Genomic DNA, 51,121 nt, shown 5'->3' with positions numbered 1-51,121 from the left:
GATACTAATAGGGATATACTAAAATTTATCAAAAAAGCTTAACATTTCTGTCTTATTTTGACCTTTTTTATAGTTGTCTACGAAAACAAACATCGAAACTAAAAAACATTAAACTTTATAAAATAGAATTCTAAAAAACCAACTGAGTTTATGTACAAATCAATTTTTGAGGGACTTGATTTTTATTACTTATTTAGATGTAAACGTTAACTGTACTGTAAGTCTGTAACTGAACTACGAACAAACTAAAGACCTGTAATAGAAACTAAAAAGTTATAAAAGAAGAGTAAACTTTTAGTTTTATTTAATTAATTTTTTAAAATTTTTCAGAATATAAAAAATAACCTTACGTAAGGGAACAAAAGTAGTTAAGTTAAAATATTGTGAATCATAAATATTAAAAAACTTATAAATTAAGCAGCATAAATTTACTAAACCTCTATAAAATTTCATTTATTCTAGAGTGTTCTTCTTTTTTTATAAGATAGAAAATTTAAATACAGAAATTTTTTGAAAAGTTTTTAGTTGTTTTCTATATTTTTTTTATTAACTATAGAGTCATTTTTTGCGACTAAAAGTATAAACTAGAAGCCTATAAGAGGGACGCATTTAAAGTAGATAGTACTCACTAATTTATTTATTAAAGAAAAATACTATAAACTAAAAAAATAGTGAGTTTAAGTATATAACCATAGAAATGTATAAGTTACTGAAGTTTTTCTGAACAAAATCTAACAAATTTTTATTATTGTTTGCTTAGCATACATTGTAACTTTTATAGCTAATTTTTATTTTTACTTTTTAAAAAACTTTTTATGACTTTTTATTTTTGTTTTGTTTCATGTAGAATGAATTTCAATATTTTTTAAAGTCGGCTACTAGTTTATGTTAAAGCTAAAATTTTTATTCAAGCTTTATACTTAATTTTACTAATGTGTTTAGAGACAGTTTATTGTTTTTGAAAACGAACTTTAATCTACATATATTTTCTTCTGAACTTGGTTTTTACTATAAAGCTTGTTTTATATTTTTAATTGTTTTCTTCTCAGTTCATTAGCCTTTTTTATTCTTTATTTAAGTTATTATTCTCACTATAGATCCTTTTAAACGGCATATTGTAATAATTAAAAATACTAAAAGCTTTTCTGAAAACAGATTTTTAATTTTTACAAAAAAAAAAATAACTACTCCTAAAAAATGTATCGTAAGTAAATTATTTCACTAACATGAAAACTTAATATTTTATTTATTTTAACAATTAATGTTGTACTTCAAGTAAAAAACAACTTTATAAAAAAAACTAAAAACTATATATGCCTTTTGACTAGTTAAAAACAATAAGAATTTTAAGATTAGATTGTTCGCATTACCATTCTTCCAATTTAAATGGATATTGGTTATGTTAGTTTGAAGAAGAAACAAACTTGTATGTTACTTTTTATAACTTACCTTGTTTAAAAACCTCTGTTACAAAATTCAAATACCAAAAAGAATAAATTAATTTGTTCAGTTTAGTTAATCATAATGTAAACTATTTTATTACAAACGTAGTTTTTTAAATTTGTTAAGTAAAGCTTTCAGTCATTATTGCTGATATATACTGATTTATGAATATATAGTTTTATGTATGTATTTTAGTTTAGGTTTCGAAATCATAAATCAATAGCGATTACATTTATAATAGTACAGGTTATATCTTCAGAATTATTTTAGTACATCAGAACAGAGTATGTATTTTGTTGATGATAATAAAAAAATAGTTACTAACACAAACTACTTAGTTAGTTTCTGTTTCTTATTTTATCGCTTTTTATGTTTAGCAATTCTTAAATTTGAAAACAAAAGTCTTTATGCTATACAGAAAAATGTACAAGTACTAAGTACTTAAGTTTAATTTTAGATGATATAAATTATGTAAGAGGTGCAGAAAAAAATAGTAAATTAAAAAAATAATTAAGTCTTTTGGCATTTAGAAAATAACTTTAACTTGTTTATTAAACACCTTCTTTTATTTTAAGTTAATAAATTTTGACGTTTATAAGTATCTTGGACAAGACATTAAATTCTATCTGTGTTGTATGACTCGATAGCTGAGGAGTTTTTTGTACACCAGGTCTGGAGACCAAAGTTTTTGAGCGCTTTTTTTGTCGTTTAGTAAGCAGTATTGATTATAAGTGAATCTAACTAATTTAAGCTAAGTAAAAAGTTAACTTGGTATGTAAAATCTAACCGTCAACTATTTAAAGGATACAAACATACAGCTTTTTGTTACTTTTATAACCTTAATGATACCGCTTATTCTCCTTCATTGATCTTAATATAAGACTTTGTTTTAAAGTTTGAAAAGCCATTAAACTTTTTTTTTGCAAGTGAAGTACGAATTCGTGTTATGTATAGTTTTTATCTTAAATCATAATTTTTACTTACATTAAAAATATGTTTAAGAAATTAATAACAAATAAATAAATGTACTAAAAAATTAGATAGAAAAATAATTAATAAAAGTATGGGTTGTGTTAGAGCAATTTATCCAAATGAAGAAAAGCAACAATAGCCAACTTTCCATTTAAAATTAAGTTTTTTTAAACCCGCCCTTTAGTTTAGATATTAGTTAAATTGTTTTAAACTGTTTATAATTCAAGTTTAAAATTTTTTTATTATAATTAAATAGTTCGATTTTATATCTTAAAGAAGATAATTTTATGATTAATTGATCTTTATTTAAATTATGCTGTTTAGTAAATAAAATAGTTTGTAATAACTATGATTAAAACTTTTATATTAGTTACTAGTCATTAGGCACGTAGCTTGGTACGTTTCTGCAAATCTACAGAAACATAAACATTTGTCAAAAAAAAAACTCGCTTTTCTCTCTAGCTTTTAAGACCTTGTTTCTTCAGCTTTCAGTATTCGTTTATACTTAGTTTTGCCCTCCTGAGAAATAATTTTTACATTAATTGTACTCTCTAGAACTTTTAGTGTCGTAACTATTGAACAAATTGAATACATAATTGCTTGGTGTAGCTTTCTGTTACAAATAGCAAACTATTGTAAAAAAATCCATTTAAAAGCTGTAGATTTGGTTCAAATGATGTGAGAGAATAAAAAATGTAAGTGTGAGAGAGGATCTTGTACTATTGAAATGTTTGTGGTGAGTCAAAAAGAACTTATCTTTTTTTTGAAATTTAAATTTTTGTGTTAGAAAAGAGCAAATACAGATAGAAGATATATAACAAGATGAATTTTGAAGTAGATGAACCTTTAAGTAATCTAACATGATGTTTTAACTTTTGTTTTAAATCAAATTGACTCACTGAGTTGAATGTTTTAAGATTAAATCCCTGTGGTCGACAAATATATAAAAGTGAAAAACTTTTGAAACAGTGATGATATTATCATTTTCTGTAGTTTTATCAAGAAGATTAGAATCTATTAAATCAGAAAAAATAATACAATAAGACAAATAGCTTGCAACAAGAAGACAAACTGAAAAACTCAATAATATAAATAAAAATTTCAAGAGTAATATAAACAAATTATAGTTTTTTTTTATTTTTTAGAACTCTATTTTTTAATTAAAACTTGTTTTAAAGATTTTATAAATGCATAGGTTAGTTAAAGTTTTTATTTTTTCAAGATTAATATAAACAAATTATAGTTTTTTATTGTATTTTAGAACTTTATTTTTTAATTAAAACTAGTTTTAAAGGTTTTAAAAATGCTTACCTTAGTTGAAGTTTTTATTGCATTTTTTAGCTCAGTTGAAAGACTTAAATAGTACATTGTTGCCACATACTCAAAGTATCCTGGATAACTCTAGGATATTAAGAATTTTATTTTTGAACTTAGGCTGACTCAGCATAGTTTTGTTTTATCTATGAAAAACTAAGGACATTTTAGGTTTGTTAATAATGTCAGAACAGATGTTTTTCTAGATTTGAATGAGATTTTGTTGCTAGTTTTAAAAAATATGAAAATAATATGTATTGTATCTGTTGTTTCAAAATAAGTTTATAGATTTTAGAGTGTTTACAAAATTTATAAAATATATCAGTTTAATTTTTTAATCAATGTTTGATAAATGATAAAAGGTTTTTAAATAAGTTTTAAATAACTTTTTCAATCTAAGATTAAAAAGAATAAGTTAATACTATTTATTTTAACAGGTGTATAGTTGTATTATAAATTCAAAACAAGTTTAATAAAAAAAATATTATATTTTATGTTTTGAAATCTTTATGTTTGAATTTATTTATATGTTTTACATTGCATCTGAAGAATATTGATGTTTAATATTCAATGTTTGCAAATTTGTTTTGTTATAAAAAGTTTGATTCTTTTTTACAGCTTTTATTTAACAAACTTTTTTTAGTAAGAAAATGTTTCATTCTTTTTTACAGCTTAAATCTTTATTCTACCAAAGCTAGAAATAACATTTATAAAGACGTGTGCTCTTCAATTCTTTATAAGTTATTGTTGACAATAAGAAAGTAATTGTACATCTGAATTTTATCTAATATTGTGAACTTTTTTATTTTATATCTCTTTTGTTTTTTATTCAGCTCCTAAAATTAATGATTTTTATCTAATAAAAGCAACAATTTTTACAAATGTTTTTTGAATTGGGGAAACTGTTTTCAAAGTTATATATTTTAGGCCTATCAGTAATACTACTAAAATTAAATTCTTAATTAGTATTTTTTTTAATGAAAGGTTTTACAGGTTCGTAAAAGTTGTAACACATAAAGAATTATAGGGGTCAAGATAGTACAAATTGCCTTGTATTCAGTTATTTATTATACTTCGACATGCAATTTATTTTTAGATTTTTAACAAAACTGCATACTTTCATTTAAAATTAAAGGTAGTTAAAACTACTCTATTCCGATCTGACGTCATCACACATTATTCTTGCTTTTTTTTGCAGATTCGTAACTTTTTTGAGCTAGCTACGTCCCTGGTAATCATATACTTTACTTGGTTAAACTTACATTTAATATTTTCTAAATTCTCGGTATACTCAAGTTTTTTAAGAAAGTGGTGAATAATTTTTTTTTTGATTAGTATTTTGTTAGAAATCTCTGAATGATTAAAACTTTTTCAGAACTATATTAAGTTTTTAGAACTATAAAAATTTTTAAATTTAAACTCTACTATAGACCGTAAGAATCATTTGATTTTATACAAGAATTTCAAAGTATCTAATATTACATTGTCGTAAGTTTAATCCGAGATTAAAGGAGTATGTTTACTTTAGTTAAACTATAAGTTAAGGTTAATACAAAAGATAAAATAAGAAAATAAAACTTTGGTTTTAAAAATATAGCTTTTAGATAAGTTTTTAAATATTTACATAGATGCAGTTATAACTAAATGTCAATATATTTAAAACTAGTTAAACAAAAAAAAAAGTTGAACTAGTTTTCATATAAACTTAGTACTTTATGAAATGTTGCTTATTTTTATTTTTTCAGTTTTGGTTTTTTATTAAGGTCTTTTTACTTAATCAATTTTTTAAGATTATCTAAATTGACTCAGCAAATAGGACTTTGGTTATTCATTTGAAAAAAAACTACCAATTTTCTTCATTAAAATGTTTAACAAAAAATCATATTTGCTGACTGAATTTAATTTTTTTTTAATAAAAATTTTTACTTAGAAAAAGCACCCTAATTAAAGACCAAAATGGAAAATGGGCAATATTCCATAAAATATTAAACTTGTTTAAAATATATAAAAAGCCATTTAACTTGTTTATTTACTTAATAATAATGAAATATTAAAGTTTAAATGATGTTTTTTATGTATGCTGCTTTAAATAATTAAGTCAAAATGCTCAATATTTTTTTAAGCTCTAACACCTACACAATGAGCCCTAACCCTAACTCAAATAAAAAGCATAACATTTTTAAGCTAAATTAATAATGTCTAATTTTTTTTCTTAATTCATCTAAAAGAACATAAAAATGTATAGTTATGTGTTGAAGTTATTAAATTAGGAAAATCTACTCAAGTTTCATCTTATTTTAATTAGAATTTTAGAATGAATGTAGTTCAATAAATTTATATAAACTTGAAGACAAAAAAATGTTTTCAGAATGGGGAAAACATATCTTATGGTTAATTTACTGTAGTAAAAAAATTTCAAAGCATTTTAACTTAAACAAGTTAATAAATATACAAAAAGGTTATTCATTCTTACTATTTATAAGAAAAAAATGAAATTTTGTTGTCTTTTAGTTCTAAAAATCAAAAAAACTAAATCACAGTTGTTATACTTTCAAAAGTTCAGAGTTGCAAAAAAAACTGGAATCCTGGAAAAACCTGAAATTTGTCCATTTAGGCTAAAAAACCTGGAATTTGAGAAATTTTGAAAAAACATGGAATTATAAACAACTTTTACATGTAAAACAATGAAATTTAGATTTAACGCCAATAGTCTATCATATTGATAATTTTTTTTTCTAACATTAAATATTTTAAAATATAAAACACATTTAAAATAGCTTTACAGTATTTTTCCTCGCTGTTATACTTATTATTTACCTTAAACTTATTTTTTTATTAAAAACCTTTGGCAAACTTAAAGTTACTCAAGGTTAAAAAAATTTAAAAATATAAGTAAACTTAAAACTTACAAAAGCAAAAGATTAAAAGTTAAATAATTATAACAAACTCTTAAATAGGTTCATTCTTATTTGGCTGTTAAAGTTCAAAGAAAAGTTGTAGATTTTTTTTTTTTTTTAATAAAAGACGTCAAACTTGCATTTGCCCAGAAATTTTTATCATTGTAAAGGTTAGAGTTTAAGACTGATGTTTTTTTTCAAAAAATTTATTATGTTTAATGAAAAAGGGTTATGAATAAATTTTAACACAGTTTTAAAATCTTAATCAACAATTTTTTTTTTTGCTCAAAGTTTACTCAAAAACATCATCAGTGAGTTAAATAAATGATTCTGATAAAACATTAAAGTAATAGAGAAATAACTATTGAGGCATTTGTAATTAAATAATTATTTAATTTTTAGAAAATAGTTTATAGTCCTTATATTTTTATAACAACATTTTTGAAATACATAAATTTGAAAAAATACTTTTACTTAACTTGTTGCTATTGTCTTTCAAAATAGATCTTTTATATAAGTTAAAGATAGAACAAAAGTACAAAAAGGCAACCTTAAACTTTGTTTAATTTTTTATTTTTAAAAAGTTAGCATTTTGTTTCAAATACAATCTGATTTTTGTTTAAAGCTACTATACTATTTAGAGCATTTAATATAAGAAACATAACATTATTAGATAGTAGACTAGACTTAAAAATTAACTTTAGTTGGTAAAAATAAATACTGACTACAGCTTGAATAAGTTTAAGTACATTCATAAATTATCAATTGACAAAAACAAAGTTTAGAAGAAAAATATAAACTTGTTTAAGTTGAAGATGCTATTTTGTCTTTATGCTTCATAGCAAATTCATATAATTATCTGTTATAGTAATTATCAATAATGATTCGAACTGTTTTACTTACAATAATTTCTTGTCATTGTAAGTATTATATCTGTTTTGATATTATTTATCACAACATACTTACAAACCTTATTTTTATTTAATTAATAAAACATCTAATGATATATTTTTTCCATACTCAGTGTTTGTGCGCATCAGGTTAAATCAGTCCAAATCAGGCTAAATCAGTTTTTTTGAAAAAAACTGCAAAACATCAGGTATTTGCTTGAAAACTTTAGAATTTCAGTTTATGTCATTTCAAATACTAAAAATTTCTTGATTAAAAAAAAAGAGAATAATTTGTATTTTTCTTGAGTAAATATTATTAAGGTGTGAGTTTATTCCTAAATACAGGGTTGCCACTTTACCTGGAAAAACCATGTATTTGAGAAATTTTGAAAAAACCTGGAAACACCTGGAATTTTGAACGAAAATCACTATAAAATATGAAAAACCTGGAATAATTACAACTTTCACATGTTCAGTAGTAAAATTTTGATTTGACTCAAAAAATCTATCATATAAATAAAAAAAAATTGTCATCATAAAAAAATTTTATTAAAAAATATATTTAAAGTAGCTTTACAGTATCTTTTCAATGTTTTTATACTATTTAACACAGCTTCTTACCTTAAACTTAACTTTAAACTAAAAATAGACCTAAAAATGTGTACTTTTAAAAACCTGGAAAAAATTTGGAAAACCTGGAAACATTTTTGAAAAAACGAGTGGCAACCCTGTAAATATAAATTTAGTTATTAAAGGCAAAATTACTCAGCATTTGTAAAAATAAATGCTTAAAACCTTTTGTTGAATTTCTAAAATAATTTTAAGAGTCTTTATAATTTTGTTTTGAATAGATATAATACGTCAGTTTTTCCGAAAATTCATAATAAAAATACAGTTTGAACAGGTAACATGACAAATAAAATTCAGACAATTCAAATTCTTAAAAAATCATTTAAAAGACTATATCTCAAAAAGTAATTTAAATTTAAAAAAATTAAAAAATACATATGTAGATCTTATTAGAATCTACAAGCCAGTTTTTGATTTTGCAAAATCTTAAATATTTTTTAAGATATTTTGAAATTACCAAAAATAACTATGTTTTTTACTTTAATTAAGCCATATCTCAAAAAGTGTTTAATGTTTTGCAAAAAGGAAAAACAGCTTTTAGATATTATAGGACCTACATATGTATTTTTTATATTTGACAAATATGTATTACTTTTTTAGTTGTAGCCCTTTCAAATTTTTTTAAAGAATTTGAATTGTCCAAATTTGAATTGTCCAAATTTGAGTAGGTGTGCACCGGTTTAAACATTACAGTTTAATTTAACAACTTAGCTGTTGTAAAACCTTTTTTGAAATTTTATCTTGTTTTATACAGTTTTTACTAAGCTACAAGATGCTTTTTACAGATTATAGAAATTCAAAATCACTTTTGAGATATAGCCGGGCAAAGTCGGAGGCAGCAATAGGATCCTTATGAGAGGCGCAAACTAAAGCAGCAAATAACCAGAAATATCTAAAAATCTATCTTCTCCTACGTTTTTTGAGATAACTACCTCAAATTTTCAGAAAATGATCCTTGCAATATTTAAAAAATTCTGTTGGAACTAAATTTAAAAAAATAAAAATTTTCTAACAAAAAAGCAGTTTTTTTGTTTTTTTTTAATATAAAATATTTATTTTATTTTTAAATTTTTTCCAACAAAATTTTCTAAATACAGCAAGGAACACTTCCTAAAATTTTGAGGTAGTTATCTCAAAAAATGTAAAAGATGGATTTTTAGTGAAATAGTCTATTTTTGCAGTTTTAGTTTCCGCCTCCCATATGGCTCCTGTAGCTGCCTCCGACTTTGACCAGCTATATCTCGAAATTTTTTTTTGAATTTTTATAATCTGTAAAAAGCATCTTGTAGAGTAGTAAAAAGTATAAAAAATTAGATCAAATTTCAGAAAAAGTGTTTTCTAGTGATCAGTTGATGCTATATGATGCTTGTAAAATACATCTCTAATTTAAAATACTTCTCACTTGAACTCAAGATACATGCAGCATTATCCTCGTTCCCATTAAACTGGGAAACATTGAATTGTTAACTAAAGGAAAACTCAATTTTACAAAGAAAGAAAACACTGAATTGTGAAATATTTTTTACAGAGGAGGAATTTTCCTCAAAAATTTAAAATACAATTACTTTTAAAATAATGAAAAAAAAACAAAATTGTATGCTTTATATTTTATTCCAAAACATCACTAAAAAATATTTAAGTTTGTTTTTTGATTGCCTTCTACTATCGTTATTTACTTGCTCAATTTGTTCCTGAAACTCTCCGCTGCTGCAGGCAAACTTTTCTTTGTTGGTGTTTTACCCAAATTTTTAATCAATTACCTTTAGAAATCTCCACAGTTTCCAACATATACCAAACACTGATTTAATTAGATTGAGTTAAGTAATTAAGGAGGCCACTAATCCTTGCTCAAAAATGGCATGAGACTGTCTTTCTATCAAGGTAAGGTTTCCTTTGAGGTCTGTAGGGTGAACAGCCCTGTGGAAGACAAAATCTTCATTTTTAAAGTGCCACCCAAAGCAAGGGCCTATATATTATCAATGTACACATTTGCTTTAATTTGGCTCCATGTTTCACAAAAATCAGAGAGATTTCAAAGTTTTTGACACTGCAGCATAAACCATGACTGATGCTAGCTTCTGGTGACAATATACATGTCTTCAAGAACGTTCTCTAAGTGTAAAACCAACCAGGTTGTTTTGAAAATTGAACTTTGCTATACAGTGAATTTGTATGAGTTTTATACTCCTGCTTACTAGATTTCAGAGTTCTTCAAAAAATACTAGCTTGCTTAGCTTTTTTTTTGTTGTTGAAAAACAGTAAGATGCTAACTCTTCTTTAGTTTCAAAGAAGAAAATATGAGATTGGTTTATACAATTTTCTTTGATACTTTTGATCCATGTATAAATCTTAAGCCATTTTTTATGGACCGTTTAGGGTTTTTTCTTATTGTTTCTCAAACAGCTTTGATGTTGCTTTTTTACAACATAAGCAAGGTGTATACCTTTCTGAAAGTCAATTTTATTGTGTTGCTGATCTCTCTTTACTTCCTCACAGTATCATTAACTGGATTTTTCTACTTTTAGATTCATTGTTATGTTTAAAACATTCATCTCTTTACTACAATAATAAATGGCATCATGTTTAGTCATGCTAATTATAATGAGTTTAATAAATATATAGCTGTCCTTATTTAAAATATGGCTACACAATAAATAAAATAAGTTTTAGAACATAGGCCTAAGACAAAATGCTAATATTTAAGTTTCTAAAACCATTCTGGGACCATTTTATTTGCCCTTTGTAATTTTAAAACCTCCACCGTTTTTCTGTTGCTAAATGATGAGTCATTTTTAATGATGTGTACAATTGTTTTAAAATAAGAATTTAGTAGTGTGATTTAATTTATCACAAAGTTTTAAATATGAACGTAGAACAATTTTAAACTTAATGCAACCGTTTTTGTTGCTTATTATTTTATTTTATCAAAAAAAGGTTAAACATTTAAGATTATAATAGTGATACCATGTTACTTGGTATATAATTTGTGAATTTACAGTAATTTGTAAATAATTTTTTATTCAAAAAAAGAATGTTCATAGATATTAATATGCTAAAAACTTTAAAGCTTTTTACACAATAACTACTTAAGTTGTACTTTGTTTGTGACTACATCAAGTACATATGTTGTTGAAAATTTACAAGAAATAGTTTTTGAAAATAAACCTAGATAGAAAGCACGCTATTAAGATAAAATAATTTCACTACTCATTTGTATAACAGAAAACTTATTTATGAGCACAATACTGTAAAAATGTTGATAAACAGAGCCTTAATCTGAAAGACACAAAATTATCAAACATCTTTGATATCTTTTTTACAAATTACACAGCTACTAACAACGTGTTCTAACAGATATATTTTAAAACACTTTAGTTGAACCCCTGATAGTTTATTTTTAAGTATCTTTAAGCATCCTTAAACAGCTAAACTTAAATGAAAATGTTTTTTCATATCTTTTAACTTGCAAACAAATATTCTATTTATTTTTAACTATTATATAAATATTAATGTACTTCTTAAAATCTTATTTTACATTTTTATAACTAAAGTATTTAAAGTTATGTAGTTATTGACAACTGACATTTAGTTGATAGAGTATCTTAAAGTTCAAAAAATAATAAAGTTAAAATATATCTTAAGTTTATAAAATATTTTAAAGGTTATCCTAATTGTTTTTTAGTAAATTTAAAATAAGTAATAACCAGTTCATAATTGCTAAAATAAACCTTTGTTGGGTGAAAAAAGTTTATATTCTAAAAAGACTAAATTTAATTCTGTAGAATTTTAAGTAAAAAGTTTTTCACCAACAATATCATATAAAAACCGTGTAAAATACTGATCTTTGCTTTTTATACAAAACTAAGTAATCTTTAGTACCTCTTGGACTTGCATAGTTTCGTTGAAATCTATTAATTTGTTAACACACAGAAACATATATAGTTTAATAAGGAAAGAGTATTGTGAAAATTTGTTTTTATATATTCCAGTGTACTTGCTTTCCTAGGATTTTTATTTGCAGACAATTAACTGTAAATTTTAAATACTCAAATATATTTATATAGTAAATTATAATTTTCTAGTTTTTCAGAGTTTTATAAATAAGTTCAGTATATAAGTAACTTTAATATTATGACTTCAAAATGATAAATTAAAATCAGCAAATATACTCCTTAAGTTTGGATGAAAAATAGTTCAACTGTAAGTCATGAAATTAAGTGTTAGTTAAAATACTAAAGTAAAAAATACTTAAACTAAAGCACAATTTTTGTATAAAAGTATTCTTTTTTATTTTTTAACAATCTGTTTATGGTTGACCCTTTATATAAATTAAACCTAGTTGATATTTTCATAATGTTTAGAATAAGTTGTTCTATAAATTTGTCAATTATTAAACTTTAAGAGTAGCATAAAGCAAGTAGTTTTTTTCTTCAGACAAAATAATAGTGTTTTTATGTTTTAATCATGGTAACTATTAAACTTTAAAGATCATTTATTAGAAAACAAGTTTGAACAATAATTCTCTGAAAAATCATTGAAAATCCTGGAGATTTTAACTTGGTATATTTTCTATATTTAACTATAATAGTTCTCAATTAAATGAATTTAAGTACTTGGTATATCTAAAAAATAATGTTTTGTCTCCAAACAATTTTGTTAGTTGTATGTAATCAGTCAACACTTGCAAATTATCACATCCTTGTGTAAAATACCTTGATTGCTCAAGTGCCCAAACTGTTTCTCAGGCTTCATCTCTCTATTGGGACCTCTCTTTTTTTTACAACCTAAAAAAGAACCAGTCAAAGAAATATGCCATGAACTCTGACAACATCATGGCACAGCAGAGTTACGTGAAAAAAAGTTTCTGTAATAAAAAAATTATGTCGGACCATACGCAAGTTTACAAAAAAAAAACTATAAATAAAACAGTTTTAAACAGGGATCCAGTCACAAATGCTCAGAGTCTCTTTTGCACAAAGCGTCACTTTTGAACGAGCTTTACTGTTCTAGTTAACAACTTTTATAATTCTAAACTTTTTCTTTAGAATGTTGTTTTTTAATAAATAAAAAGTTGGCTAATTCATTTTGAAATATAGCTTAAAATTATTACTCATACTACTAATTGTCTGTAACAAATTAGACTTAATAATTTTTAAATAATTTCTACTAATTTCATAAAGTAGATGGTAGTATTAATCAAATAATTAAAAAAATGGTATAGTGATAAGTTATTAACTATCAATTACCCACAGTGTACCAGAAACTTAATAAGTGAAAAAAAAACAATTATTTTTGAAAATTAGTAGCCAAAAAGCCAAGATTTGAGAACATGTGAAGTTTTAAATTAAATTTAAAAACTCTGTTTCTGACAGAATTTATGTCAGTTGTTTGAGTTTAGTTGTCATATTAGATTTTAAAAAAATATTTTGTTTTTATTACTATGTTTAAACATCAATTTGTATTCTACAACTTATGTTGTTGAAGATACCCTTTATGTCGTTTGTACAAAATCTTTTTTTTTTTTGAATTAGTTAGTAACGAAAAAAGGGAATATTTAAAATTATACTGTATTGAATAACTTTTCATAGTTTTTATCTATAAATTACAGTCTCTTTTTGTATCACACAAAACTTATTACTTTGAAACTTCAAATAGAACTTTTAGTGTATCTTTTTATAGATATAATCATAAAATATTGCATAGTTGTTAAACTTCAACTTTTTTAGATAATCATTTTAAACAACAAGGACAAAACCACTGTACACTGTTGGTTATTATTAATTGTTATCAATAAAAATAAATCACTAAACAAGCTAAAGTTTATTGGTATGTATTTTTTGTTTTACTTACTACTCATAATGTTGATATGCATTTATATTATTTTATTTACTGAATAGCTCAAAAAAATTTTTTGTAAAACTTAGTCTGCTTAATTTACCAAGTTTATTAATTCCGAAAAACTGACTCACACTAATTTAAGGATTGTAAATAATGTAACATAAATTTCATCAAAATTATTAAGACTATGAAATCCCTAACTCTTTCATGTAATTCATCAACTTTAAAGAAGTCATTGATTGCTGTTTGCCAGTTAAGTGTTGGTAATGACAAGAAAACTAATTTTGAATCTGTGAAAAAGCTTGTGACAGAGGCTGCAAAAAGAGGGGCCAAAATGTGCTTCCTACCAGAAGCAACCGACTACATAGCTGAAAATGCTGAGCAGTCAAAATCAATGGCCAAGCAACATACAACTAATGAAGTTTTTTCAAAGTATGCTGACCTGGCAAAAGATTGTAAGGTTTGGTTGTCCTTTTGTTTGCATCTGTACAATAAAGAAGTGCAAAAAACCAGGAACAGTCATATAATTATGGACGAAACTGGAACGGTAAAAAGTGTTTATGACAAGTGTCATCTTTTTGATGTGAACATACCTGGCAAAGTAACCCTAAGTGAAAGCAACCACTGCCAAAAAGGCCTTAGTTTTGCTGACCCTGTAGCAACTCCTGTTGGCTGTGTGGCTCCAATGATTTGTTACGACGTCAGGTTTCCCGAAATTTCAACTGAAATGTGCAAGAGAGGAGCTCAAATACTAACTTACCCGTCAGCGTTCACCGTTGCAACCGGTCATGCTCACTGGGAGGCGTTGCTGAGGGCCAGGGCGATCGAGAACCAGTGTTACGTTGTGGCCGCAGCTCAGTGCGGTTCCCACAGCAGCAAGAGGTCCTCCTACGGCCACAGTCTTGTTGTGGACCCCTGGGGAACAGTTGTGGCTTGTGGGGGTGAGAGTGTTGGTGTTTTTACCGTGGACGTTGATCTTGATCATGTTGAGAAGGTTAGAAAGGCCATGCCAGTTTTTGAACATAGAAGAACTGATTTATATTAAGTTCTGTGTGGTCGTTGATAGTGTTCATGATTTTGTTTATGTTGGTTATTTTCTTAATTTTTAAGGATTTTAATTTATTAACCTTTTTTTGTCATGAATGATCAGGTATTTTAACTAGGAAGTTTTTAAGATGTTTAGTTATTTTGTGAATAATCAAAATTTTTTGCAAGTTATTTTACTTCCATTGTCAAAGTAGAAGTCGAAAACTGCTAATTTATAATCATAAGTATTGAAAGAAAACTAATCTAGTGATTAAGGTTTTCTAAAAATTAAAAATAATAGTTTAATATTCAAAGCATAATCTATATGGGCTTTAAAAATGTACTAAATTTTTGGTATAAATAAGTAAGTTTTAACTACGCAATCTGTCTTTATTTTTGTTTGATGGGAAGGTGTAAATTCAAAGTACCACATAGTAGGATATTTTTGTTGTTTAAGTGTTTAAAAAAGTACCTTCAAGTGTGTTAGTAGTTTATGGGTAGTTATGGGTATTTGTTTAAATATACATGTAAAAGAATTTGCAACAATTTAAAAAAAAAAAGTTTACATGGGTTTGTAATTATGATAATGTAAAAATATTTTGTAGAGATTATTACTATTTTAAAACTGATCATGTAAATTTTGTTTATATTAGTTTGTTTGTTAATTTTTGCTAAAGTCACTTAATTAAGTAGATAATTACTATAGCCAGTTGACAAAAAGTTAGAGGCAACAAACAGACAAAATCAAGGTGTTGCTGTAATTTTTTCAAGTAGTATTTTGTTTTAAACCTGATTTTAAAAGATACACTAACTGTTTAAAAAGAACGACAAGCAATTATACTTTCGTACAAACTGTATTTGATTAAAACTATATAATGTGTTATTGTTTCGCACACTTCATAATTCAACAAACCTGTTTATATGTGCAATTAAAGAAGAAGTAGCATTAATTTTATTTGCTAGTCCTTCTTTTTATATCACTAAAATTATCTTTGAAAATCAAGCTTAAAACAAAAAAAATTAAACGAAGTCTCTTTTATTTATCTTTAATTTAATCTTAATTTAGATGATTTAAGGTTCAGGCTAGTTTGTAAATGTTCCACTTAATTTTAGAGGCACCACTATGCAACAGGTTTATTGAAGCCATTTTATTTATATTAGAATAAGTGAATTTCTCTAGCCAATCGTATTTTGCTATGTATGCTATCATTTAGTATCAATATGTTTTATAACTATAATTCAAAAATAATGGTTCCCTTTTTTTATTTTGAATGAAAGTTTGATTTTAGAGCATAGTTTACATCCAGTGCACCTTTTTTTTTTTTTGAATAAATCCTATAAACTTTATGTTTAAAATCATTTTGTGCTGTATTCTCTGCAAATAAAAAAAATAAACCTAAGTAGACAATGATTATTGTTTTAAATTTTTGTCTTTATTGGTTTTAAACGTCTTCAAAATTAAAACAAATTAAAATGTACACTAGAATTTTTTTCTTTGAAAATGTTACAAAAGTTATATAATAAACAGAATGCATACATTTAAATAATCTATTAACTTCTTACTACTTATTGTTAATAACAAATATACTTAATTTTAAGTTTTATCTCTTTTTTTATTTTTGCTTTCACTTAACTTAAAACTATTTAAAAAAATTTACTAATTTTTTTCAACATCTATAAATTTTTAGCGAATTTACGTTCTTAATCAAGTGTTCTAATAAAATCTTTTTGTTAGTATATTAAGACCAAAACAATTAGAACGTCCTATAATCAAGTTTATATGTCATTTGCTTTTGAAACTAGGTCAAAAACTATATTTATCAAATTTAAATTAAATGCATGGTTGCCAAATAACCTGGAATTGGATAAAAAAGAAAAACCTGAAATTTTAAACAATTATTATGTTTAAAGTAGTTAAATTTGGATTAGATGCGAAAAACCTATCATATATATATTTTTTGAATGTTGTTTATCATAAAACACGTTTAAAGTAACATTACAGTTTTTTCTCAATATTTTATACTGTTTTAGACAGTTTTTTACCTTGAATTAAATTTTATACTAAAAATGATCAGAAAACCTGAAAAATATTTTCAAAAAACTTTTGGCAACCCAGTAAATTACATTTCAAATATAATTTTTTTTGTTTGTTTTTAACTTTATTATTGTCGGCAAGTTTTCTAATCGACAAGCCAGTTTTACAAGAAAAGCTATATCATGCCAATAAAATTTGCCGGGCTGCGTAATTTTGAAAATAAATATATAAGTTTCCAAACTTTTTAATGCAAAACAGTACTTAAATAACCATTTGGTAAGGACTACTGTGTATAGTTTATTAAACAATATAACTAAATGGACGCTCAAAACTTTGGTTAAAAGACTCAATGTATAGGAGGACTTTTCGGTCATCGAGCTACACAACAAACTAATGTCTAATTTAAAATAGTTGTTAAAAAAAAGGTATTTTATTTTGCACAAGGTGTTTACATACAAACATGTACGCAGCGCGCCAGAGACTTCTATTTGATCTACGTTGCCCAGACATGATTATGTTCTAGCTATGAATAAATTAAAAAGTGTCTGTTATTAATTAAAAACTCTATATATTAAGTCTTAATATAGGGTGGTCAACATACTTTCTGCGAGTAGGATCTGTCCAGCGACTAAATTTCTAATAATAAAAATTTGTGGTAGACAAAGAAACTTAAATATATGTATAATTCTTAAAGTTTGATATAAAATAAATAGAGAGTAATCAGTGTTATTAACTTCATTGTTATTATATAGTTGAAAAACAAATAATGCACCTTTTTGTATGACGTTAGAAAAGTAAATCAGGTTGCATAAATATATGTCGAATAAATCCGGCCCGTTGTGTTCAAAAATCTTTTACATCTGGTCTACCAATTTGAGAAGTTTCTTAACTCTACTAAAAAAACAATTATACAAAAACTAGTTGATTTTGAACACAAATTTTGTAAATTTTAAAAATACAGAAAAAATAACAATAAATGTTGGTGGGTTATCAAAATTAGAAACAAAACTACTGTCAATGAAAAAAAAAAAATATTAATCCAATTGAAAAAAAGCAAATGCCAAAAAAGTTCAAGGTTAAAATTTACCTTTGTAATTTACACTTAAAATTTTTTAAACTTTTATAGCACCGAAAGAATAATTATAATCGTTTTCAAACTTTTTACATACACCAATAACGATTTACTAAAAACTTAAAATTATGGTCTTTGTGTTTACAGTGGGCATTTCGATACAACTATAGAGTGATTATTTTATAAATTAAAATCAAATATAAGTTGATTATTGCTCTTTGCAATCAATTGTTAACGAATCAGTTTTTAAACAGGATCCAGCTGGATTCTCGAATCTGGTAAACCAATCATCAAAAATTAGTGTGCTCAATTAAATTGTTTCTATTTACATTACTGTGCACCAGAGACGTAGCCTACAAATCTACAGAAACCGTAAACTTTTGTGCAAAAAAACTTGCTTTTGTTTTAATTCTTTAGCTTGAAAAGGCTCTGCTTTCTTAGCTTTTACTATTCATTTATACTTAGTTTTGCACTACTGAGAAAAGATTTTGACATACATGTACTCATTAGCACTTTTGGTGTCGTAAAAAATAAACGAATTAAATGCATCTAAATTGTATAAATTTAGTTCATTCAGATTTAATTTGTCAAAAAGCTATGCATTGCAAATTTCATTTATTAAAATCTGTAGATTTTTCTTCAAAAATTAAAATTATACAATTTTATGTTACAAAAACTTGCATAATCTAATGTTGTATCTACTGAGTACGTTTAATGTGCGATCTTGAAAACTTCCACAAATATTCCAAAAGTTGTACAACATAACTGTTTTTGGCTTAAATTGTTATTTTTTTTATACATACTTATTTTCAATGAAAGTTTTATGGGTTTACACAAGTGGCAACATATAAAGAATTATAGGTGGTGTGGAAAAACATAAATTTCCTTGTATACAGTTATCACTCATACTTCAAAATTCCATTGAAGTATTAACATAGCTGTATAATTTTATACTAAATTTAATAACATTAGAGGTAGTTTAAATTGTTCTGTTCCCGCTAGTAATTTATCACGTGTCATTTCAGATGCTTTAATTTTTTGCAGATTCGTAAATTTTTTGAGCTCGCTACGTTCCTGCTGAGCACAAATGCAGACTTGGGTTAACAGTGAGTTATAATATTTAGAGTACAATATAATAATATTTAATTTCTGTACATTTTATGACTTGGGTTTTTTTCTTTTTACTTGTATGATACCAAAACGAACAGGATTAGTTCTGCCTACATTTTGCTTAATAAGTAAAAAAAAAACATATCTTCTATATTTAAAATCAAACAACTTTTTTTAAGCTAAGCATAGGTGTAAACTTGTTGTGAGTTTTTGCACCTATCATAATTCTATAGCAATTTATACGGTTTTTATTATAAGTCTTCTTTTTAACTAATCTTATATTACAAGATAAAAGAAGCAAGACAAAAATATTATTTTAAAACGAAAAATACAATTTTTAACTTTTTTTAAGAGTTTTAGTAGTTTTAAAATGTTAAGAACAAAAATTAGAACTAGTTATTTAAAATTTTTAAATAATAAGTTATTTAATAATAAAGTTGTAGTAAAAACAACGAGGTTAGTGTTCTTACTTAAAGTTAGAAGTTTGTATACTAAATTCTAGTGATCTACCGGATCTAACTATCCGGATTATACCTTTTCGGATTCGAAGCCGGCCTGATCCTAAATTTGAACAAACTATTTGAATCCGGCCCGATACTATTTTGAAAATAGTATCCAGATTCTGGTCCATAACTTGTGGATACGGTAAATCACTAGCTAAAATTCTAAACTAAAGTAAACAATTTTGATTATTACGGAACAATTCTTTTGTTTTATGTTTAACACTAGTTTGTCGAGTATTAGTTATAGATGTTAAAACATTTTAAAACTTAAAAAAGCTATAATTTAATTATGATAGTAGCCTAGAAATATTAAAGTCTTACACAAGAATTATTAGACGTAAAGTTTTAAGACTGTACAAAATACTTACACATTAATGATGAAATTTCGATATACAACAACAATTTAATCTCAATATTTTTATAAAAGTTTATTTAGAGGAGACATAAAATACTATACTTAAAATAAAACTATTTAGAATTGTAAATCGGCTGATTATCTACAATAACAACAAAAATTATTTTAGAGGTCATGAGCTTTAAATATAAAATTATTTTTTCAATTCTATTAATGGTATTAAAGATTTATAACGGCTAAACTGTTAAATATTCTAAATTTGGGAGAAATACGTTATTAATTCTAAAGGTGTTTCGATTAAGATTTTTATTCAATTAACAAATTTTTTAGTAAAGTTTATCAACTAGTGATAAGGATTTTTTGCAAATATCGGTTTTTCGTTTAACCAGGAAAAATTGGAATTATTACTATTGTTTCGCACACTTTTAAACTACAAATTGCTACCTCTAAAAATACAGTCGCAAGCCGTATTTTACATGCAAGCCATCTTTATTCTATAAAAAAGTTGATTGAACTAAAAATTGATAAACTTGATTAGTATTAAACAGTAAAAACAAATTTTACGTTATTTCGTTTCCAGTCTTTTACAACATAGTTTAGTTCATACCTACACCGAAATACATTATTCTACAACGAATGTTATAAATTTGTTCGTAAAAATATGTCTTAAAAGAGTTATAAAATTGTCTTATCTAAAAGTAGCATTACAAACTTAGACCATTCTTAAACTTTGCACTCCAGTACAAGCATTGAATGGAAGTCATATAACTCAAAAAAACTAAAAAGACCTCTCTTTAATTTTGATTAGACTAAGGTACTTTAAACAGAGAATCTACAAAAATATTTTCAGAAATTTTGAATTTTATACACAAGACTATTTTTTAGAGTTTTTGAAAGCAAATTTTTAAGAATATTTGGGTTTTATTTTCAACTAAGCACTTTAATAAAACAGTTCTAGATTTTTTTATTTTTAAAGTTATTTTTGACTACAAGCTCTTTTCCGACGTATTCATACAAGCTCTCGGTTGTCTAAGTCTACCGAAAGCTTGTGGTCTTATGATCTAAGTTGTATATTCAAGACTTAATTTTAACTTGAGTTTGTCTCACGGCACATTAAAGTCTAAATAAGCCTTAGCTCTGATGACTTTTTTCGATGCTTACTCTGATTTTTATTTTTCCAATTTAAATATATTTTTAAAAGTTATTTTCCTTTCAGTTTAAATTAGTTTAATCTAAGAGAGCCTAAAAAAAGTATACCATAGTTAATAAATAAGTAAAAGTTATTTACGTTTAAATAAAAATAACTAATTTTTATCGAAACTAGTCGTTCGAATTATATTAATTATTTACTTAACTGCATTTAAAACATTTTTGTATAAAATATTCGGATCTGGTAGGATATTACCCAGATCCGAATCTAAACTTTAAAAAAATATTCTGATCCAGCCGGATCTGAATATGAAAAAAATATCTGGATAATGCTGGATCCGGTAGATCATTATTAGTTGCTACTGTTGAAATTTCATAATCTATGATTAATGTTAGTTTTTACTTTATAAATTTATACCTTTTCTTCACTATCTTTATAACTAACAACTATCTACATTTTATATATTTATTAGTTAAAAGACAATTACAAATAATATTGAAATTGACTTCATATTATTATTTTAATAGTTAATTTAGCATAAAACTTAAAGAAGACATGTAAATTTTTAATTGATTTGAAATAGACTTTTGAAAAAAATTTTAACAGTAATAAAACTATTAGTTTTGTCTGTTTATTTTTAATCGTTATTTTAACAGAGAAATACAAAAAAAGGTTTAGTTAATACATTCCATATAATCTTAGAATAATAATATACTGATAATTTTATTATCAATTTAATATACTTTTAAAGAAATTACTTGGAAATTTTAGAACTGTGTCCTTTTGACAATTTACCAAACACTAAGTTCTTTAATAGTTTTTAGTATATATTTTTTAAGTTTAAGTATATGTTTATACGTAAATTTATTGTTTAACACATTTTTAGATATTTTTAGTGTTTGCATAAAAAAAAATTGTAACCATTGAATAAATAAATATTATTTACTATCTACAACAAAACTACATAATGAAGTAAGAATAACAAAATTTAAAGCTTTTATTAATGGATTGTTTTGAACCCTAAAATGTTTTTTATTTGAATTTAAGAAACAAAGCAAACAAAATAGGTTTAAAAAATCCTTGAACTTGAGAAATATTTTATTACTTCAATTTCAAGTAATTCAAGCATTACGTAATTGTTAAAACTTAAACTGAATACGTAATTTATGTTTAGCTTTCTTTTTTTTTTGTAAATACAAAGCTTAAGCTGCGTTGTTGACAACAATTATGTATTGATGTTTTAAATAAAAAACTAAAGTTTATTATCGACATAATAATATATATCTAAAATTTTTACTTTTGAAGCACTACACATTTTACATACCTCATATTTTTTTAAATTAATATAACAAGTTATAATCTTTTGTAAAAGTTTTCAATAGATTTTTAATATTGGTAAAATAATTGCTTATTAAGTTCCATAAAAATTTTATATCATAAAAAGAATTTTTTTCTTTTAATCAATTTTATCTTAGTTGCCATACAATAATTAAAATTTTAGTCAAATGTGTCAAACTTGTAAAGCTAAATGTATGAAGACTTGATGTCATATATACTTTCACAATATTTAATTTGTTATTTTAGGTTAAATATAATAATAAACGATAAAAGTATATAATTTTTTTTTATTGAAGAAATTGCTAATGTCAATGAAATGAGTATATATTATTTTTATTGAGATAATAAAGTATTTATAAAAATAACAAACAACAAAATTAATCTAATGTCTAATTATGGCAAATTAAGTAATTTAAATTTAATAAATACTTACTCTCTTAATGAGTATTAAGAAAAATGTACAAAAATTAAGAAATTTAATAAGTAGTCTTTTAGCCAGGTTTGTCAAAAATATTAGAAATTTACTAAACATTGTCATATAATATTTAAATATACTAACATATAAATATAATATTTAAAAGTGCTTTCAAACTTTTAAATCTCAAAAAGAATTATAAGCATGATTAGTATTTATAATTTTTACTAAAGTGATAAAAATACTTTTATAGCTTATAATACTTAACATACACTTGTGATATAAACTTTGTTCTAAAGCTGAATTTATTATTGCTTACTATATATAACAGTTAAAAACATTAAATAATTAATTCTAAATAGTTTAACAAACTGAAAGTGTTATAGCTAAAAGTATTAAAACTATTTTTATAGAAAACATAAAAAAAAAGTTAATCTTCCTCTTCACCTTCTTCTTCTTCATCAAACTCTCCTTCTTCTTCAGCGGTGGCATCCTGGTATTGTTGGTATTCGTTAACCAAATCGTTCATGTTGCTCTCGGCTTCGGTGAATTCCATCTCGTCCATACCCTCTCCTGTGTACCAATGCAAGAAAGCTCTTCTTTTGAAAAACAAGCGGAACTGCTCAGAAATTCTTTTGAAAACCTCCTAATGAAACAAAACTTGTTTGAGAACAAAAATTAGATGTAGTTAATGTAGTTAGATTAGAAATAATTCATATGCCGACTAATTTGATTAATGTTAAGTTATAAATACTAGCTGAAGTTTTTCAGAGTTGAGTAGTTATGAAAAATACACAAGTAATTAATAAATAAATCTACAAACAAGTTCAGAAATAATTAAATCATACCAATTTTTATAACAATAGTTATGCAAAGTGACAAAACCAACAAAGATTAAGTTTTTACTAATAGACTTATTAAACAAAACTTCACAGACTTTTCTGTTTTTTTATTTAATTTAAGTCCAATTTTTATTGTTTACAAATTTAGATAACAAATTATGAAAACTATAAAGTTCGTTTATTCGCGATAATTTCAGTTTTTTAACAAGTTTTTTCTTAGATAGTTTCACTTTACCTAAAAAGCCTACAATACCTAAAAAAGTTTGTGTTGAAGTTCAACAAATATTACTTTACAGTATATAAACAATACGTTGAAATAAGTAATATATAAACTAATTTACTGATATCGATTTTCAATTAGTTCGATTAAGAAAATTTTGTTGTGAGTTACTTGTTCCTCTACAAAGTTTTCCTGAAATTAAAACTAATAAAACAATATTATATGTTTTGGTTTTAAGAAAACAAATAGAGAGATCTCAACTGCTGGAGATTTATTTAAGCACTGACGAGGTCTTTGACCGAAACTTAGTTTGCAAAATAAATTTTTGAAAGAATAAATATAACTAATAAAACAATATTGATTCTGCTTATTATACTAGTTTTAACTTAAACTGTATATATATAAATTTATATTTACTTTTGTTGAATAAAACTTTAGGCAGGGGAAGCGTTTAAAACGCCGTTTTGTCAAGGAAAAAGTTAGTTTTTGTTTAACTTAACTTATATGTAGGTGTGTTTTCATTCTGTTTATTTTGCTGAATGATTTTCAGTTTAACCTAAACGAAAGCAAAAGTATGTGCAAGTAATTATGTAGAAAAATATCTGATGAATATTTATACTTTTAATTCTTTTTTGCTAAAAAAAGCACAGATTTAAAAGCTTATTTGATTTAGTTTTCGATTTAATTCCCCACTCCTTCTTTTATTCTTATTAACAGTTTAATAACCTGTTAGAATGACTTCAAACCTAGTTTTAAATATTTAATTACTTTCATTACCAATTATTTCAAAAATTTTACTAAGTTCCGAAATATGTTACTCTGTAACTAATTAGTTATAAAATCGTTAACACATATCTAACTTGCTTACTCACTAATAAAAAAGCTTTTTAAAAAAACAAAGAAAATATTTAGTGTGTTTAGTACGTATCGTTTTAACACTTTTTTATGAGTACAATTAAAAAACAAGTACAACTTGAAAGTTAAAAATTTCAACAATTATAAGGGACGTCTATTATACCTGAATAGTTGTGTTGTTTCCGATAAAAGTAGCTGACATCTCAAGTCCACGAGGAGGAATGTCACAGACGGCAGTCTTTATATTGTTAGGAATCCAATCGACAAAAAAGCTTGAATTTTTGCTCTGAATGTTCATCATTTGTTCGTCAACTTCCTTCATAGACATGCGTCCACGGAACATAGCTGCTACGGTCAAGTAACGTCCGTGTCTCGGATCGCAAGCGGTCATCATGTTTTTGCTATCAAACATTTGCTGAGTGAGCTCAGGAACAGTGAGTGCACGGTATTGTTGAGATCCACGGCTGGTAAGTGGAGCGAATCCAGGCATGAAGAAGTGAAGACGGGGGAATGGAACCATGTTGACGGCTAGTTTACGGAGATCAGCGTTCAATTGACCTGAAAATGTTGTTGTAGTTTATGTTAAGAAACAATCTTACTTTTAATTTACGAATATATACTTAAATAAACTTTAAACAAACCTGGAAATCTAAGACATGTTGTTACTCCACTCATAGTTGAAGATACCAAATGGTTGAGATCCCCATATGTTGGTGTGGTAAGTTTTAGGGTACGGAAACAAATGTCGTAGAGAGCTTCGTTATCAATACAGTAAGTTTCGTCAGTGTTTTCTACAAGTTGATGTACAGATAAGGTGGCGTTATAAGGCTCTATAACCGTGTCTGACACTTTAGGTGATGGAAAAACACTGAAGGAGTTCATGATTCTAAAAAAATATCATGAGTTAAAGTCGATTTAGTATTAGTATTAGTTTATTGTTAATATAAAGCAGTCACCTGTCCGGATATTCCTCACGAACTTTATTAATTAACAAAGTTCCCATGCCAGATCCTGTGCCACCTCCAAGGGAATGTGTAAGTTGGAACCCTTGAAGACAATCGCAACCTTCAGCCTCTTTTCTGACGACATCGAGAACGGACTCAACTACTTCGGCACCTTCCGTGTAGTGACCTTTGGCCCAGTTGTTTCCGGCACCGCTTTGTCCGAAAATGAAGTTGTCGGGTCGAAAGATTTGACCGTACGGACCAGACCTCACCGCGTCCATGGTACCAGGTTCGAGGTCGACTAGGACTGCACGCGGGACGTATTTGCCACCAGTGGCTTCGTTGTAGTAAACTTCGATACGTTCTAGTTGGAGGTCACTGTCTCCAACATATGAGCCTGTTTGGTCGATACCGTGCTCGTCCGAAATAACTTCCCAAAACTTTGACCCAATCTGATTACCGCATTGGCCAGCTTGCAAATGAAGAATTTCGCGCATTTTAGAGACTTTGTTATTTGTCAAAATCTTTTAAACCTGTTGAAAAGTTTATGTGTTGTCAAAACCTAGATAAAGTGTAGTTTTAAACTTTAAGCACTATTTTTTTTTTATCTAACTGTGTAACAAGCGTTAGTGCTAGTATAAATATGTACTTAATGTCTGATTTTTTAAACTACCGATATTCTTGCTAGTAATAATCTAAATTTAAAAAAAGTTTAGAAGCATTTAATTTAGTAAAAGAATGAAATATTTTGAAAGTTATAGTTTTAACAAATATTTAAGGTAAAATAAACTGTTTTAGCTAGAAGAAAGTTTTAAATAATATAAAGCTAAAGAGCCATAAAACTATTCAAAAACATTAAAAGATAATAAAAAAAGAAAATGCAGAGCGTACTTGATTCTAACAAAGTTTTGTTTCGAACTTGTTTTGAATGAAGTTCTAAAATAATTTCAACATAAAAAAAAAGCCTCATATACTGTTTATAATAGTTAAACTTTCTTGAACTAAAAATTATATTTTTGAAGCAGAAGCTTTTTTAATAAATAATATTGTATAGTTAAATAATTATGACTTTAAATGACAATAAATTTTATCCTTGTGCTTTTTATTTTATTTAAATTATGCAATTAGGTAATAAAAAATACTTTAAGATCTGTTCTTAAAACAATTATTTTTTTATTATTAAGTGTTTCAAATTGCTTTTTTAATTAAATTTTATGTAATTTTGTAGTAACTTTTACAATACAAATACATTAAAGTTACTTTATATAATGCTATTTTTATAGTATTTGTTAAAAAAAAAAGTATTTTAAAAAGTCACGGAACCATTAATAAAAGTTTTAACTAGTCTGTTCTATTTCGAAACTAATAATTTTGGATTAACGTTTTGTGCAAGCATTTTTTAAATGATTAACCAAGACTATTATTTTTTGAGAAATGTTTGTTTTTTAACAGAATTGCATCATAAATACAAATAAAGATACTTGATGTATTTATTTTATAGCACGTTTTTTGTTTATTTATGCATGCATTAAACTATCTTTTGTATTAATTTTGTTAGCTACTACTGGCACAATGTTAAAGAGAACAATGTTTTAATTTACTTAAACTAAAAATTAAGCGCTTATCTCTAAACAACTTAACTTTATATAACTAAAACCTAGTACATCATAAATAAATAAATCAGTTTTTTTATCACAATATCTTAAGACCCAAAATATATTAAGTAATTTCAAACAAACACATATTTAAAACTTATAATAACGCCTATTTTTTAATGGTAAAATGATAATTGTTAAATAAAACATTGATTTTTTGTATTACGGTATAACCTAAAATACTTCAAATTTTTAAACTATTACAGAAGAAAATAATCCTACCAGTTAAAAAGAATCAATCAAAAACTTAATATAACTACATTTTAAGGTAACTTAAAATAATGTTTTTGTTCAAATTGTGAAGTTTGTAAATTTCAATTAGTAAAATATTTTTTTAACTTTAACATTTTTTATAGCATAAATAAATTATTTTATCAAATTTATATTTCTCTATATTATGTTTCTTTTTTTTATATCATATTATTGTATATTCGTCCAGGTAATTTACTGTTTATATTATGACATTGCTAAAAATACTGATAAAGAAAGTAATAACTTAAATCTAAAATTGAACTACGATTATATATAAACTTAATCAGTGTTTTTCGTTATTAAGTATTTTGTTAGATAAACTTAACTGGATGACTAAGGTATAAGAAAATGTTATTATAAATCGTTTAAAGATAGAAAAAATAATAATGAAAAAGGTTCAAGATTCTTGTTTTCTTTCTAATTTCAACTTTTTTCATTTGATACAGTAAATTTTTAGACTATTCTTATATTCAATAAAGTTTTCAAATAAAACAGTTTTACTATACTATTAGATTTCACTGTAGTTTTAACATTATTATAAAAAGTAGAAAAAATTGATAAGAGATTATAATAAAAGTTTACTTTTTTTTAAGAATTATTTTTAGAAAAAAAAAAGCGACTGCAAACTTTTAAAATTTAGCAGTTGAGTGTGCTTTATTAATAAACTTTTTGTGCAACTCAACCCTCTAATATCAAAAGCCTTAAGAAAGTAATGATAAAATTGCTAAAGCACATTTAACTTAATATAAACTAAATCAAAATTAATACTTATCAACAGATAAAACGGAACAAACAGAGACGACTTAACAACAACTTAAGTTTTTTTAGTGATAATGTGAATCTATACGGTATCTAAATTTATTTTTGGATTTAAGTAGTCTAATGATAATAGTAATAATATGCTTCAAATTGTAAAAAAAAAATTAATAGTAAAAAAAAAAATGCAACCTTATATTAAAGAAAAATACTCATAAATATATTTTACAAAAGTTCTGAAGTTTTCATCAAAACAAATACAAAAACACATCACAAAAAAAAATATCGGCACAAGGAAAATATAGCTATGATCAAAAATTGAAACCTAGCTGAGCTTATCTCTAAAAATACGAAATTAGAGCACGATCTTTATTTTTTGTACCCCAAAGTATGACAAAGGCAATATATAAAAATAGAGAAAATAAGAAATTATAAAGAAACGTTATTTCCAATATAGAAATACATAACATGATATACTGTTAATAAATTCGCTGTGACAATGACTATATTGAGTTTTTTTATTAAGCTATATTGAGAACTTTAAGAAATTGATATGTTTCTAAATATCTTCGAAAGTGGATAAGATATGGTATATCAAAATAAAAAAATTTGTCAAATAGTATGAACTCTATGAGTTGGAACTGTTTTTTAATAACTTACTTTCTCAATTATTTTTCTATACTTGATACCTATACAACCTTATTTTCTCTATATTTTTATTTGGTTATGACATGTGAACATGATTCATTGAAAATAGCTTGCACAAAACTGTATGAACACTAAAATTCTGCAAAATCTACACCTAACTAAAACTTTATAAGTGTACTCACAAAAACATTTTAAAATGAGTAAATTTAATTTCTAAGAAAGCCGTTCGAAGCTAAAAGCTTAAAAAAAGTCATTGCTAATACAAAATTGTATTAATAAAACAACCAAAACGATTACTAAATATTTTAATATGAAGAGGTGGTGCACACTTTTTAAAACAATACCTTTATGTTATTAAACAAGATTTATTACAAAAGAAAACCTATCATACTATTAAACTTTTTATTACTGTTATTATTATTATTATTTAAGAAATTCGTATTTTTTAAAATATAATATAACAAGCTTTGTTTTAAGTGATTATTGATTTTAGTTTTCAAAACTTGAAATATTAATTACTATTTGACCTTGTTCACATAATATAGTACAATGTTCCTTAAATTTTGCAAAATTTTGTTCACAGCAATGTGTATAAAAATTACTTGACATTGCAAATGGTTTCTTATGAGCAGTGAAAAGCATTTTAAACACTCTGGGTAAGAAGTAAATATACTTTTATAAAACTTTTAACATTAGCGTACAATCATTAGAGCTTAGTAAAAATACAAAAACACATCTTTTAAAGATGGCAAAGTAAAAATTTTTTGGATCATTCATTTTTTCTATTGTACTTTTTAAAAAAATATGTGTTTTTATATATTTAGTAAGTTCTAATAATTGTACGCTAGCACTAAAAGTTTTATAAAGGTATATTTACTTCAAACCCAGTGTGTTTAAATTATTTTTTAACAACATACTGTAAACAGATTTTGAAAAATTTTGGATTTAATTATATAGACTATAGAGACTGCAAAAACTGTATTTGACTTTTAGTTCACAAATTTATATTTTCTAATATTAGTAGTAGTGCTAAACATAAAATAAAATTTGTGTTAAAGATTAAATAAGTCATTAGCTAGTTTTCAAAAAAAAAAGACAGAAAATTTTATTTACGAATCAGAATAAAACAGGTGCTCAGAATCAAGCTTCATCTTCAACATCTTCCTCTTCTTCTGCTTCATCATCCGTATCAACAAACTCTTCGTCTGCGGTGGCATCCTGGTATTGCTGGTATTCGCATATGAGATCGTTCAAGTTGCTCTCCGCTTCAGTGAACTCCATCTCGTCCATACCTTCCGCGGTGTACCAGTGCAAGAAAGCCTTCCTCTTGAACATGGTCCTGAACTGGTCCGATATCCTTCGGAAGATTTCCTGTTGAAGTGATTTTTTTATTATCTGATATAAATACAGTTTTATACAGTAGTCTGAAGATAAATTTGTTACAATAACACGTAGAACATTAATAAAAATTTAAAAGAAGTTCACACGTTTGAAACTTTGAACATTTTTTCTAACTTCTGGTTTATAGAAACTGAGATTTTTTAGTTACTCATGTATTGTAGATATTCTTTATTTTTTTTAAATAATAATTCAAATCCATTTTAAATGTTGTTTGTGAACTTTTTTTAGTGTAAAGTTAATCATGTTTTTGATTGTTGACCATTTACTACGCAATACTTAAAAAAAAGTATCAATGAAGTTTTCTCGTGATTTTAAATTAACTTACATATACTTTTTAATCAATAAATTGTAACACTAAATTTTATTCCTACGTATTTGTAGAAACTTTGTATAGAATATACATGATTATTATCAAAAAATATTTACTTATTTTAAGCAGACTGAGTTAAATACCTTATCATACCAGTTTAATTTAGAACAAAAAGTTGACTTGCAGCATTAATAAAATACATTATTAAACTTTATAAAAAAAATTACTTGGATAGCTGTTGTGTTTCCAACAAAGGTCGCTGACATCTTAAGACCCTTCGGTGCGACATCACAAACGGCTGTCTTTACGTTATTAGGGATCCAATCCACAAAGTAGCTGCTGTTTTTGTTTTGAATGTTATACATTTGTTCGTCGACTTCCTTCATAGACATGCGTCCACGGAACATAGCTGCTACGGTCAAGTAACGTCCGTGTCTCGGGTCGCAAGCAGCCATCATGTTATTGACGTCAAACATTTGCTGCGTGAGCTCAGGAACGGTGAGGGCACGGTATTGTTGAGATCCACGGCTGGTAAGTGGAGCGAATCCGGGCATGAAGAAGTGAAGACGGGGGAATGGAACCATGTTGACGGCTAGTTTACGGAGATCAGCGTTCAATTGACCTGAAGAAAAGTAGTTATACATAAAAAAACATACTAAGATCGATTGATCTGGTAAAAAATATGTTTAATAAAGTTTAAGTATATAATAAGATATATATCTTTTTTTAAATAATCACACGTTTTGAACAAACCTGGAAATCTAAGACATGTTGTTACTCCACTCATGGTTGAAGAAACCAAATGGTTAAGATCACCGTATGTTGGTGTGGTTAATCTCAGAGTACGGAAACATATATCGTAAAGAGCTTCGTTATCAATACAGTAAGTTTCGTCAGTGTTTTCTACAAGTTGATGTACAGATAAGGTGGCATTATAAGGTTCTACAACTGTGTCTGATACTTTGGGTGATGGTACAACACTGAATGAGTTCATTATCCTACAATAAAAAAAACAGTGTAATTGACATTAAAAGCATAAATTTGTATTACAATATATTTTTGAAGTTTATCATACCTGTCAGGATATTCTTCACGCACTTTACTAATAAGGAGTGTCCCCATACCGGATCCTGTGCCACCTCCAAGGGAATGTGTAAGTTGGAACCCTTGAAGACAATCGCAACCTTCAGCCTCTTTTCTGACGACATCGAGAACGGAGTCTACGAGCTCAGCTCCTTCTGTGTAGTGACCTTTGGCCCAGTTGTTACCAGCACCACTTTGTCCGTAGATCAAATTGTCAGGACGGAATAGTTGTCCGAATGGGCCGGACCTCACTGCATCCATGGTACCTGGTTCAAGATCCACAAGGACTGCACGCGGGACGTATTTGCCACCAGTGGCTTCGTTGTAGTAAACGTCGATACGTTCTAATTGGAGGTCGCTGTCTCCATTGTACGATCCTGATTGGTCTATACCGTGTTCGTCTGAGATTACTTCCCAAAATTTTGCTCCAATCTGATTGCCACATTGGCCTACTTGCATATGGAGAATCTCACGCATTTTGAAATATTTTTAATTGACTGTAAAACGTTAGTTGTAACTAGTTTTTCTAAGTATTTGTTACTTTATGGTTACTTTAACAGATTGAACCAAGTGTTTGTCTACTTGTACTCAACTGAACACTTTTCTTGTTATTCAAGAAATTATATTTTAGTCGATTAAACTATGTATCATTACTTAACTTTAAAAACTAGTATTACCAAAAAACAATGCTACTTACTTTTATAAAAAGTATCACTTACTCTCTATTATAACAAAAATCGATTGTAGCTACTTGAAACAATATTTCTTACATTTTTATCATACAATTAAATTAATTACACCTTTTATTTTATTTAGTTGTAGTATATATGACCGTTTTTTCATGATATTTTAAAACAAAACAACTTAGAGATTCTTAGATCTGTTCGTAATTTTATTTAAAAAGGTACAATTCCTTTTTTTTCATTTGCAACTTTTACAAACTGATTTTACTTTTAATAAGGCAACTAAACTTAACTACTTCTAACTTACAACATTTATTGCTGCTTATGCAAAAACTATAAAGTAAACAAAGTTTAAACTTTGAACTAAAAATAAAGTTGAAATCTCCAGCACAGTGTTACATTAAACTTTTAGTAACATTTTAAACTTGATCAATTGGATCTTTTATTTTTTCAAGAAGATTGTAAATCTGACAATCACACTAAGAAAAAGGTTGTAAGACGAATTTTAGTTTATAGTCTGTATTAAGTATTTTATAAATACTTACTTTAATATGCTTTATGAAAGACAAATACATTTCTATTTCAATAATGGACAAACTAAAGTTTTTTATTAAACATTTGCAAAATAAATTGTTTAATTTGTTAGTTGAAATATATATACTTTTTTTAATGCAATATATCTTAATTTTTTACAGCTGAAAAGTTGTCTTCTTTTATATAACCTAAATAAGTTTAAGTTATCATACTTTTCTAATGTTCATATTTGGATTAATAAATTTTACTAATTGAAAACTAAAAAGTATTATCATAATGAATTGAAAAAAACAGTTTTTTTGTTTGTGTTTTATTTATCTGCTATGTTTGTAAAACACTAAAGCTAAAAGTACAGCTAGTTTTCTTAAAATAATTAATAAACGAAAGTACAGTTTTCTGAACAAAACGTTTTTTTTTAAACTGTCATAAGTTGTTGGATTTTATACAACGAAATAGACTTACGTAAATAAATTTTATTCTGCAATGCTTGGCAGTCTTAGTTTTTTAGACTAAAATGAACCAACTTTAAGATAGTAAGCACAACATAGTTACAGTTTCATAAAAAACAAAAAGCTAATTTAAGTACTAGTTTATAATAAATCAGCAAAATATTTGCTTATAAATTAAAACAGTTATGCGCTTGTATTACAAATAATTAGTAGAGCATTATCTTTATAATAAAACAAATTAATTTGATTTAAAAACTAATGCTTAAAAATTAACAACAAAATAAAATCTTTTTAGCGTTTTTTACAAAATTTAGTTATAATAAAGTATTAAGCACATAAGTGTAATTAATTGTTTAAAATTTCAATCCATAATGCAAAGTAAGTATATGTTACATAATGATTTTGTTTTAAAGTTTAATTACAATAATATTTAATTACTTAGTTTTCTTAAAGCAAAATTATTAATCCAAAAAAGTATTATTTTATTAAACCAAAACAGCAAAAATTTTTTACTTATGTTTGTTTTGTTTAATTTAGGTATCACAACAATGCTTTTCTGAAAAGCTGTACATGGATTAGCTAGTTCTTCATTTAATATAAGTAATCAAAGAAAATGCATTGCTTTAACATACTAAACAAACTTAATACAATTTACTGTTATGCATTTCAACTATATTTTAAAATGTATTATTGTGATGTACAATGTACATTAAAATAATTTACAAAAAATTGTTTTAAATTAACAAAAGTGTCTAAGGATGTCTATAAATGAAATAAAAATTAGAAGAAAAGTTTATATATTCACAACATATTAATTAGATTAACTTTTTTAGTACGAAATTATCAAAGACGATACAAACTATCGAAAAATTATTTATTTGAAATGAAAAATTGTTGATTATTAATAGGAAAGTTTTAACTAAGCTGACTAATTGAGAAACATGTTTTATCAAACAGCTGTGTTAAACTAAAGAGAAAACTAAGCTGTTTTTAGGTAGTTTCCATGAAATTTAAAACAAAAAATTTAAGTATAAGTATAATTGAACTATAATATATTTTTAATAACGCTAATAAAGTCATAAAATGTGTTTCTATTGAAAAACTTAGTCTTTCTGGATTTTTTGTTGTTTTAAATGTTTGTTTGTATTATTTTATGTTAGCTAAAGTGTTTTAAAATTCCTATTAAGTTAATGAATATACACAGTTTTTGTTATTTTAGTGTAACAACTATCGATAATAACTTTTAACTTTATGTAAACTGTAACGTAGAAAGTTTGTGAACTAAGCACAGAATTTTTCTCAATAATCGGAAAGCATCATGCCACATTTTGCAGCATATGCAGCCTTTCAAGCTACTCAATTATTTATTGATTGCGCTCTGACAAAATCCCTGCCTTGCTGTCTGTTCGTCTAGCCGTTTTTGTAATGTTTTTTTTTATTGATTTTTCTGTTGGACAGTAAAACTTTTTTTTCGTTGAATTTATATAAAATTTTCAAAACCTATCACAAAAATTAAATTAAATTGTCGAGTACACAAAATGTACTATTATGCTAGTAAAATATATAAACTAAGCAAAATGTACACGCACTAAAACCAAGCTAATTGGTCTTGTTTAGATTTTGTTTCCTTTATGTTTTTGGTATTTTTTAGAAGTGTATTACTAAAATTCTTAACTTTCAATTTAGAAACTTCTAAATACTACTTAGACTATGTTATAACTACGTGTTTTAAGTTCATAACAAATAATTCTATTTTGATTAAATGTCAAAGTTGTAATAAGTTAAATTATTATAGCACTTTTATATTCGTTAACTAAATAACTTTTTTAAAGTTTTAATTCTTTTGTATTTCGAAATCAAATAAGATATTAAATTACAAATATAATAAGATATAAATGGTTTTTAATCTAGCCTAATAACAGAATTAAAAAATTGTCTTATGTTACTAAAAAAACCTAGACAAATTTGATATTAAGCTTTGTAGTTTATATTTAAAAACTTTTCTTAGTTAGTTTTAAGATAGTCAATAAATTTACTATAAGTACAAAAAAAATTCTAAAAAATAGAATTCAAAATAATACAAAACTATTTTTTGAAACTACGCAGTTTAACCATATCCAAATTTCATTATAGTAATAAAGAATGTTTAGACCAGGGGTTGGCAAATCGTAGCCCGTCAAGCAAAAAAAATAGATAAGAAAAAACAAATTTAAGTATTTTTAAAGTACATATTAGTTTACTTTATACAATCATGGTATTTTTTACTTTGCGAAAAAGTTTGCTTATAGTTTATAAGTTTGCTCTCGTATATAGATATTTAGTTTATTTTAAAGTTTTAAAATATACTGGAGACTGCAAAGCATTCTTTGTTTATAATTTTGCCAGCGAAGAACTTTTTTCGGTAACTTTGTACATTAGCCCTCAAAGACTATAAAACGCTGGTCTTAACCTTGCTAAAAAAAATTTAATATATGTTAGTTTAAAAATTTTTTTTGAATAAATTCGTTCTCATTAGATCACTAGAACTCATCATTTAGTCACGATAATTCGTTGTTTTATCATGTAAGACTAAAGACGTTGAGTTAAATTAAGTATGTCATTTAAAGTTTTTTATAATGTAATAATCAAAAATTCTATGTAAAAGTTTATCAAGTAATCAATGAGTTTTTCGAACATGGTAAATAAAATTTACAGTATAAATTTTATTTTATAAAACGTACATTTTAATTTTAACTTAATTTAATCAAAAAATCAAATTATGACGTGATTTACAACTATAGTACAATCTGTGTCGGAATGTAACAATAATTCCATTGTATACTTATCGCATCACTTCTTAATACTTTACGTGTGAGCTTCATATTTGCCTTGCCAAGTTGATTAAACATAATAAAAAAGCTTAAACATTCTTAAAGCGCTACGAAAAGTGTCAGGTGACAAAAACATTGTACATAAATAAAAAGCTCGTCAAAAAAAGAAGGCTTGTTTTTATAAACGCGTTCGAAAAACACCGCCGCGCCCTTTGAAGGTGATTGTGACATCACGGCAGTCGACCTGGAAAGTGATTTGATGAAAAAGTGGTTGCCATGGCAGAAAGCGTTGTGCCCACCCCTCACACACGCGAAACGGGCATGTTTGATCGAGTACGCGATTTTTCTGCACAAACTTGCCAACCGTTTTTCATTTTCTTGAATGAATTATTTATTGTTTGCTTACCGCTCCACTCCTTCCTTTATTCTTTAAATTAAGTGGAAAAGTAAATGATGTAAGCGATCTTCAGCCTCGACTCGATTTTAAAGCTTTTTTTAATAAAATGTTCACTTTTTTTTCTCATGATGAGAACCACAAAAACAAATTTATTTTTTTATACCAAGATATTTAGGGTTTTGTACGTAATGCTTAAAATAAATATTTATATTAAAGTACTCGTTTCTGAGCTTCAAACGTGTTTTTAGTAACCATTTGCGTTCTAAAATCTAAGAACCACTGCTTTTAAATATAAAAAAATTAAGTAGAAGTTACAAATTTAAAGCAAAAGTCTTAATTTTTACATATGACATAAACATATTGTAACAAGTTAGATTTGACTAGGATTTGACCAAAAATTGAAACACTTTATTTAGTACGTATAACAGTCAAACAAACTGTTTAAGTTTATTAATTCCGTTTAAGTTTTTTCTATATAGTTTTTAGATATTGGTAAATTAAAAAAAATATTTAAACATAAAATTGATACATTGGATTGTTTTACTTTAGCTAATAATTAATTTCTTTGATTAATATATGTGTTTTTTAGATTTTCCACGATGAAACAATATTTACAACAGTATCTAAACTAATACAATTTTTTTATTGCTAAAAATGTTTTATTAAGTCGTCTTTACCTTCTAACTTACTTTAAGTTTTATTTTTTAATATAGATAAAGCCTCTTTATAACCTTACTTTTTCACTGTTAATTTAAAACAATAAGCTTAAACATTTTTGTAAACGTAATTAGTCTGTCTTAACTTATATTTACTATAAGTAAAAGTTAATCCTATATAGCTTTATATTTACTAAGATTCAAACTTCAGTGTCTTTTAAAAAGTTAACAATTTCAAGTCGATAAGTTTGGGCATATAAACGAATCAGCAATAAAAAACAAAGCTAATTGTATATTCTATTTACAATATAATTAATGATATTTGTTTAAATCTATATTTGATGTTGTTGTATTACTAAAACATAGATTTTACAAAAGTTTATTTAATCTAAAAGCTTAAAGATTAATTCAATCATTTTAATTTATCAACAACATGTATGGTATGCGGTCTTTCGTAAAAAGTGTTATAACTAATTTCAAACACTCAGTGATATCTTACAGAAGCTAAGTAGCATCCGGTTCTTTCAAAAAATATATAAGACGGTGTTCTATCCGGGTTTAAGAAAAAACACTAGGTCAAGTTGTAATCAATTCTTTTTGTAGATATTTTTAACTTTGTTAAACTGTAGTATGGTTCGAAATAGTAGATAAATGAACGAAATTCAATAAAAATCAACAAACAAAAGCGTAGAAGCATCTCAGAAACACAACTTTACCTTTGAAGTTGTTTTTTTCAAAAATTTTCGTTCACTGAAGAGTATGTTGCTTATTTATAGAAATAATTTCAAATGTCACAAAGAACTTTTGTTGGTTAAAAAGGATTAAAAATAACTATTTTATAATTTTACGTATAAAATAAAGGACAAGGACAAACACACGAAAAAAATATTTACGACATTTTATTTAAAAATTAAGGATTTCGATCTGTTTTTATTTTGAATAAGTAAATAAAATAATCTTTTCCATGCTATGAATTTTTTATTTGTTTATATTTATGTTTTTGGTTATGTTTAACTTATAACATTATGCACTCATGCTAATGTATTTTAATTTTGTTATTTTTTTTTTATTTATGATTGAAGACCTTTTAAAAAAGACAAACTAATTGTTTTCTTGAAATCGGTAGTTATGATATAAAACTTTATTTTATAAAACACAAATGTGTTTTTCTTAAATTAAGCAAATAAATATTTTAAAGAATCAAAGTTAAAAAATGCTTGAATTGAAGCAAAAACTCTTGATCAGTAGCTTTATTTAAATAAAATATTCTAAGTTTAAATCTTTGACACGTTTTAGATGAGTTGGCTCTTAAAAAAATTCCAAGCGACGTATATGTAAATAATTTTAATAAGTTTGACAGTTTGCTTAGATAATCATTTAAGCAAGCTGTGTAGAACTAAACGAAGTTTTATTTTCATAGCACTAAAACTTTTCTTTTTAAATCCGAGTTAAGAATAATACAAAATAACTTGTATATAAATTTAAACAAGTTTTAATTGAAAATCTATTGAATATAAGCTGGAGTTTTTCTTTAGTTTTTTTTTTGTTAAGAAATTGCGAAAATTAAATAATATATTTTGACACAATTTGGTTGTTATAAAAACTTATTAAGTTATTTTATATGTTAGACAAATCATATAAAGATAATTGTTCAAAAGTTTTCGTTAAGTTAGGTAAACAGTAGTTTAGAATAGTGAACTTTAAATGAATTTGTTTTTTTTTTACTGAGATTTTGTAGAAATCATACTTTAAAAATGACTTATTAAAACTAAAAAGTATTTCATTAATTGTTTTAATAGTTTCCTTTAAAAAGTTAAGCGTAGTTTCAGTTTTAAAACCAAGTTTTTGTTTGCTTTTAAGATTTGTATGCTGTATCTAATAGCTAAAACAACAACAAAAGTTTTTTTTCTTCCCCATTTTTATGAATTTAGAAAGCTAGCAGTTGCTAAAACAACCAACGCGCCTTTTTTCTCGTTTTAAAGCGCCTGTCCTTTTGTGCTATTGTCACTAAAATGTAAGAAAATAGACCGTTATGTCCGTCGCCTCTCTTTCTCTTTCTATATTCGACTGAAATGAAAACTAGCGCTGCTTTTCTCTTCGCCTTATCTGTAAAGCTGTGGCTGAATGCGCTCAAGTGGCTCGTTGCTAACGTTTTTACCTTCCATCGATACTAACTCTTTAAATACCTCCAGAAAAATCTTGGGCTTTGCATTCGAGAATTGAGTCCAACGATAACAGTTGTCTCAACTAGCTATTTTTATACGAAGTCTACTTTAGAAAATTTTAATCAACAAACATGCGTGAAATCGTCCATCTTCAAGCAGGCCAGTGCGGTAACCAAATTGGAGCAAAGGTAAGTCAAATATTTTATAAAGTGTTTGTTAAAGCTATATTGAAAAATAGAAGTAGCAGTACATGGTTAATAAAAACTGTTTGATTTTATCGTTGTTATGGTAACTTATTAAAAAAAACGAAACTTGATACGGAGAAAAACGCGAGAAATTAAACTGAAATTTAGTTATGGTTGCATAATAATCTCTTGATTAATATAAACGTGTACGTAAGACATTTCTATAAACTGTTTAAGTATTCAAATTTATTAAAACGATTTCGCTTATAATCACCTAAGCGTGCAATTAACGTTCAAATATATTTTTTATCAGTTTCAAGCTAGCATGCGGTAAAAATTCAAACTAATCGCGCCAACATAACGCGGATGAATATGTGAAACTTTTTTCTCTCGCGCGCAACGCGCTTCAGCTTAATCTAGTTTTCATTTGAAGCTGTTCATTTAGCTTCTTCGGTACCGCCCTTTAGTTGCTAAGTAATTAGGAAATTTTGATTAAAAAACATGAGGGAAATTGTTCATTTGCAAACTGGTCAATGTGGTAACCAAATTGGTGCCAAGGTATATATTTTTTATTTTATAAAACTTATTTTAGCATAACTAAACTAAATTCATAACCTTTTTTTAGTTGACTAGGTACACAGTATTTTAATTCATTCTCAATGGTGATTACTGGATGATAAAGTTTTGTTGTAGAATTTTTGTTATTAAACTAAGTTTTTAATTAATTATAATTAAATTTTGTTTAATAGTTACAAATATATCAGTTGTTGATAAAATACATAGTATGAAAAGTAAAGACTGATATTTCAATAAATATAGGGTTAAATAAAAGAAAATTAAGTATCTTGAAATCTGATAATGAATTACAGCAAACTTGAATAAGAGTTCAAAAATGTAAATGAGAACATCAGTACTTTCAATTAATATTAAATTAATTTAGGTAAAATAATTTGATTAACTTGAGAAAAAAAATTAATAAAATAAAATGTTTTAAAGCATTAGATATTCATTTTAATAAAATTTGAAATCTTAATAAGCCCATGAATAGACAATATAAATAAAAATGTAGCTGACTTAAGCATCTACTAAATAACAGTTAAATATTTTGATTTGATGGCACAAAATGTATTAATTTGTACTAATATTTAGTTTTTTTAAACTGTATGCTGAAATTTCAACTACTAGCTAAAGTAGGCATTAAAGCAAAAATTTAAACAATGTGATTTAATTATTTAAACCTTTTTTCAACAGTTCTGGGAAGTTATCTCAGACGAACACGGTGTTGACCCCACCGGAACATACCATGGAGACAGTGACCTCCAATTAGAACGTATCAACGTTTACTACAATGAAGCCACTGGTGGCAAATACGTCCCACGTGCAGTCCTTGTGGATCTTGAACCAGGTACCATGGACTCCGTGAGGTCCGGCCCATTCGGTCAAATTTTCCGCCCAGACAACTTTGTCTTTGGTTAGTTTTTACAAGTTGAAAATATGATTATTAGTACTTTATTAAGGAGACTAAACTACTTTTTACAAAAATCAGTATTGACCCTTAATAATTTCAAAGTAAATACTATATTTTTTTATAATATTAAAATTTCAATTAACTTATGGAAAATTTCTAGTTTTTTCAAAATTTTGTTAAACATGAGTTAAAGAGAAAATTTTTCCATGTTCAGTTTTCTTGGAATTTTTTAAAACTTGCTTAACTTATTCTAGATTTCTAGAGCAGTCTACCTCAAAATATTTGAACATAACTCTTCTAATGTTAAAGGCAATTCGCCAAACTTATTGGTTTATTTTTGTGGATCAAAAAATTAATTTTCAAAATAAAAATACAATTTCATTTGAGATAAGTTTATAAAATGAATATTAGTACCATATATGGAGTTACCTATTATTTTACAAAAATCGATGTTTCTCTGGAAATTTCAAGGTATATAAGATAATTTATTAGACCATAAAAGTTTCAATCAACTTTTAAGAACTGTGTTTAATAAGTTAAAGAAACAAAAATTTAATGGTCAACTTTCTTGGAATTTTATAAAACTTAAGAAAAGTATACTTCTATATTTTTAAAGCAATTAACATCAAAATTTTTGAAAATAACTTCTGAAATTAAAAGCAATTATTTATCAAACTTTTTTTTATTAGTTTTTTATGGTTAAAAAAAGTTTATTTTCCTAGTAAATAAAACTTTTGTTTTAAAATTCACAATTCTTGATTACAAATTTCTAATTTATAAAAATAAATTTGACTAAGAGTTTTAAAAAGTTACCAATTACAAACTATAGTAAGAGATAGATTTTTAATAAAAAAGATACCGAAAGAACTGTATATATAGTTAAATCAGGGTTGTCAAAAAACCTGGAATTTGACATTCTTGGGAAAAAAGCCTAGAATTAGAAAAATAACTGGAATTTTGAATAATTTCTACATTAAAAATTAATAATTTTGAGAAAATACAAAAATTCTATCATAAGTATCATATAGATTTTTATTCATCATAAAACATATTTAAAGAAGTATAACAATTTCTTTTGAACATTTTGTACTGTTTGGGAAAGTTTTTTTACTTAAGTTTAAGTAGAATTTTATTTTATTTGGAAATAAAACATTTTTTTACCATAAAAAGCTAATAAAATAAGTTATCTTATGAATGAAATTTAAAATATAATAATAAATAGTAGATACAAAATCCACAAAAAAATTGAGTTTTGTTTTATAAATTAAACTAAAAAAAAATTTTTTTTTTTATTCAATAAGATATTTTATACTAAGTAATTTAATATTTTGTGGAAGAATAATTAAGTTAAATTTCAAAATAAAATCTTTTTCAGTTCTTCAATATCAGTTCTGTAATATTCTATTTAACAATTATTTTTATAAATATGTTTGAAATGTTATTAGCTAGTTTTTCTTGACAGATATGTTTAATTATAAATAAAACCAAATAAAAAAAACAAAACTGTCTCTTAAAAGAAACAACTTTTTAGTATTTAATGGAAATATAATATTATGGATGTTTTATAAATCAAAATGAAATTCTAATGTTATGTTGACTATGTATTTAAGACCGCTTTTAGTATATATTTTTTTAACAAAACTCTATTTGATCATAAAATTATTTTTTTATTCTGAACCAAACCAAGTATTTTGTCCCAATTAATAGATATCATAAAAATGTATCATACTGGATTGCCTAAAAATCTGGAATTCTGGAAAAATCTGGAATTTGACAATTTAGGCAAAAAAAAAACCTGGAATTTCAGAAATTAAAAGAAATCTGAAGTTTTGAACAAAACAAAAATAAACTAAAAAACCTTATATTTTTAACAATTTTAACATGTTAAGTATTATAATTTCAATTTAACAAGAAATATCTACCAAACAAATGATTTTTTTTTTGCTCTCATCATTTTTTTTAAATTAAATAACACAATCAAGGTAGCTTAATAGTATTCTTTCCTCGTTGTTATACTACTCAGCACAGTTTTTTACCTTAAACTTTGCTTTGATCTAAAAATAGATCCAAAAACAGGTACTTCTAAAAACCTGGAAGAAACTTCTCAAAAAAAAATTGGCAAATTTGATCATAAATTTTTTTTTAAGTTCTTTTTAATTTTATACCTTCGATTAGTAACCAAAAATTTCAACAGGACAAAGCGGTGCTGGTAACAACTGGGCCAAAGGTCACTACACAGAAGGAGCTGAGCTCGTAGACTCCGTTCTCGATGTCGTCAGAAAAGAGGCTGAGAGCTGTGATTGCCTTCAAGGATTCCAACTTACACATTCCCTTGGAGGTGGTACCGGATCCGGTATGGGTACACTCCTTATTAGTAAAATTCGTGAAGAATACCCTGACAGGTAAATTAAGCTGCTTGTATATCAACAAGGTAGATTAGCATATTTTAATTTTATTTTATCTATGCAGGATAATGAACACATTCAGCGTTGTACCATCACCCAAAGTATCAGACACAGTTGTAGAACCTTATAACGCCACCTTATCTGTACATCAACTTGTAGAAAACACTGACGAAACTTACTGTATTGATAACGAAGCTCTTTACGATATCTGTTTCCGTACCCTTAAACTTACCACCCCAACATACGGTGATCTTAACCATTTGGTTTCCGCCACCATGAGTGGAGTAACAACATGTCTTAGATTCCCAGGTTTGTTTATATTAAAGTGTGGCCAATTTAATTATATACTTAAATATGTGCAGTGCATATAACAATTTTTTTCTTGGAAAACTTATAAAGTACTTTTCTAGGTCAATTGAACGCTGATCTCCGCAAACTAGCCGTCAACATGGTTCCATTCCCCCGTCTTCACTTCTTCATGCCCGGATTCGCTCCACTTACCAGCCGTGGCTCTCAACAATACCGTGCCCTCACTGTTCCTGAGCTTACTCAACAAATGTTTGATGCCAAGAACATGATGGCTGCTTGCGATCCAAGACACGGACGTTACTTGACCGTAGCAGCTATGTTCCGTGGACGCATGTCAATGAAGGAAGTCGACGAACAGATGCTTAACGTTCAAAACAAGAACAGCAGCTACTTCGTCGAATGGATCCCTAACAACGTCAAGACCGCTGTCTGTGACATTCCTCCACGTGGCCTCAAAATGTCTGCTACCTTCATTGGAAACAGCACAGCCATCCAAGTTTGTTTTTTATATTTAATTGATAAAACTTTGATTTCAACAAAGCTAACTTTTTTGTTTTGTTTATTTGATCAAAGTTACAAATAACAAATAAAATCATTCTTGCAGGAGCTTTTCAAGCGTATCTCCGAACAATTCACAGCTATGTTCAGAAGAAAAGCTTTCTTGCATTGGTACACAGGAGAGGGTATGGACGAGATGGAATTCACCGAAGCCGAGAGCAACATGAACGATTTGGTCAGCGAATACCAACAATACCAGGATGCCACCGCTGAAGAAGAAGGAGAGTTTGATGAAGAAGAAGAAGGTGAAGAGGAAGCTTAAAGTTTTATTAAGTCATTTACTAATTTTCTCTACATCACTCCATGTTTAACTAATAAACACAAAGATACATGTTTGATCTGTCTAACTAGCTTTAAATTTACATTTGTTAGATTTGATGCTCAACACTGGCCTTTCTTATCTGTTTTATAAAATTTTAACTAAGTTATTTGTTTGTTACTCTGCTGTGTACGTGCTAATAAATTAAAGAGTATCAATGATACCTCAAATTAAAAGTTAAAAGGTTATGTATTAACTTAAATTTCATTAAAAATTTTAAAAAGTCAGTGTTTTGGTAATTATTATTTGTGTTTGAATCTGAAACTACTAAATAAATTTTCATCTAGAGTAGTGTGCGCTAAATAGCAAAAATATACATGTAAACTAGAATTTTATTTACGTACGTAAAACATTCTTAAACAGTCTAGTTTAAGTACCAGAAGTAAAGTTTGTAATTAAACTCTATAAAAGGTAGACATCTGTTTTTATGAATTAATAAGTTCATTAGTACATATTGACAATCCTTCATTTTTTATTATCAGTTTCAGAACTACTGTTTGGCTAAGCTTTTTTTTTTCAATTTAACATGTTATATGTGACTTTATACTTTAGAACTGTTGACATATTGACTTTAGACAAAATGCTAAGTAACTAACTTCAAGTTTAAAAATTAGGATAGTTGTAAAGGATAAGATTATTTGCAAAGAGCAAACTTTGTTTAAACCAGACTGATGGTACATGTATTTAAAATATATGAAGAGTATGGATGTTAAAAATATGTTTATTTGATATTTTCAAAGCTTAAGCTACAATAGATGGTATAGCCTGATGTACCTTCATAAACTATACATTTTGATTAATTTCGCGTAAATCTGATTATTATCAAGTTCATTTAGTCCTAGGTAATAGACATAAGCCATAAATATAAGAATGTTCAAAATTGGGCTGAAAATTTTTTTAATCGGCAGGCCAGATGCGGAGAAACTTAGGCCTAAGTCGGCCAGAGTAGATAAATTTTATTTGATTTACAAATTTCATCAATGAAGTTCTTTTTTTTTTTTTGGTCTTTTTTAAATTCCAAATCTATCATAAACGTTACCTATTTTTCTCTGTATATAAAATCAACCAGGTCTATTGTAAGTTTTAAAGTTTGGTTTAACAGGCCAAGATTAGCTTACGCCGTAAGTTACCCACCCCAATATAAAAGAACTTCTCATTATATTACGTTAACAAATAAATAATAAACTTGAAGTTAACAAAGGTCAGCTGCGTTAAGTTTAGTAATAGTTTTCTTGTTGTAAATGATCTCTTGATTAATTGAAAATTTACGCAAGTACACTCTTTTTACAGAAAGGGTGGGAACACAATTACGGTCCGCAATGTACTGTTTAACTTGAAAGCGTTCTGTTAAAAACCTACATTAAAAATATGCTAAATTAATTTGATGTTCATTACACGCCAGTGATTATGTACGATTCAATTTTGGCTTTAAAATGACTTCTATTAGCAATTTGCGTCCCACTAAACTTTAAACAATTTCTCTCCGTGGATAACTTTCTGATGAATCTAATCCGCAAACTGAAGAAGTTACAACTATACTGAATGTCTGTTGTACCAATTTAAAAAAATGGTTAAAAGTAGATAACTACTTTAACCTTGTCCGATCTAAAAATATCTTAAAATTTGTACAGAAATTCATTAAAACATCTTATTATGACTAAGTAGAAACCAGTCGTGGCTTGTCTCAGATGCAGTTGTTGGTCGTGTAGTAAAGTTAATAATCTTTTATATACGACAAGTAGGATATAATCTAAATTAACATGAGGAAGATACGCTGTAGCTGATATATACATTTTATATTAAATAGATAATCAATAAATTAGATAATATTTATAAATTATCTAGTGGTGGTATTCTTACATAACTTAATTAATTTTTATTTTAGTTAAATGCCTAAATTAATTGATACAGTTCGTTTTAGCATCTAATTAGTTTATTCAAAATTTAGACGAATAGAACTTAACCAAAAAACTTCGATTTTGGTTAATTTCGATCGGAATATCGATTCCAAAACGTTAAGTTTTACCAAAATGTACGTAATCACAAACTAGATAAACAAAAGAAACTTAAGTTAAAAACGAAGATAGATTAATAAGTGTACTACTTTACGGAAAACTTTTGAGGTAAGTGGAACTTATAATGATAAATCTGTTTAGTTCTCGATTTTTTCAAAATACTCTTTTATTCAATAACCTTACTTTCATTTTAAAACATTCATGTGCTATTAAAGACTTAAAAACACGATGACCGAATGTTTTTCGTGCACCAGGTCCTAGGAACAAATATTTTAATCGCTATTTTTGTCGTTCAAAAAATAATAAATTATTAAACGATTTTTTAAAACACTATTCGTTTTCATTTTTGGGTTTAGTTTTTAATAGTTATCCAAGGAAGATATTTAATTGAAACTGCCAATCTCTATAAAACACTAATAAACGAAATATGTTAAGGAAAAGTGAGCATGATATTTGGTTATCGTTGTAAAAGGTTTTTATACTATTTTGGTTCTTGTTAATCAGTATGAAGTAAAAGTTTAATATCTTTTAAAAGTTTCAAGAACGACTTTTGCTGTTTTAAACAAAGGCTTATCTCTTTGCGAACTACATTGAAACAAAAACTGAAAGCATTTCGATTTCAATTAATTAGATATTAAAATAAATTTTGACTTTAAAAGTTCCAAAAATGGGTTTTTCAGTTTAAAAGAAAAGGAAAGTTGTTGAACAAAAATTCTTATTACTTTTTAAAAGATATCAAAGGTCTGTTTTTTTATTTCCTTGATCTTACAAGAGCTGTAAGACAAAAGAAACTATTGATAGTTTTGTAAAGAACAACATTTGAAAACAAACCTTACAAGTAAATAGCATTGCAATAATAAGTTTAATGTAATTCAGTTGTTTTACTACTATGTACCAAGTTGTAAAAGTAGTTGACAAGCGTAACTTTTACTTTCAGTATGTCCTAATTTGATTAATAAAATGTATATTTTTTTGGTCTTTGTACAACGCAAATCTAAACGCTAGTTACCTAGGTTTCGTTGGACTTTTTATAGCCGTTTTTCAACTAAAGCTGGTACTAAAACAAAATTAAAAAGTAAAATCATTGCTTAAAGTTCAACAGCTATGTTAATGAAAAAAGCTGATACTAAAAGTTTTGTGTTAGTCAACATTTAGACAATTAATGTAAATACTTCATCTTCCAGTTTTTTGAAAACTTTAAAACGTATTCTAAGTAGCCTTAAATATAACTTTTACCGCTTGCTTTTCTGATTTATTCTAGATAGATTCTGTTTTAACAAATGTTATATTCTTTACACTTAGAAAAAAAAACATCACTAAGGCTTCTAACAAAGCAACAGTTTAAGCATAAAATTGTAATAAATCATCCATGTTAAATTAATTTCTATACAAATGAAAATGAGAAATACTAAGTTGTAACCTATTTGTTTAACACCATTTTGTTTACTTTTAAAAACAGATAATAAATGATTAACGCAATGCAACTTATTTGTTCTTTAATAAAAGGCTTTAAAAGTATTATTTTAGTAAAAGGTGTTTTTAAGCAAAGAATATACCAAGATTTAATTTACAAATAGTACAACAAACTAGTATATCAGACTTTGGTAGGTTTGTTAAATTAGATATAAAAGCAATTAATATTTAAAAAATTAAGTCATATCACTTTGCTAATTTAAAACAAATATTTTACTTTTATATATAAAGTCAACGAAGGTAGTGGTCAGAATGAAGTATTAATACATAGCTGTGCTTAATCCTTTAAAAATTTAATTAATATTTTCTATCTTAGCTAATAGCCTAACAATTAAGAAAACTTTTTTTATTACTTAAAAAGTTTATATAAAGAAAGTGATATGAAAATGAAAGTTATCGCAATAAAGTGTTTCTTTTTTAAACAAATAAACTATAAGAATAAAGTATGACGAGATTTCAGAGTAGGGATGGTAAAATATGGGCTGCAGCTGTAATTTAACAAGTTAATTAAAATATCAGGCCTGCAATTTACTTATAAATTAAGATGAAAATACACGTTAAAGTTAAACAACATGAGACACTTTGAAATTTCAATTCTAAAACTAATTGTATAGGAAAAAATTTACTTCTTTTTCTCAATAGGAAAGTTAAAGATGTTTAAAAAAAAACAGTATATCAAAAGTTGTTTTGAGTTTTTTTAAGTTTTCAAAAGTATTCAAACTTTCAGCAAAACGAACTTAAATTAATCGATGAAAATTATAACAATGGTACTAAATATTTTAAAAAATAAACTTTTAAATATCAAAAATTATTTTGACTAAATCATGCAGCTAGATTTTTCGTTTCATTGTTATTTTGTCATTTTTTTTATAATTTTGTTGTTGTCCATTAATATAGGTAACTTTATGCTGCTTGCACAGGATATCCCGTGAAAGGTTTACTTTACGATAAGGTTCTCCAAGCATTAGGTCCTACGACCAAATATTTTGAGCGTATTTTTTGTTTGTCATTTAAAAAACTATAACATTTTTAGTTTAGGTCTGTAACTCATTTAAGGCTACTAAATGATTTTTTGAATTTTTTAAAGAGTTATGAATTTTTTTTTAAACCTTTAATAAAACAGTATGTCTTGAAGAAAGCGTCAAGTACCTAGCTAGTAGCTATTATTTATAATGCTTTATATATTGTATATAATGGCTTATTGTAACAAAGTACCTTTTTGATACTATAATGTCTTCATCAAATACAGCAGTTGGTAAAATACGACCGCTTGGCCAGATCAGGAACGCCAAGCAGAAACTACTGGTCCTCATAGTATTTTTTAGCTTCCAAACAGCTTGTGCGAAGCAAACAAACTGAAGATGTTTCTAGTAAGTATTCACAATTAAAAAAAAATTAAGTGTTAGTAAACAGTTTTATTTAAAGGTCTTTATATTAAAAGTTTTATCTTATAAAGAATTTTGTAGCACTTGTTTTATTACGGCAGCCCCGTAAACAATTTTTCTAAATAACCTAACTAGATACTAATAAATGACTGCCGACTAATGGTTTGAAATATAATTTAGTTATTTATCAGCTGAAGTAGATGTAAAAAAATAATAAAAAATTCAAATGTAGCTATCTGATATTTTACCCCTTTATTAAGCTTAGTTGCAAAGAGATGCAGTTTATAACGTAAAACTTAAGATTTTATTTAAGAACGGATGATTAAGTCTTTGTAAATATACAGGTATACAAATAAGATACTTTAAATTTTTTAACGTTTTAATATATTGTACATAAGTTTTCTAAATAGATATAACAACTATTATAGAACTAGTAGGTGATTTATGTGAGTGACACAAAATTGCAATCAGCTCAAAACAAAGTGCTTGTAAAATGTTTCAAAATAATAAACTCCATAATAAAACGAAGCATGTTAGATGAAAGGTTTCTACAAAAAACTATTAGTTAGTTTGTGAAAGATTTCAAAATTACTGGATGTATACGTTTTATAACTAATGAAAAAAAATTATAATAAATTTAAAGGTTTTATGATGCTAGTTTTGTACAGAAAAGTTTTCTGTGTGTTTAATATTTTCCAAAGTATACAAAATAAGTTTGATGATTCTTGAATTGAGTTATAATAAGTTTTCTCTTCAGAAAAGTACCAAGTAGAGTGTCATTTATATTAAGACATCGAAGATCGAACACTTCTTTAAAAATATTAACTAGTTGCGAAATCAAATCAAGCTATTTTCTATTAAATGAATGCTCTTATCTTTAACTTATGGACTATTCTTATAGAAAATTTAGACTATGTCTTATACTTTTTATATAAGCAGGAAGGTTAAAAAATGTAAAAAAAAAATTAACTGATAGTAGAATTTTAAATATAGATTTGGATAATAGAGGTAAATGCTACATAATATCATAAATATTTTTGTATGGAACAGTCATGAGTAGTATTAAAAAATTGAAAAATAAAAAACTTGTTTTAGACTATTAGTTTTTATTATTTATATTTTATTAGATTAAAACCTAGTTTAGCTGATTTGAAAAATATGTTCAATTAAAAGTAAGTTTATTTAACACAATTAAAAAAAAAACGAAAATGCTCAAAAAAATTTCAGTCATAGTACCTAGGTATACAAAAAGACCTCTCGGTCATTGGGTCGCACACCACAATAGACTTTAAGATTTTAAGATTGTTTAAAGAAAATCAAACAATTTGTTCATTTGATATTCTTAATGAACACTTT

General features: G+C 25.9%; 3 protein-coding genes and 1 pseudogene across 4 annotated transcripts; 2 read left to right on the top strand and 2 right to left on the bottom strand.

Annotated features, from left to right (window-relative positions):
- The first annotated feature begins 14,171 nt into the window (after positions 1-14,171).
- On the top strand, positions 14,172-15,029 carry LOC145828661 (deaminated glutathione amidase pseudogene; annotated as a pseudogene).
- Positions 15,030-23,418: 8,389 nt separating this feature from the next.
- Positions 23,419-26,346, bottom strand: LOC145849617 (tubulin beta chain-like). Its single transcript, XM_082954589.1, has 4 exons — positions 25,862-26,346; positions 25,547-25,791; positions 25,069-25,463; positions 23,419-23,634 (listed from the first exon to the last, which is right to left on the bottom strand). The coding sequence occupies exons 1-4, from the start codon at positions 26,344-26,346 to the stop codon at positions 23,419-23,421; spliced, it is 1,341 nt and encodes a 446-aa protein (XP_082810715.1).
- Positions 26,347-30,300: 3,954 nt separating this feature from the next.
- Positions 30,301-32,431, bottom strand: LOC145849616 (tubulin beta chain-like). The gene is made up of 4 exons (XM_082954588.1): positions 31,947-32,431; positions 31,625-31,869; positions 31,099-31,493; positions 30,301-30,531 (listed from the first exon to the last, which is right to left on the bottom strand). Exons 1-4 carry the CDS (start codon positions 32,429-32,431, stop codon positions 30,301-30,303), a joined length of 1,356 nt encoding a protein of 451 aa, XP_082810714.1.
- Positions 32,432-39,685: 7,254 nt separating this feature from the next.
- Positions 39,686-45,180, top strand: LOC145849627 (tubulin beta chain). 2 transcript variants are annotated; one of them, XM_082954613.1, is made up of 6 exons: positions 39,686-39,836; positions 41,085-41,304; positions 43,496-43,703; positions 43,771-44,015; positions 44,117-44,511; positions 44,620-45,180. In XM_082954613.1, the coding sequence occupies exons 1-6, from the start codon at positions 39,780-39,782 to the stop codon at positions 44,833-44,835; spliced, it is 1,341 nt and encodes a 446-aa protein (XP_082810739.1). In that variant the 5' UTR covers positions 39,686-39,779; the 3' UTR covers positions 44,836-45,180. The 2 variants fall into 2 exon arrangements, with proteins under 2 accessions (XP_082810739.1, XP_082810741.1); XM_082954615.1 differs by lacking the exon at positions 39,686-39,836 and adding an exon at positions 40,260-40,391.
- Positions 45,181-51,121: the final 5,941 nt, after the last annotated feature.

This window comes from Thalia democratica, chromosome 2 (assembly GCF_965202585.1).
Source record: "Thalia democratica chromosome 2, ktThaDemo2.hap1.1, whole genome shotgun sequence".
Classification (NCBI taxonomy): Eukaryota; Metazoa; Chordata; class Thaliacea; order Salpida; family Salpidae; genus Thalia; species Thalia democratica.
This window is presented reverse-complemented; position numbering and strand designations above follow the sequence as displayed.

What these genes read in the sequence shown, in the direction of transcription:
- LOC145849617 (XM_082954589.1), bottom strand. Translation starts at nt 26,346, where the DNA reads ATGCGCGAAATTCTTCATTTGCAAGCTGGCCAATGCGGTAATCAGATT. An exon ending in CGTGAGGAATATCCGGACAG is followed by an intron (nt 25,792 to 25,861) that starts GTGACTGCTTTA and finishes ATATTTTTTTAG; the next exon opens with AATCATGAACTCCTTCAGTG. An exon ending in GAAACAACACAACTATTCAG is followed by an intron (nt 23,635 to 25,068) that starts GTATAATAGACG and finishes TTGTTTCATTAG; the next exon opens with GAGGTTTTCAAAAGAATTTC.
- LOC145849616 (XM_082954588.1), bottom strand. Translation starts at nt 32,431, where the DNA reads ATGCGTGAGATTCTCCATATGCAAGTAGGCCAATGTGGCAATCAGATT. An exon ending in AACATGTCTTAGATTTCCAG is followed by an intron (nt 31,494 to 31,624) that starts GTTTGTTCAAAA and finishes ACTTTTCTTCAG; the next exon opens with GTCAATTGAACGCTGATCTC. An exon ending in GAAACACAACAGCTATCCAA is followed by an intron (nt 30,532 to 31,098) that starts GTAATTTTTTTT and finishes TCACTTCAACAG; the next exon opens with GAAATCTTCCGAAGGATATC.
- LOC145849627 (XM_082954613.1), top strand. Translation starts at nt 39,780, where the DNA reads ATGCGTGAAATCGTCCATCTTCAAGCAGGCCAGTGCGGTAACCAAATT. An exon ending in GTAACCAAATTGGAGCAAAG is followed by an intron (nt 39,837 to 41,084) that starts GTAAGTCAAATA and finishes TTTTTTCAACAG; the next exon opens with TTCTGGGAAGTTATCTCAGA. An exon ending in CCCAGACAACTTTGTCTTTG is followed by an intron (nt 41,305 to 43,495) that starts GTTAGTTTTTAC and finishes AAATTTCAACAG; the next exon opens with GACAAAGCGGTGCTGGTAAC.